Source organism: Nicotiana tomentosiformis, chromosome 12, assembly GCF_000390325.3.
Source record: "Nicotiana tomentosiformis chromosome 12, ASM39032v3, whole genome shotgun sequence".
NCBI lineage: Eukaryota > Viridiplantae > Streptophyta > Magnoliopsida > Solanales > Solanaceae > Nicotiana > Nicotiana tomentosiformis.
Genome location: NC_090823.1, coordinates 52355415 through 52427503, shown reverse-complemented (window position 1 = coordinate 52427503; position 72089 = coordinate 52355415). Strand labels below are relative to the sequence as shown.

At 40.9% G+C, this 72089-nt stretch overlaps 1 protein-coding gene across 1 annotated transcript; it reads right to left on the bottom strand.

Annotated features, from left to right (window-relative positions):
- Positions 1-47855: 47855 nt before the first annotated feature.
- Positions 47856-56460, bottom strand: LOC104116458 (uncharacterized). Its single transcript, XM_009627321.4, has 14 exons — positions 56270-56460; positions 55346-55419; positions 55149-55226; positions 52552-52627; positions 52179-52243; positions 51575-51676; positions 50014-50103; positions 49855-49929; positions 49703-49735; positions 49533-49613; positions 49395-49457; positions 48893-48961; positions 48467-48505; positions 47856-48381 (listed from the first exon to the last, which is right to left on the bottom strand). The coding sequence occupies exons 1-14, from the start codon at positions 56310-56312 to the stop codon at positions 48193-48195; spliced, it is 1077 nt and encodes a 358-aa protein (XP_009625616.1). The 5' UTR covers positions 56313-56460; the 3' UTR covers positions 47856-48192.
- Positions 56461-72089: the final 15629 nt, after the last annotated feature.

The window sequence follows — 72089 nt, the reverse complement described above, 5'->3', positions numbered from 1 at the left end:
TTGCAGTATGATCTCTTTTGTTGAATCCGCTTGACTATTTGCACTCGGATGATAAGGGTTCGATAAAATCTTTTTGATTTTGTGATCTTCGAAGAACTTATTGAACTTGTTGCCGATGAATTGTCTTCCGTTGTCACATGTAATTTCGGTCGATATCCCGAACCGACAAATTATGTGATCCTAGATGAAGTCGATAACTTCATTCTCTCTAACTTTCTCAAACGAATGTGCTTCAACCAATTTACAGAAGTAAACAGCCATAAACAAAATGTACTGAGCCTTACAATGTGCCCATGGTAAAGGACCCACTATATCCATTCCCTACTTCATGAACGGCCAAGGGGAAAGGACCGGATGTAGTAGCTCCCTAGGCCGATGGATCATCGGGGCATGCCTCTGACATTTGTCACACGTTTGATCAGAGTCTTTTGCATCCTTCTCCATTTTGTTCCAGTACTAGCCGACCTTGATCAGCTTCCGGACCAATGATTTTGCTCCCAAATGGTTTCCGCAACTCCCCTCGAGGATTTCCCTCATCATGTAATCAGTCTCCCCGGTCCCCAAACATCTTGCTAATGGTCCAAAAAATAACCTTCGGTACAGTTGGCCATTAACCAAGCAAAACCTAGCAGCTTTAGTTCGAAGGGCCCTCGATTCCTTAGGATCCGATGGTAGTATCCCCTTCTAAAGGTAATCCACGTATTTATTCCGCCAGTACCAAGTCAAGCTTGTTGAGTTTACTTCGGCATGGCCGGCCTCTATTACCAAGCTCATCAGTTGCACCACCATTACAGAGTTGAATTCATCAAAGTTTACTGACGATCCTAAATTAGCCAATGCATCAGCCTCATTGTTCTGATCTCGAGGCACGTGATGTACCGTCCATTCTTTGAATCGATGTAACACTACTTACAATTTATCTAAGTACCTCTGCATATGGTCGTCTTTGACCTTGAATATTCCATTAACCTGGTTAACAACGAGGAGAGAATCACACTTGGCCTCGATAACCTTAGCTCCCAAGCTTTTAGCCAATTCTCGACCTGCAATCATAACCTCATACTCGGCTTCATTGTTCGTCAATTTCACAGTTCCAATTGGTTGCCTTATTATGTCATCAGTGGAGGGTTTTAATACGATGCCCAACCTGGACCCTTTCGCGTTGGAGGAACCATCCGTGAATAGGGTCTAGACCCCCGAGCTAGTCCCCGAGGCTAGTAATTCTTTATCGGGGGATCATGGTCGGTGTGAAATCGGCTACGACGTTTGCCAATATCTGGGACTTTATAGTTGTTTGTGGCTTGTATTCAATATTGTACCCGCTAATCTCTATGGCCCACTTTTCTAGACAACTTGAGAGTTTGGGTTTAAGCATAACATTCCTTAATGGGTACGAGGTCACAACACATATAGGATGACTTTAAAAATATGGTTTTAGTTTCCTATATGCACTTAGCAAAGCAAGCGCTAACATAATAAATAGGAAATTGTGTACCTTTTTCTTCCCGAACCAGAACACCACTCACTGCTATCTCGGACACTGCCAAGTAAAGGTAAAGCCACTTGTTTGCCTTCGGGCTGTACAACAAAGGAGGGTTTGACAAGTATTGTTTGAGTTCCTCCAAAGATTTTTGGCACTCCGGGGTCAAGGTGAAGTCGCTCTTTTTCTTTAGTAACGAGAAATATTGGTGGCTTTTATCCGACGGCCTACAAATAATCGACCCAATAAGGCTATTAATCGGATCAGTATTTGTACTGCCTTGATGTTTTTAGCCACGGTGATATCTTCTATGGCCTTTATCTTATCCGGGTTGATCTCTATTCCCCGGTTAGATACCATGAAATCAAGGAACTTGCCCGAGCCGACTCTGAAGGCACACTTCTCTGGGTTCAACTTCATATTGTATTTTCTAGGTGTGTCGAAGGTTTCCTGCAATATAAAACTCTATTGATTTCCCTATTTGTCCCTCGAACATTCATTTAACTAGGCATTGGTACGTGGCACCGACAATTTTTTAACCCAAAGGGCATTACGTTATAACAATAAGTGCCGAACCTAGTTATAAAAGAAGTTTTCTCTTGGTCCCATGGGTCCATTCGTGTTTGGTTGTATCCAGAATAGGCGTCGAGAAAGCTTAGCATACTGTGACCTGCGTTATATCGATCTTTTGGTCGATATTAGACAAAGGAAATGAGTCCTTTGGGCATGCTTTATTTAAATCCTTATAATCTACACACAGTCTAAATTTATTTCCCTTTTTTTGTATGACCACTATGTTAGCTAACCAATCCGGCTATTTGACTTCCCGAATGGAACCTATTTTTAAGCGTTTAGATACCTCGTCGTTGAAGAATGTGTGTTTGACCTCAGATTGTGGCCTCCTCTTCTATTTAACCGGACGGAAGCTCGGATCCAAAGTCAATTTGTGAGTTGTTATCTACGGTGGACTTCATGTCATATCTAAGTGGGACTAAGCAAAAACAATAGGCATTAGCTTTAAGAAAATGAATCAGTTTTTTCCTGAGGTCGGGTGTTAGCTTGTTCCAGTTCCTCGATTGTTGACTTGGTTGCATCGGTGTCATCAAGTGCCACGAAGGATCTTGGGAGCGCAAATTCGTATTCCTCATCTGTTGGATGTTCCTCCTGTTTTTCCAGATCGATTGGGGTCGAGATCTGTGATTGCTATTTGGTGTCGTTCTCTTCGATTGGTCCCTTATCCTTTGATGTCATGATCACAAGTACCAGGATCACTTCTTCGATAGCGAATATCTCCTTTGTGGCCGGTTGTTCCCCCTGAACCGTTTTGATTCCATATGGGTTTGGAAATTTCAACACATGGTACAAGGTCGATGGTACTGCCCTCATACTATGAACCCACGGTCTTCGAACAAGGCGGTGTACCTCATGTCCCCCTCAATCACATAGAACTTTGCTTGTCGAGTGGTTCTGGCCGTGTTGACCGGTAGGGTGATTTCTCCCTTTGTTGTCTTGCACGCCATATTGAATCCGTTCAGCACTCGGACTGCTGGCATGATTTGGTCCAATAGCCCCAGTTGCTCCACGATCTCTATCGGTTAATGTTGGCTGAACTACCTGGGTCAGTTAACACACGCTTAACTCAATATTTATTAATAAGTACAGATATTACCAGTGCATCATTGTGAGTTTGAATGATGCTCTCAGCATCCTCGTCACTAAATGAGATGGATCCTTCTGGAACATAATCTCGAGTTCATTTTTCTCTTATGATGGAGACTTTGGTGTGTTTCATCATCGGCCCTTGGGGAACATCCACTCCTCCGATAATCATATTAATCACATATTGGGGCTCTTCCTGCTCGACTTACTTGTTGGCGTCCCTGTTCCTTGAATGGTTTTTGGCTCGCTCGCTTAGAAATTCCCGAAGATGCCCATTATTGAACAAACGAGCCACTTTTTCTCTTAACTGTGGACAATCCTCGGTTCTATGCCCGTGAGTACCGCAATACTTGCATATTAAATTATGATCCCTTTGTGATGGATTGGACTGAAGAGACATCGGCCATTTGGTCTCCTTGATGCGACCGATGGCTGACGCTATGCTTGTTGCATCTACATTAAAGTTATACTCCGATAGCCTTGGGGCATCCCTGACTCCGAATGGTCTGTCGGGCCCGTTTCTATTCACCAACCCTCGATTGCTCAGACCCTGATCATTTCTTCTATCGTTCTTGGTCGAATTGTGACTGCGTCTATTTGCCCTTTTATCCGAGTTGTAAGGCCGGTATTGGTCTTGGGGTGGCCTCGACTCCCGATCTACTACTCTTTTAGACTTGTCGTTCACTTTACCAAGATAAATTGACCCCGAGGGAGCCCCTAATTAGTGTTCCTCGACTCTGATCTTTGATTGATACCTATTATGGACATCGACTCAGGTAACCGCTGGATATTCTACCAAATTTTGCTTCAGTTATTGAGACGCAACCGAACTTTGGGGGTTGAGCCCCTGAGTAAATGCCTGAACGGCCAAATTATCCACAATCGGTGGTAAGTCCATTCGTTCCATTTGGAACCTTGACACGAATTCCCGGAGCATTTCGTTGTCCCTCTGTTTGACTTTGAATAGGTCCGATTTCCTCGTCTCAACTTTAATGGCTCTGGTGTGAGCTTTAACAAAGGCATCTGTAAGCATAGCAAATGAATCAATAGAGTTTTGAGGTAAATTATGATACCATACCATCGCTCCATTGGACAGGGTTTCCCCGAATTTATTCAGCAACACCGACTCGATCTCATCATCCTTGAGGTTGTTGCCTTTTGTAGCGCATGCGTAAGAGGTCACATGCTCGTTTGGATCTGTGGTCCTATTGTATTTGTGAATATTGGGCATTCAGAACCTTTTCGGAATCGACTTTGGTGTCGCGTTGGGGGGAAGCCTTCTGAATGAACTTTTTGGAATCCGGTCTCTTCACTATCGGAGGTGCCCCCGAGATCTGATCGACCCTTAACTTGTAGGTTTCCACTTTCTTATCATTTGCCTCTATCTTCTTTTCGCCGGATTCTACCTGTTAGTGCCTCGAGCATTTTCATCACCTCAGAAGTTTCCCTGGATCCTTATCTGTTAGGCTCGATGGCAAGCCATTCTTCCCTCTGGGTATTTTCTTCAACCCGTTCGGGTTCATCCGCATTATGTGTGTGATTTTGATTCTGTAGCTGTGCTATGGCAACTTGTTGGGCTTGCAGCATGTCAAATATCAAACGTAAGATAACTCCATCGCCTCCCCCTTTGGGTGCTTCACGAACTGATGACTGAGGTGCCTCATGAATATTGTTATTGGTATTAGTCGGTAGGTTAGTGTTGACAGTAACTTGTGAGTTGGCATCGACCGGATCAGCGATTGGTACACCATTAGGTTGGACAGGGGTACATTGTTGCTCGGCACCCCGTGTTATTTTTACCATGATGGCCTGATTCGGCGTTAACACTTAAGCGGGCAAATTAAGAGCCTGGCATATTGAATAGTCCTGAAATCAAACTTCAAAGAACAAGTGTAAAATAATATGTGTTATAAAGACTCGTATTAAATCACCACTATTATCCTTAGCCCCATGGTGGGCGCCAAATTATTTACCCTTAAACTGGATAACAATTAAATTTATACGGTTTAAAGGGTATGTGGTTTAATTTAACACAAATAATCAAAGAACAATAAATAGCTGAATTGAAATAAGATGGAATGATCAAACCAAAGTGATGCAGTAATTAAGCCTTGCGTTTAACTTAAATGCCAATGATCGGTTTCGATTGATCCCCCGAGATAGAGCTCGGTTCCGAATAAATAAGTAAATAACTGAAGAATGCTTAAAACGATTGCTGAGAGCTAAAGTAAATTTTATTGCCTTGTTATGCATGAAAAAACTTGTTAGGGATAGTCATACACCCAACAGCTACATCGGGTGAAGGGTTTCTTCATGTTTAGGGATATGAGACATTACATGAGGCATGACCCGAGATTGCAGGGTAGCTAGGCCATTATACCAGTACCAATTACTATCCTACACTCCCACCCAGCTAGAGGTGGGGGTCAACAAGCTGGAGGTGGGGGCTAACTAGCTAGAGGTAGAGGCTAGCCAGTTAGGGGTTGTCCTAGGTGAGGAGGATAGACCGGAGGAGGCAAGTCCTGTTGCTATGCATTTCCTGGTAGGCCTAAGGCGAAGTCATTTGATGTATCACATGTATTATCTCAGTCTATCATAGAGATGCTAGTGTTTTTTGATTCGAGTTCCACTTATTTATATGTATCTTCATATTTTTCATCGCATTTGAGTATGCTCATGATTTTTTTAATATTCATGTTCCTATATCTACACCAGTTGGGGATTTTTTAGTAGTTTATCGGGTGTACCTATGTTGAACTTTGATACTATTAAAGGTTTTGATACCATAGTTGATCTTTTGTTATTGGATATGGTAGATTTTTAGGTTATTATTGGTGTGGATTTATTGTCCATGTATCATACTATCCTGGATTGTCACGCCTAGACTATGACTTTAGATATGCTAGGGTTGCCTAGAATCTCTGGAGAGGGGCCCTTGGCCATTCTAGGAGTAGGGTGGTTTCATTTTTGAAGGCAGAATGCATGGTTGAGAAGGGATGTTTAGCGTATTTAGCTTACATCCGGGATTCTAGTGTGGAGGTTCCTTCTATGGACTCGGTACTGATTGTGAGAGAGTTTTCAAAGATGTTTCTTGCAGATCTACCGGGCATGTCACCCGATGAGGATATTGACCTGGTTCCGGGAACCCAGCCTATTTTTCCCCCACACCATATGGCTACAGCTTAGTTGAAGGAGCAGTTGCAGTATTTGCTTTATAATGGATTAATTAGACTGAGTGATTCTCCTTAGGGTGCACCGATGTTGTTTATGTAGATGAAAGATAGTTCTACGAGGATGTGGGTTGATTATCGATAGTTAAATAAGGTTGAACAAGTATCCATTGCCTTGTATTGATGATTTTGTTTGATCAGCTTCGGGGTGCCAAGGTGTTCTTCAAGATTGATTTAAGATCTGGCTATCATAAGGTAAAGGTAGGGCTTTAGATGTACCTAAGACAACTTTTAGGACTCGTTATGGACATTATGAATTCTTGGTGTTGTCATTTGATTAGACTAATACCCCAACAACTTTCATGAATTTGATGAATCGAGTGTTCAAGCCTTAATTGTGCTCCTTTGTGTTGTGCTCCTTTGTAGGGAGGAGCATGAGCAGCACTTGAGGATAGTACTTCAGACTTTGAAGGGTTATTAGTTTTATGTCAAGTTTTCAAAGTGTGAGTTATGGTTGGACTCAGTAGCATTCTTGGGTCATGTTATGTATAGTGATGATATCAATGCGGTTCCTAAGAAGATTGAGGAAGTTTAGAATTTTCCTAAACCGACCTATGCTACAGATAATCGGAGTTTCTTGGGTTTAGAAGGTTACCATTGTCGCTTTATCGAGGGATCTTCATCTATTGCAGTCCCATTGACCAAGTTTACTTATAAGGATGTTCATTTTAGATACAACTCCAATGTTCATGGATTTGATGAATCAAGTGTTCAAGCCTTAACTCTGCCCATGGATTCGAGTGTTCATTTTAGATACAACTCCAAGTTTACCATTCTCTTTGACTACAACTCCAATGTTGGTGTTGCCCATGGGTTCGAATCCTTATACCATGTATTGTGATGCTTTGCGCATTAGCCTTGGTGCAATTTTGATACAGGATGGTAGGGAATCATCTACGCATCTTGATAGTTGAAAACTCGCGAGAAGAACTACCATGTTCATGATTTTGAGTTGGCAGCTTTTGTGCATGTGCTCAAGATTTGGAGATGCAACTTGTACGGTGTATCATGTGAGGTGTATACTGATCACTACAGTCTTCAACAGTTGTTCAAGCAGAAGGATTTGAGTTTGAGGCAGGGGACGTGGTTGGAGTTGTTAAAAGACTATGATATCACTATCTTGTATCATCCAGGGAAGGCTAATTTGGTAGCTATTTCCTTGAATAGAAAGGCGAAGAGTATGTGTAGTTTAGCATTTATTCTAGTTGAGGAGAGAAATTGGCTATGGATGTTCTGGCTTTGGCTAACATATTGGTGAGGTTGGATAATTCTGACCTGAGTAGAGTTGTTGCTTGTGTGGTGGCATAGTCATCTTTGTTGAAATGTATTAAGGCTCACCTGTTTGATGATCCTCATTTGTTGGTGTTGAAGGAGAGTGCAGCGAGGTAGTGACAAGAAGGTAGGTATTGAAGATTATGGTGTTATGTGTCTTTAGGATCGGATTTGTGTTCCGAATGTTGATGTTTTGAGGGAGTTGATTCCCCAAAGGGCTCTAGTTCATGCTATTCCATTCATATAGTTGTCACAAAGATGTATCGTGAATTGAAGCAGCATTACTGGTGACGTAAAATGAAGAAGGACAATATTGGGCATGTCTCATGGTTCTTGAATTGCCATCAGGTGTAGTATGAACATCAGAAACTAGGTGGTTTGACTCAGAGATAGGATTGCCACAGACTTAGAGGAAGTTTGATGCTATTTGGGTTATTTTGGATAGATTGACCAAGTCTACATATTTCATTCCGGTGATAACCTCTTACACTTCAGAGAGATTGGCTAAGATCTACATCAAAGAGATTGTTTGCTTGCACAGTATTCCCTTTTTAATCATTTCAAACCATGGCATTAAGTTCAAATCACACTTTTAGAGAGATGTTCAGTGAGAGTTTGGCATGCAGATGGAGCTTAGCACTGCACTCGCCCATAAATAGATGGCCAGTCCGAGCAACTATTCAGATCCTTGAGGATATGCTGAGAGCCTATGTCATTTATTTTGGAGGCTATATGGACCAATTTCTACCATTGGCATAGTTTGCCTACCACAAAAGCTATCAGTCCAGCATTCAGATGGCACCGTATGGTTCTTTATATGGTAGGCCATGTTCTTCTTCCATTGGTTGGTTTGAGCCTTGCGAGGCTAGGATGTTGAGTACTAATTTGGTTCGTGATACCATAGATAAGATAAAGTTGATTTGGGATTGTCTTCAGATAAGATATAGTAGACAAAAGCGTTATGTGGACAAGAAGGTCCGTGATGTGGATTTTATGGAGGCCGAGAAGGTACTCTTGATGTTTCGTGCATGAAGGGCATGATGAGATTTGTGAAGAAGGGCAAGTTGAGACCGAGGTTTACTGGCCTATTTGAGATCTTAGAGAGAGTTGGAGAGGTTGCTTATTGGATTGTGTTGCCTCCTAGCCTAGTAGGGGTACATATGGTATTTCATTTTTCTATACTTCGGAAGTGTCATAAAGATATGTCACGTGTTCTAGATTTCAACACAGTGTAGCTTGATGAGAATCTGACTTATGAAAGAGAGCCAGTAGCTATTGTAGATTAGTAAGTTCGAAAGTTTATATTTCAGGAAATTCCTTCCATGAAAGTGTTTTGGAAATGTCAGTCGACTAAGGAGGCTACTTGGTAGTTCGAATCCGATACGACAAGAAGATATCCGCATCTTATTGCCAGTTCAGGTACATTTCTATATACGTTCGAGGATTAACAACTTTTTTAGAGGGGAAGAATGTAACGACTCGATAAGTCATTATGAGTTCTAGATTTCTATTTCGTGAATTGAGAAATTGAATAACATCATTTGATATTTAATGACTTGTGTGCACGGTTCGTTACGATTTCCAGAAAGTTTAGAAGTGTTATGATAAAGAAATCTTAATTTAGAGCTTTGACATTGTTCGAGTTGATCACAGTCAATACTCTTGTTGAACGACCTCAGATCGGTAGTTTTTGACAATTTTGGCAACTTCGTATGACGATTTTGGACTTTTACGTATGTTTGGTTTGGGTCTCGAGTGATCCGAGGCCGTTTTAGTGCTTATGATTAAACATTGGAAATAAGTTCATGAATATTGAAATTCATGAGTTTTGATGCTTGATTCTTGATTGTTGATGTTATTTTGATGTTTTTAATTTGCGAGCAAGTTCGTGTAAAGTTATTATACTTGTATGGATATTTGGAATGGGGCCCGAGGGGCTCGAGCGAGTTTCTGATTGGTTTCAGGTTTTTTGATATTTTTTATAGTTGCTGGTGCTACAGTCATTACATTTGCGATGAGTTGTTCGCAAATGCGAGGTTCGCAATTGCAATTGCTAACTCGCATATGTGAGGACAGGGAAGGAGAGGTGAGCTTCGAAATTGCGAAGCTTGGATTGCATTTGCGATGCTCGCAATTGCGAAGTCAACGTCGTATCACATTTGCGACTTTAGAATCTAGGGAGCTTCTGCGCAATTGTGAACACTAGTTTGCAATTGCAATATCTGCAGCTGTGATAAAAATAATGAATTTCTGGATTACTCATTTTACTCCATTTTTTAGATCTACACTACCCAAGGAGGCATTTTTGGAGAGGATTTTTCCCCAACTTCATAGGTTAGTGATTTTAAATTAGTTTTAATTTATTTTTATTTTTTCCCAAAGATTTTCATCCCTAAATCTAGGATTTTAAAGAGTAAAAATAGGAATTTTGGTTTGTAACTGAAGATTGGCTATATTAGAGATTTAGACCTCGATTTGAGGTTGGATCTAAAACTTAATCACATATTTGGACTTGGGGATGAATAGGTAATTAGAATTAGATCTTGATTTTGAAGACAAAGTCCGCATTGACTTTTTGTTGACCTTTTTAAATATGTTAAAGATCGAACCTATTTAGTATTAGGAGGTTTTCTATAGCTTATTTTAACATATTTGAGTATTATTTTATTTAATTCTAGTTGTTTGGATGTTTTTTCTAAAGGAAAAGCGGTTTTGGATTGTTGATCTTGTTCGTAAATGAGATAAGTATCGTAGTTAACCTGGAGTTAAGGGAATTAGGTTGTAAATGCTTACATGCTATTTGTCAAATGTATTAGGGGTGGTGTATTGTAATGACCTGGCCGATTGTTTTGTGTATTGTAGTCTTGTTCCCTTAATTGTTGCCTCTTCTATGTTCATTTATCATTTTATGACTTGCCGGGATGGTTGATGTAAGGCCCCGTAAATATTTCACCTAAAACTCGGGGTTTCGTAATGTCGGGGTAGACATATTGTTGATCGGTTCAGACTTTTTGGGTTGAAAAGTGCGTTGGAGAGTTGAATAAATTTTTTAGAAATATAGGGCATTTCTCCGGTTCATTCTGCGGTCGCAGAACTAGTCTGCGGACCGCATATCGGCCGCAGACTGAACCAGAGAACTATGCAAAAATTTCGAACCATTATGTTGTCCATTATGCGGCCGCATTATCGTTTTGTGGGCCGCATAACCCATCGTAGACCCAGCCTAAATATTTTCGGAGGGATGTTCTGCGATGCATTATGCGACCGCAGAACAGGTCTGCATACCGCAGACTGGTCGCAGAGTGGGGCAAAATTGCGCAGTTCCGGAGGGCCATTAAGCAGCCTATTTTGCGGACCGCGGATTTGTGACGGGGCTTCCTTTTTCTAATTTTTTTACTCTACCCTATTTTGATTAAAATCCCTTGGGGCTCATTTTGAGAGAGAAATCTGATATTTTAGAAAGAAGGGAGAGTGTTTTAGAGAAAGAGAAGGAGACCCTAGGCTAATTCTTCAATAATTCTTGCTCAAGACTTGGAGAATTCACAAGGAAATCTCACAAGATTTTCATCTAAGAGGTAAAGTTATAACGCTAGTCTTCAATTTCGAGATTAGGTAGAAGATGGGTAATTGGGAATATGATTCTTGAGTATGAGAGTTGTTTATTTTACATGCATGTACCACCAAGGATAGTGGGAAGATTGTTGAACTCTTTTGGGTAAACTTTGGGTAGAGGGATGAAAGAATCCACCGTAGGAAGACCTTGAAGCCTTAATGCACACCTAATGTTTGACAAAATGCTCAAGTGAGCTGGAACTATGAACTCTCTCCTAATTTATGTTTAATTTTTCTATATTTCTAAATAGATCGACGAGGCTAAGAATTTCAAAATATTGTAGTAAATTTAAAAGCTCGAGGCAAGGTATGTTGGCTAAACTCTTCTCTTAGAATTGAACCCCATAATACCCTTGTAAGATAAGCGATGCTTATTATAAATTGAATTATTCCAAATAAGCCTTGTGTCAAAACAAATATGCGTTCAATATGTATTCCAAAGATTCTTGTTACGTTGAGTTACCATTTTAGAATGTGTTTTAGGCATAGGCTGTGTGTCATTGTGTTATGATTTAAAAATGTGTTTCTAACGAAAGTTATCATGTCAAATTGTGTAAAAGAAATCACATGTGCCTAAGACCCTAAATTGCTCAAGTGTGTATTAAAGCCTTAATTTGAAAGGCCTTGTTGTTGATTATCCATGATGATGTTTGAAAGTGAAATAGTGATCATGAATTATGAAGTACAATGTCACGCCCCAAACTTGGTGAGGCATGGCTGGCTCCCCGTGTCGTACTGGCCCGAGATGATTGAGAGAGGTATGCTAAACCATCGCATTGAAGAATATGAGGGACAGGAGGCTCAGATGGGGCACGCCCTCAACACTACCTAGATGTGGTTGCAGAATTGTCACGTGAATATGGGGCAAGCTAGAGAGCAAGTACTTCGATTGGCAGAAAAAGCAACATATATTCATGATGATCATCACCATCTAAACAATGAGAAAGTTGGTCAACAGGCACGTGCCCTCGTCCCACAATTGCCAGTGGTGTTTCAAAATTTGTACGAGACTTTGGGGGGAGAATGGAGGCCAAGAGATGCAGATCATTGATGATATCAATTTAAGCAAGAAGACCATTGAAGACTAAAGTTTTAGTACAATCAATTAGATTTTAGTTTCATTTTCGTTTGTCGCATTTTAATTTAATATTTGGAGTCTTTTATTCTTATCAATATTTATTTTATTCCAGTCATGTTCATGTCTTTAGAGTTAGTAGAGTCAGTAGAGTCAGTTTCTATATATTTCCTTTTCTCTTATTGTATATAAAAAAATTGATTGAAAATGAATGAAAAATATTTTAGTTTGTTTTATTTTATTTTTATAAAAAAAAATCAAAATTATTATTATTTCTCCCCTGAACTACGTAATGGTCTGATTCATGCGGCGTCATGATACGTAAGCAATCCTCATCGGATGCGATCATAGCCATAATTAATCTAAAAAAGAAATGAAAAAAAAAAAAGAGGAAAGAAAAAAAAGAGCGTTAAATTCAAGAGGAAATAAATCAATAAGCCGGGATGAAGCATGAAGCCTTCCAAGATCATTTTAGAAATGAAAATGGCATTAGGTGCATGACAAACAATGTGTGATTAATATCTACAAAACGCCTAACTCTAACACATTTGTTGTTTGTCATTTTAAAAGATAAAGTTAAACAGAGGTGGTTGGTTTGTGGTTTAAACTGGCGACTCACCCTTACAACACGAGATCAAAAGGAAAAAGTAGAATGGCAAACAACGGTGAGAATGAGTCAGATAATGATGATGTCCATGGACAATTGGTTGAACAAGGTTCAGGACTGGTTGAAGAAGTAAGAGTCTTGAAACAACAATTGGCAGAGATGTACCAAGCCTGGGTGAATGGACATGCACCGCCGCCTTCGGATAATCTTCATAATGTGTCAGTTGCAAATCAAGTGCCCATCTCCATAACAAGTAACCCATTGTACAAACCTGGATTTAGTCCAAGCATTAACCTTCCCACTATCCCCAGTACCTCCATTCCACGTCCTCCAACTGCACCTCTCAGAAATGACCCACCTACTGTACCCATTGTCCCTACTTTCACTGTTCCTCAACCGACTCTTGCTCAAAAGTCCAACAATGATCCACAACTGAATGCTCATGATGCCCAGAATTACTCTCCAGAACTGGCTTTCAAGATTCCAGATTCATACAAGCATACTCCTCAGAACGTGTTCCCAATCGAGATCGAAAAGCCCGACAAGAATATGGAACAAGAGGAAATGACCAGAAAAATGAAGAGCCTAGAACAAACCATGAGAAACATACAGGCTTTGGGAGGCCACAAGAGTGTTTCGTTTAATGATCTATGCATGTTCATTTGCCACCCGGCTTCAAGACCCCCAAGTTTGACAAGTATGATGGGCATGGAGATATCATTGCCCATTTGAAGAGCTATTGTAACCAATTAAGGGGAACAGGAGGCAAAGAAGAATTACTCATGGCTTATTTTGGGGAAAGTTTGACAGGAATTGCTTCAGAGTGGTTCATAGATCAAGACATATCTCACTAGCATGTTTGGAACGACATGGCTCAAGATTTTGTCCAACAGTTTTAGTACAATATTGATATAGTTCCAGACCGCTCCTCTCTCGTCAACATAAAGAAGAAACCAATAGAAAGCTTCAGAGAATTTGCAATCAAGTGGAGAGAGAAGCCTGCTAGGGTCAAACCACCAATGAAAGAGGCAGAAATGATTGGCTATTTTCTCCAAGCTCAGGATCCTGATTACCTCAATTACATGTTGACCGCCATTGGTAAACCTTTCACTGAGGCGATCAAGATTGGTGAAATAGTTGAGAATGGCATGAAGTCGGGCAAAATTGTGAGTCAGGCAGCCCTTAAGGCGACCACGCAAGCAATTCAAAGCGGGTCAGGCAGTTTCGGAAATCGAAAAAAGAAAGAGAAAGGATCTATGATGGCATCTGGGTTCGGGGGAGTTCAAAGAGGAATAGTTCCTTCTTATGTGCAATTCTAACAAGGACAATCCAATTCTCCTCAACATTACTATCCACCTCAGGGCCCCTAGTACTCAGTTCCCCCACAACAATACACAGTGTTTAATGCTCAGGCTTATGCTAGGCCTCCCAATCACCAGCAATGGTGGGCACCGATTCCACAAGGCCCCCATCAACTCCCGTCGAATTTTTAGGCGCCATATAATCCTTATCCCCGACATGAATATGTGAGAGAACAGGAGCCAAAGAAAGAGTTCACCCCAATTGGGGAATCATATACAAGCCTATATCGAAAGTTGATGCAGTTGAAGTTGATTGAACCTATCATGCCGCGTTATGTGAATCCAAATTCAAAAGGTTTTGACTCCAATGCAAGATGTGAGTATCACTCTAACACCCAAGGTCATAGTACCGAAAATTGTTGGACATTAAAGAAAGCCATTGAAAATTTGATTGAAGCAAAGGAAATTGTGGTAACAAACAATGAGGATACTCCTAATATCACAAACAATCCGCTCTCAGCTTATGATAATACACATTTTATTGGAATGATTTATGATGATCGGGATTATAAGCAGTCTGGCAAGACAGAGATGGATGTTGGAACCATAGGGCAAGAACCAAAAGTGATTGTGAGCCCACCGCACTTGGCACCGTTGATTGTGAAAGGTGCGAGTTCTAGTTTGAACTTGGCAGGTTCTGAAAAACGATTCTTTATGTCCCTGGAAGCACAAAAAAAGTTGAGGTTCAGAAGAAACTCCTCTTCCCATCAGGAAGGAGTCTTGGTAGTCTATTTTGTTGCTTTTTTTGTATTTGGATTATTTTAAGGGTTGTAATCCAGATATTTTAATTTAATTGCTTTGCTTTGATGTTAACCCTTCTATCCTTTCTAATTCAATAAAATGAAGTTCCAGTTTCATAGTAAAATTATGTCTTTTCATTTCCCTAATTTTTGTTAATTTCTTATCATTTTCAGTTTCGTTAAGGTTTACTAGTTTGCGTCACCAAAGATCGGGTAAGGGCTCAAATTACCTCGAGGAGAAGGTATTAGACACTCGTCGAGGTCCACAACAATGGGTTCCGGCCGAACTCAAATCATGTGAATTAGTCTAAGAGAAAAGAAATAATTTGGACAAAGAAAGAACTATTTTAACAGAAATGGGGGGGTCCTAAGTTTTTTAGCCTAAAGGATCACCACGTGAAACATAAATAATACTTCGTAACTCCCTTAAGACGGGGTGTTACTCATATTATTCAGCGGGCACAGACTATCATCTCCTGCTACCCGATTACTATCTTTAAGTTGTTTACCGAAAGCGCTCTACTTGATTCTAAGTCGTACCCTATGCGTGCACTACACGTCTCGTGCCTATGGTCCAGGAGGCATTTGGACCTCTATTTCAGCGTAGTTCTAGACCTTAACTTAGGTTGCTCAAAAGGAGAAAACTAGGTGACATACAAAAAATAGTTAGGACTTTCAAATAGAAACAAGTATGGGCTCAAGTTACCCTCCGCATTTAGACATCAAATGCACGCCAAACTGATTAGCATTAACAGGTTTTATTAATTGCAAAATCCTATAGGCATAATATCTATGTGATATTGACGAACGAGCAGACAGTCGTATACAAAGTCAATTTCTTAATGCGATTATTAGGACCTACAAAGTTTGCCTACTGATTTTAGCATGATACAATTGAGCCTACCAGCATGGTATCTAGGTGTTTTGTGCGATAGTAAATAGTGGCAGGTCACGGAAACAAACCTAGAATTATTTGTTTTAATCCTATAGGCATGTTTTCTAATGAAGGTAACAGCACAAAAAAGGGGCATAAACAACAATTAAAATGATTCAGGCGTGCATTCTATAACTTGATCCAGTTTGAATCCTATAGGCATGATTTCTATAATCTGAATAGTTCTGAATCCTATAGACATGATTTCTACAATCTGAACAGTTTTTGAATCCAATAGACATGATTTCTATAATCTGAACGAAACAGTATGTAAGCAGGAATTCACACACACATCGGACCATACCATTTCTATAGGCATGGTTTGTAACGGAACATAATTGAGCCAAACATTGAGCCTATGAACATGGTTTCTAACACATAATGACTGAACACAATAAGACACTTAGAAGCATGATTTCTAACATATAACATCCAACATCACAGCATTAACCCTATAGGCAGGGTTTCTACCCCCACTTTATAGCAAGTATAAAATAAGAACCCTTTCCCATTTTTACTACTACCCCAAAATTGTTATTACAAATAATTATTAGAGACCAGAATTTAATGAATGAATTACAACGTAAGTAAAACTATAGAAAGCCTACAATAGGCCCAAATACACCTGGACAGGCCAGGCCTTCAACTCACAGTAGTTCCAAAAGCCCATGTTCATAGATACACAATAACCAGTAGTGAATGATTCACCCATATTTCAAGGATAAGCATACAGAACCCAAATCTCTAGTGTGTCAGAGTTCCCAAGGACTTCAGGAACCCAGGGCAGTGCTCACGCTAGAGAGATTGATCAGAAACAGTTCAAAGAAAGACTAGGGACCAGGTCCTAGTGTGTTAGAGTTCACAAGGGTCTCACATGAACCCTGAGCAGTTCTCACACTAGGGAGGTCAAAGGACAGAACCTAAATAGCTTTGGCTTTCAGCCAGCTAGGAGTAGGAATTCAGAAGGATTAGGGGAGTAGAATGAATTAGAGAATCCACTTTAGGACAGAGTCACATATTGAGCATATACAAACAAATGGTAGACATGCTTGAACTTAGGCAGACTTAGTCAAGTTTTAAGAATTAACAAAGTCACATGCTAATAAGGCCAGTTCATAAACATGGTCACAGTGATAGCAGAGACTTCAGATCAGGCTAAGTCATAGAAAGAAAACACATTGATTAGCAGTAGGAACTGATTAAGACAATCTAGTAAAGGTATCATAACATAGTGGGAACAGAACTAAACAGGCCGTAACAAGTTCAACAAACAAACATTATAAATCTGTTAAGGCACACATCTATACATGGCTAAAGAGGTATGAAAACATGTTTAACTCTAAAAGATAGTCCTCAATAACATAGAATTAGGCAGATTTCATTAATCAGCTTAAACTAAGTTCAAACATGTCTCAACTATAAGTAATAGCATTTAGGACAACATGGTCTAATTGCAGTAACACATTGAGCAAGTAATCATAGTGAAATGGCAGAGGATTCAATAACTCACCGGTTAAGATGAAACAGGGAAGAAAAGAATCCAACAATGTAGCAAATATCACCAAACAGAAGCAGAACTTGGAGATTTCTGGTCTTGGCTTTCAGCCGGCGAGGAATCAAAGCACAGAGTAAAATTACTCAAGAGAATAGGAGTACACAACTTTTGTTTATAGTAGTGAAAGGATCTTTCGAACTTTTTAATCTCCTCCTCCTTTCAAAGGGGAGTGGGGAGGGGTTTAAATAGTGCAGAGATTAGAGCATAGAAATAGTTAATTTAAATACTAAAGGCAAGTACTTAAATCAGTAAAATTGAACCCTAAATTTTAGGTAAACATACACAAAATCAGCAGAAAAATAAGGCAAAGAATCACAAAATGCATATAATGAACATAGACAGGAAATTGTTCAAAAGAAGCACAGAATTGAACCAGATTTGGTTCAAGTAAAAAGGGTCTAAACCCTAATTGTAGGTAAACCACAAAATTGGCAAAAAATAAGGCAAAAAATCACATATTAACATAAAAATAAACATAGGTAAGAAATTATTCAAAAGGAAACCTAGAATCGAACCAGATTTGGTTCAAGTAAAAGGGTCTGAAACCCTAAGTTAGGTAAGTGAAGGGAATCGACAAAAATAAGCAGATTCACAAGTAATAGAATGAATATAGACAAAAAAATGCTAGAAATCAGAGTTTGAACCAGTTTAGGTTCGAATTAAAGAAAAATCTGAAACCCTAACCTTTAGGGTTTAGTGCGCGAATCAATAAGATATGAGAGAATCGTTACAAAATAACGTGTTTGGACTCAAGGTTGTCCAGATTCAAGAGACAAATATAGATTTGGACAGAATCAAAGCGGGGTACTTGCCATGTTTAGGCAAGTACCTAAGTCACTCCGTAACATAGCACCAAATAAGGGAAAAACACCAAAACGGCAAGGGAATAGGGAAAGAATCCCATTAGGAATGGGATTTGGGGGGATTTGGGTGAGGCGGCGGAATTAGGGTTCATCAGTAGAGGGGAAATAAGGGCGGCGGTTTTAGAGAAATGAGGGTTAGGGTAGAGAGGAGGGAGATATAAGGAAAGGGAGTGGTTATTTATGGGCCATTGATCATCTTTGATCAACGACCGAGATTTAAACGGACCAGGGTCGGGTTTTAATGAATGGGTAAGGGTAATTGGGTTAGGAGTATTGGGCTTGGGTGAATTGGGTTGGTTTGGGTAGTATTAGGTCTGAAATCAATTAAAATTGGGACCAAATTTTAAATACCCAAATTTAACCAATAAAATAATTTGTAAAAATAATAGATAAATAATAAAAATATCATTTGTGCATAAAAATGATTGAAAAAAAATATTCAATATTATAAAAATATAAAAAGGTTATTTTTGCATAAATAAAGTAATTATAAGTACATATATGCTATTATTGCAAAAATGTGCAAGTTTAGCCTTTAAAATGCAAATGTAATTATAACAAATGTACTAAAAATATTTAAAACCTAATGTGGGTGTAAATTATTAGTTTAGATGATAACATAATCATAAAAATTATTTGTAACGTAATTAATGGGTATTTATATAATAAAAATGCGGAAATAAATTGTATATGCTTGTATATGCTTGTAAATCAAATGATGATGCATATTCACTATTTTGAAAGTATATATATATATATATATATTTGAAAAATATGAGGAAATAATTGGGTATCAACAATGGCTGCCAACTCTAAGTCATAGACATGGTAATTCTTCTCATGAACCTTCAACTGTCGCGATGCATATGCAATCACCATGCCTCTTGCATCAATACCGCACCGAGCCCAACACGGGACGCATCATAATATACCGTATAAGATCCTGAACCTGTGGGCAATACCAACACCGGCGCTGTAGTCAAAGCAGTCTTGAGCTTTTGAAAGCTCGCCTCACACTCGTCTAACCATATGAACAGGGCACCCTTCTGGGTCAACCTAGTCAACGGGGCTGCTATAGATGTAAATCCATCCACAAATTGACGGTAATAGCCCGCCAAACCCAAGAAACTCCTGATCTCCAAAGCTGAAGTGGGTCTAGGCCAGTTTTGAACTGCCTCAATCTTCTTAGGATCTACCTGAATGCCCTCTACTGATATAACGTGCCCCAAGAAAGCGACTGAATCCAACCAAAGCTCGCACTTTGAAAATTTAGCATACAATTGGTTGGCTCTCAGAGTCTGAAGTACAATCCTGAGATGCTGTTAATGCTCCTCTCGACTGCGGGAGTGGATTAAGATATCATCAATAAACACGATCACAAAGGAGTCCAAATAAAGCTTGAACACTCGTTTCATCAAATCTATGAATGTTGCTGGGGCATTTGTCAACCCAAAGGACATCACCGAAAACTCATAATGCCTGTACCGAGTCCAAAAAGTTGTCTTAGGGATATCAGATGCCCTAATCCTCAACTGATGGTAGCCAGATCTCAAATCAATCTTTGAAAACACCTTGGCACCCTGAAGCTGATCAAATAAATCATCAATCCTCAGCAATGGATACTTGTTCTTGATGGTGACTTTGTTAAACTGCCGATAATCTATACACATCCTCATCGATCCATCTTTCTTCTTCACAAACAACACAAGTGCACCCCAGGGCGAGACACTAGGTCTAATGAAGCCCTTATCAAGCAAATCTTGCAACTGTTCCTTCAATTCTTTCAACTCTGGCGGGGTCATACGGTATGGCAGAATGGAAATGGGCTGGGTGCCCGGAGCCAAGTCAATACAGAAATCGATATCCCTGTCAGGTGGCATCCCCGGCACGTCTGTAGGAAAAACCTCTGGAAACTCACAAACAACTGGTACTAAATCCATGGAAAGAACCTACCTCCGCACTAGAATCGCGGACATAAGCCAAATATGCTTGACACCCCTTCTCGACCATACGCCGAGCTTTCATATAAAAGATAATCGTGCTGGTAGAATGGCCATGAGTCCCTATCCACTCTAATCGAGGCAACCCCGACAAAGCTAAAGTCATCATCTTGGCATGACAATCCAATATAGCATGATAAGGTGATAGCCAACCCATACCCAAAATGACATCAAAATCGGCCATATCGAGAAGTAGAAGATCTAAACGAGTCTCAAGATCCCCAATGGTGACCACACACGAACGATAAACACGATCTACAGCAATAGCATCCCCCCACATGTGCGGACACATACACAGGAGCACTCAAAGAATCACGAGGCACAACCAAATATGAAGCAAAACAGGATGACACATAGGAGTAAGTAGATCCCGGATCAAATAAAACTGAAGCATCTCTACTGCAAATTGAAACGGTACCTGTAATAATAGCATCAGATGACTCAGTCTCAGGCCTGGCTGGAAAAGCATAACATCGGGGTTGGGCCCAACCACTCTAAACCACGTCCCTGGGACGGTCTCTAGCTGGCTGGCCTCTACCTCTAACGGCCTGACCTCCACCTCTAACAGTCTGGCCTCTACCTCTGGCTGCCTGACCCCTGCCTCTGGCTGGCTGAGCAGGCGGTGCAATAGCTGGTGCCGGAACCATGGCATGAGAACCCTGATATTGTGGCGGGACCCCAATAATCTCGGACAGGTCCTCCTGATATGCCCATAACCACCATACTCAAAACATCCATCCTGGTACTGTGGATATGGAAACTGAGACTGACCCGAACGGGCTGGATGACCACGGTAATAACTCTGAATAGGAGGTGCACTGATAGGAGCAGGTGGTGCACTGTAGGCTGGCTGTCCAGAATGAGGTACATGAGGACCACGACTCCCTAAAGTAATGTGGGATGCCTGAAGCGCTGAATAAAACGGCCTGGGAGGATGGCCCCGACCAAAAGTACCCTGCCTCCAGATGAGGCACCGCTAAACCCATCGGAATGACGAGGTCTCTTGTCATACCCCTGACCTCCCTGTGCAAGAACCATCTCGACTCGCCTGGCGACATTGGCAGCCGCCTGAAAAGAAATCTCACTCCCAGTCTCGTTAGCCATCTACAATTTGATAGGCTGGGCAAGTTCGTCAATAAACCTCCTCACCCTCTCTCTCTCTCTCTCTCTCTCTCTCTCTCTCTCTCTCTCTCTCTCTCTCTCTCTCTCTCTCGGTAGGAAGCAGAAGAAGAGCATGACGGGCCAAATCCACAAAACGGGTCTCATTCTGGGTAACAGTCATACTGCCCTGCTGGAGACGCTCGAACTGACGACGGTGCTCCTCTCTCAATGTGATAGGGAGAAACTTCTCTAGAAAGAGATGAGAGAACTGGTCCCAAATAAGAGTAGGCGACCCAGCTGGTCTGGTCAACAAATAATCTCTTCACCATTTCTTGGTGGAACCAGTCATCTAGAATGCAGCAAAGTTGACCCTATTGGTATCCACTATACCCATGTTCTGTAGCACCTCATGACAGCTGTCAAGATACTCCTGGGGATCCTCTAAAGTAGCACCACTGAAGTGAACTGGGAAGAACTTGGTAAACCTGTCCAGTCTCCATAAAGCCTCAGAAGACATAGCTAACCCATCACCGGTCTGTGCCGCAATTACCGGTTGAACTACTCCGACTGGATGAGCGGTTGGAGTCTGATACTGGGAGCCATCTGCTCCATAATATGAGTAGCAGGAGTCCGGGCTCCTCCTCCAGCCTGAGAGACAACTGGTGCCGTGGGAAATATGCCAGTCTGGGCCACACTCTCCATAAGGCCCACCAAATGAACCAAAGCGTCCTGAAGCATTAGGGTGGCAATGAACCCCTCCGGAACTTGAGCTGATCCGGCAGGAATAGTCTGGGCTGGAACCTCCTCGTCAAACTCTACTTGAGACTCCGTTGCTGGGGCTGCTGCTCGGGCTCTGGGCGGAGCCCTGCCCCTGCCTCGGCCTCTGGCACTGCCTCGGCCTCGACCTCTGCCCCTCGTAGGAGCTGCTACTGGAGGGTCTGGCTGCTGCTCAGCTGAAGAAGCGGTACGTGTTTTCTCCATCTGCAAGAGAATAAGAGTAGAAGAGTTCAATCAGTACTGAGGAAACAAAATCGCACGACAGCGAAGAATAAAAGTGAAATTTGTTCCTAAACTTTATAGTCTCTGGGAGATAAGTACAGACATCTCCGTACCGATTTCCCAAACTCTACTAAGCTCACTCGTGAATTGTGAGACCTAGGCAACCTAGTGCTCTGATACCAACTTGTCACGACCCGAAATTTCCACCGTCGGGACCATGATGGCGCCTAATATTTCACTTGCTAGGCAAGCCAACGTTAGAGAACCATTAAGCCACTTCATATACATTTCAGTAAATAACAGCAAATAAGCTAAAACGAGTTTAAAAATGAGTGCGGAAATATATAATAGCCTCAATATATATATATATATACTACTATCCGGATCTGGAGTCACAATTCACGAACTTCTAAGATTTTTCTACAGGTAAATGTCTGAAAGAAATACAACTGTTTTCGAAAGGAAAGAAACAGTATAATGCAATGGCTAGAAGGGGACTCCAAGGTCTGCGGACGCTGGCAGATCTACCTTGGCTCTCCTGTCGGATGAATCTAGCAACTAACCTCACGATCAGCTCGGACCAGCACCAAAATCTGCATAGGAAGTGCAGAGTGCAGTATCAATACAACCGACCCTGTGTACTGGTAAGTGCCGAGCCTAACCTCGACGAAGTAGTGACAAGGCTAAGGCGGGTCACTCACACTACAACCTGTACATAGTATATATAATAAAAGCATAATAGGAAATGCAGCATAGAAGAAAGCAGTAAATTGCAAGAAATACAACAACTTCCGGAGAAATATCAACAGTGTTCAGAAATTACCGATCCTTAAGTGCAAAAGAGAATACCGTAAGGCTAATACAGCTCAGAGAAACATAAACACATCGGTTGTTGCGGCGCGCAACCCGATCCCACCGTATCACAATAGCACAATCATAGTTCACCCTTATTCCACCAAACAATCAACCCTTATTACACCTGTTGCAGCGTGCAAACCGTTCCCACCGTACAGTATAAACTCACCGTTATTCCACTTCAATATGTCACCCTTATTCCTCATGCTGCGGCGTACAACCCGATCCCACCATATCAATATTAATTACTCAGTATGTACAGCAATTTCACAATTTAAATCACGGAAACCCTTCACAATACTTAAACTCCAAACCGAAGCAAATAGGAAACTTGTACACCATGAAACTCCACATAAATAATACTACACAGCGAGATCAATTCAGAACCTACAACAGAAAGGTACCGGTAAACCAGCTTAAGCAAATAACATGAGATAATAAAACTATGGAAGAACTAATATCATTAACCGGAGGAAACAATATCTGACATGTAGCAATTAGGCATGGGAACACCAGTAGAGTATGTAACAATTAAGACAGGGAAATAGACAATATGAGAAAAATGGGAAAAATAGGGAAAACAGATAAATTGGCGGTGCATAAGTACTCGTCACCTCATATATACGCCGCTCACATAAATTTCACATAGCAAATAGTCTGAGGGTTCCTAATTCCCTCAAGTCAAGGTTAGACACAATACTTACCTCGCTCCAAAGGCCACTCAATGCTCAGTTACCACTTTTCCTCTAGAATCCACCTCCAAACCACTCGTATCTATCCACAAATGACTCAATAATATCAAATATTGCTAAAAATATCAATTACAATGCATAAATTTAGATTTTCCAAACTTTCCCCAAAAAGTCAAAAATTGACCCCGGGCCCGCTTGGTCAAAACCCGAGGTTCAAACTAAAATCCATTCACCTATTCACCCCCAAGTCCGATTAAATAATTTATTTTGAAATCCGACCTCAATTCGAGGTCTAAATTCCAATTATGCAAAAATCCTTAATTCTACCCAAACCCCCAATTACCACCATGAAAAACCTAGATTTTAGGTTAAAATCTTAGGAAAAGTAGTGAAAGATTGAAAGAAACTAGTTTAGAATCACTTACCAATGATTTGGGGAAGAAACGTTCTTTGGAAAATCGCCTCTAGTGTTCTTGAGTTTGAAAATTTAAAGAATAAACCAAAAATCTCGTCTAAGTCATATTTGATTAGGTGCAGATATAGCATTTGCAACCAGGGGTTCGCAAATACGAACCCCGCAAATGCGAAAAAACCATCACAAATGTGAAGTACGGAAAAGCACCCAGACTGTGCACGCAAATCGAGAAAGACTAAAATGAGGTTTTTGAGACCTCGAAACACAGAATTAGGCTCTAAAATATAAGATGACCTATCGGGTCATCACAAAATCAGTCACAAGATGAAAGAAATGAACAAAAGAGGCCAAAGTCCCTTTTTTAATGAAGTCTCTGCCCAGCGATCCTTCTTTGCGATCGCGGAAGAGTCCTTGCGATCGCGAAGGAAATTTGCCCAGGCCCCAGAAAATGTAAAACGCGAATGCAAAGAAGGCCCTACGATCGCGAAGGATTGCCTTACCAAAGTTTCACGAACGCGAAGGGCAATTGGCCAGCGACCCCCCAGACCCAACTTCTCCTACGCGAACGCGGGCACAGGTATGCGAACGCGAAGAACAATGGCCCAGAGCATCGCGATCGCGAGCTCCTATTTGCGAATGCGTAGAACAAAACCTCCCCCAGTCCCATTCCTTCATCGCGAACGCGAGGCAATCTCTACGTTCGCGAAGAAGGAAACCTGAACCAGCAAGTGCAACAGTTTTAGACTTAGCTCTGGGCGGTCCGAAACACACCTGAGACCCCGTCCAACTGTACCAACAAGTCCATAAACATAATACCGACCTGCTCAAATCCTCGGAACGTGTAAAACAACATCAAAAATAAGAATCGCACCCTAAAACCTAATCGAATCAACTTAAAAACTTTAAACTTCTCAACTAGCTCTGAATGCGCCGAATTATACTTATACCACACAGAATCACCCCAAATTTTGTGTATAAGTCATAAATCACCATACGGAACTACTCCTAGGCTCGGAATCCCAAACGAACCTCGATAACTCCAAAGTTTACTCCAAACTAAATTTAAATAACTAAAAAACCTTCAATGAACTAGAAAACTTTCAATGAACCAACTTTCAACATTGAGCGCACAAATGCTCCCGGATCACCCGAAACCCGATCCGAATACATGCCCAAGTCCAAAATCATCATAAGAACCTATTGGAACCGTCAAATCCCGATTTCTGGGTTGTTTATTAAAAATATTGACTCAATTCAAACTTAGTCATCTTAGGCCACTATTAAGGAACCAAGTGTTCCGATTTCGACCCAGACCCTTCCAAACCCAAGTCGACCATCCCCGTAAGTCATAAAATAGTAAAGGCACATACGGGGGAGTCTTAATTAAGGAAACAAGGATCTAGAAAGTAAAATGACCGGTCGGGTCGTTACACTCGGAACCAAACCAACTACCCTCGCAAGTCTCATAACCACAAATGAATATAGAAGAAGCAATAAATAGGGGAACGGGACTACAATACTCAAAACGATTGGCCAGGTCATTACATTATACATTAGTTTTTGTTCTACAATATTTTATTTTTTTATTTAGTGTTTATCTATAATGTGAATATTATTGTATTATTTTTCTGAATGGATGGTGTTGAATTAGTTCAAAGGTTAAATAGAAAAGTTCTTTTATTATATGTCATAAATCTACTAATAATTGTAATAATTATTATTTTTGTATTTTTTTCAATAAGATATTAAATCGAATTCTTCTTCTTGTTTGTATTTAATATGAAAGTTTAATTTTTTATTAAGATTACCATATAAGAAGTTAAATTATATTTTTATGTATTTTATTTATTTCTTGAAATTATTGTTTATGTTTTTGTCTTTAGTTTTATCAATTATAATATTTTTAGTTACATGATCTTATCCATATAGCATAACCATATGGATTATTATTCAAAAACTTTCTCGCCTCAAAAAATAAATTAGTCTTATCATTTTATATATCTCTACATTGAAGTTATATATATATATATATATATATATATATATATAATAATAATTTCCTTAAAAATATATAGATATTTAATTATTTTTAATTCAAAATTCAAAAAGAGTAACTAATTATTAACTAACCTAACTGATTTTGTCCTAAAATTTGACCCTTGCTGAATTCTTATTATGACACTTGGCATCATCACATTGATTTGTTTCTCCTAGATAGAATATAGATAGATAGATTTGATAATAACGTTCCAGTAACATACACCAAATACCACCTTGACTCTCATCAAATATTAACTACCAATCTTTTTGTTCAGCTAACCACCAAAAAGAAAGAATTATAAGCTCCCAAAATTCAATAATTTTCTTTCATTCTACTTTGTTTTTTGGAGGCAAAATGATGAAATCTTACAAACTCTTTCAAATTACATGCCCCATTAATCTAGGGAGAAGGTTCAAATATACTGATGAACTGCGATATCGAATTTTTTCCAGTAAACATCAAGAGTAAATTGATTTTTTGCAGTTTCAGTTATTATCATCATGTGAAATTATTTTGTAGATTCTTTAATATTTCAAAATTTGCAGTGGCAATGACGTAATGCAATTCTCAAAGACTTCATGAGTCGCTCATAATATTTTAGCAAATCTTCCTTTCCAGTTTATTTGTACTTGTTAGGTAGGAGTATAATTGCAGATTCAACCGAATAGTTAAACTATATAGACAAAAGGCATTCAATTTAGACGGAAGAAAAACAATTTTGCTAGTCCTGTTTACCGGAAAAATCGGATAACGTTAGATTTTGTGTATGGTTCTAAGGATATGCGATACAATTCGATATAAATCGTGTAGAGAAATAGAGATACGTATATTCTTGACTGTGACAATGCAAATAGTGGGCAATAAGAATGAATGAGATAAAATAAAGCAAACACAAAGGGATATCTTTCAATCTAAGAAGTAATTTTTTGTCTCTGTCCTTTAGCTTACAAGGATTCCCCCTTTATAAAAGAGGATCATTACAAAAAATAATAAAATAAAACATATAGTGGAAGGCCCATGATGACTTGTCTCTTCCTTGATTCCCGCCAAGATTCTCTCTCTTGGTGCGGTCGCAACGGCTCTTGTCTGTGAGCTCGATACTGGCTCGAACTCGTTACTGGGTCTGGCCCTTCGGTCTTGGCTCGAGTTCGACCTTCGAGATGGGCGTCGCGCATGGATCGATTCGGTCACGGGCACGATAGGATTATCGAGCCGACTCCTCGAGCGACCTACGGGCTCGAGGCTCGTTAGTACCGACTTCGGAGCTCACTCCCAAAATCTCATTCTGACTTTTTAACATTCGAACTCGATCGAACGTAGGAAGGCCGAAATCTATTTCGATCGTATACAGATAGTCCTCTCGTTTCTTACGAAGGATGCGGTGAGAATCGATGTGATTTTTGGTGGTTCGATCGGGTCATAAGCCGACATTTTCACATGGATCGATTATGACGTATGTGATAGTTGTCTTATCGATTCAGCCTTTCAAGGTATTTAATGCTTGTCAGATAGCGGTCGGCCACCTGTGATATTGAACCGTCACGATGCGAGCCTATAAATAGCTCTTCCATCTATCATTTACTTTTTTCATGCATTCACTCCCCCAAATTTTCTCATCTTTTCTTCCTTTCTTGTTGCTACCAGAGTTTTGGTGTCGTCAATTTTCCACTGTCCTTTGTCTTTCTTCCTCCCATATCAATGGCCAAGACTTCGAAAACTGTGCCTCATAAGGAAGCTTCTTCTTCACGGCCGTCTGGCGACAAGGCTCCGGTTGAGCCGTCTACCTATGACTATATTCCCGGCCCGTGTACTCTAAAGATCGATTTTAAGGTTGAGAATCCTTCATCCGTCCCAGATCGATGCGAGCACGTGTCGATGTATATGTGCTCTATAACGGAGGGTCATCTCGAGGGCATTAGAAAAGACTGCAACTGGGGTTCCGAGGTTGTGTTGCAAATTCCATCCCCCGAAGAGAGTGTCGTCACCCATGTGGAGGGGTTTTTAAGTATTTACACTTATCCCTTCACATTGGGTCTGGTCGACCCGGTGATCATCGATTTTTGCAAGAGATATCAGGTCACCCTTGGTCAGATTCATCCCTCTCTGTGGCGTATAGTAATCCTACTTCGCTTCTTCTCCACCAAAGCCGGGGGGCTGGATTTTTCCCTGAATCACCTCATACGGTTGTATCGACTCCAAATCTTTCGAGGATTAATCAGACTTCATCGTCGGGCATCGAAGGCTTTGATGTCGAGCATCGACGAAGATAAGGATCGGGGTTGGATAGGGCGTTACATTCGGGTGAGGACCCATGACCTTATTCCGGAAGAGAAGATGTCGTTCCCCGAGGAATGGAATTTCGACCGTAAGTTGTTCTCATAAATTTATTTTTTATTTTTATTTTTTTATTATTATTTTTTTTTGATGTTTTTTCCCGATATACAGCTGCCCCTTGGATGCCACAAGCGGTGCCCGACCTCGAGGATTGGGTTCGAAAGTTAGCCTCGACTTCCTCTTATGTCGAACGCGCTTGGCGTGATTTGGCTAAAGGCAGATGGGAAGCCAAGAACCATGGTAAGGTTTTATTTCTCGTTTCCTTCGAAGCGCTCTTTGTGCTCCATTCGTTACCGATTTCCTTTCATGCAAGCATAACCAAGGATGCCGTTTTGAGGCCTTCGAGCGGTGAAAAAGGAACCAAGTCCCCAGTCCCGAAATCGAGGAAAGACAAGAAGCGCAAAGCTGCCTCTTGATCAGAGGGCCCCAAGACCGAAACTCGAAGGGTGAGGAGGAAGGCAATTACCCGTTCGATTGACTTGGTCCAACGACTGAGAGAAGAAGAAGAAGACGAAGAAGAAGAAGAAGAAGAAGAAGAAGAAGAAGAAGAAGAAGAAGAAGGAGGTGCCTCGGTCTTGGTGTCCCGATCTGCCAGAGCTATCGAGGTCACCGAAGCTCCTGAACCGATAGCAGCTGTACCGGTCGGGGTTGACTCCGGGATCCCGAGTCTTGATCGGAACGCCCCGAGTGATTCACTCGGGACTATGACAGTGGGTTATTCGCCTTCTCTTCCCACCTTTTCTGAGGAGGGATTAAAGGAAGCTCGAGAATCGAAGACCCCCGATATGGGCAGAGGCTCTAGTGCAGGGGATCCCTTTCGGGATTGCTTTACCGGAGTCGGTGATGTTTTCAATATCGGGGAGGCTTCTCTTCTACTTGAAGAGGCCCAACGTGTCATTACTCGGGTAATGATTTTACTATACTTGGTTTCTTTGTTCTTTTTCAAATTTGACTCGTGTTCTTTCCCTACTGTGCAGGCCATTAGTAGATTTCGGGTTGACCTTAGCCAGTGTGAGGTCGAGCTTCAGAAGGTCTCGGGGGAGAGAGACGCCTTAAGGCTTCTTTGCATCCAAAAGGACGAGGCTATAAAGGACCTCCAAGCAAATTTGGCTAAGGCTCGTGAAGAAGAGGCCGAACTTGACAAGCAGGTGAGCCTCGTTCTGTTAAAGTATTGGTTTGACTCGACTGTGGAAGTTAACCCTTCATTGTCTCAGCTGCAGCAAAAGGTTGAAATGATCGGGTCACTTCGGGAAGAAGTCGATCAAATCAAAGCTGAATGTAATCGGTGGAAGGAGACTATCGATCGCCTGGCTGTGGAAAAAGAGACCATTTTGACCAACTTATTATCGGCCGATGTCCAGCTTCAAAACGTTAAGCAAAAGAGTTCGGCTCAAGCTAAGAGGGTCGAGGAGCTTGAAGCCCAGCTTGCTGAGGCCAAGGCCGAGGTTGAGTCGTCGAAAATCTTGGCGGATAAGTCCATTGCCATGTATCGGGCTGATGCCGAGGCTGCTCAGATGGAGGCACGAGAGGCGGCGGATATTGCCGACACCCGAGCACATTGGATTGCCGAACTTGCCAAATGTAGGTCTCGGAGGGAGACCCTCTAGGAGATACATGTTCGGGGTTTCGACCGTACTAAAGAAATAAAAAAGGCAAAAGAGCTCGAAGCTGAAGCTGAAGCCTTGGCTTCTGATGGCGATGATGATGACGATGACGGTAGCAAGAGCGGATCCGAGGGTGATCAGGAAGCTTAGTTCATAGTTATGTTGGTAATCATGTAAAAAAATTTGTATATAGACAACTTTGGCCGATTTGTGAAGACATTATGCATGCCTTTACAAATGTTTTCAAAAGGATCTTAACAATTCAATCAAATTTGGACTTTGTAGTCTCTATTATTGATTTTTTTGAAGTGACGTAGCCCTTGGGCTTACTAGTTGAGTTAGTTTGAAGAAATATAATCCGTAAGCGTAATAGTCGAGTGAGTGCTTTGCTTGAACTCGAAGTGAAAGTAGCCCGTAGACTTTAATCGTCGAGTGAATGGTTCGAACTCGAAGTAATATAGCCCGTAGGCATAACGGTCAAAGTAGCCCGTAGGCTTAGCATTCGAGTGAATGATTCAAACTCGATGCAATGTAGCCCGTAGGCACAATGGTCGAAGTAGCCCGTAGGCTTAGTGGTCGAGTGAGTGCTTGCTCGAACTCAAAATAAAAAGTATCCCATAGGCCTATAAGTCGAGTGAATGATTCGAACTCGATGCAATGTAGCCCATAGGCGTAATGGTCGAAGTAGCCCGTAGGCTTAGTGGTCGAGTGAGTGCTTGCTCGAACTCAAAATAAAAAGTAGCCTGCAGGCTTATAAGTCAAGTGAATGATTCGAACTCGATGCAATGTAGCCCGTAGGTATAATGGTCGAAGTAGCATGTAGGCTTAGTGGTCGAGTGAGTGCTTGCTCGAACTCGAAATAAAAGTAGCCTGTAGGCTTATAAGTCGAGTGAATGATTCGAACTCGATGCAATGTAGCCCGTAGGCGTAATGGTCGAAGTAGCCCGCAGGCTTAGTGGTCGAGTGAGTGCTTGCTCGAACTCAAAATAAAAAGTAGCTCGTAGGCTTATAAGTCGAGTGAATGATTCGAACTCGATGCAATGTAGCCCGTAGGCGTAATGGTCGAAGTAGCCCGTAGGCTTAGTGGTCGAGTGAGTGCTTGCTCAAACTCGAAATAAAAAGTAGCCCGTAGGCTTATAAGTCAAGTGAATGATTCGAACTCGATGCAATGTAGCCCGTAGGCGTAATTGGTCGAATTTAACTTGATTCTGTTTGCATAATAAATCTCCAAATAGAGGAATTTTCCTTGGATATAAGATGCCGATAAAGAAGAGAATTTTCTTCGCACGTTATTACACATGTGTTCATGTTTCGCGCCTGGGTTCGGGCCAATCAACATGAGCATGGTTTGTTTCGACCATTTGGCTCTTACAATTTTTCTTATTAGAAACCTGTTGTTGTGAAATGACTCTCTTGCATCTGAACTCGGTGTATTTGAGGGCCTAATGCCCCCCAGTATTCGAGGTCGATTGTAAAAAGTTCTCGGATATTGTTGTAAGTGCAGCACGATCAATGGTTGCCTCATTAAAATCCTTGCCGAAAAACCCATTTGGGATAAAATCGGTCTAAGGAAAAAAAGTGCAACGCGTGCTTTCAAGCGAAAGATCCATCTTAGCCCTCGTTCGGACTTTTGGAGGGGTCAGTTTTGAAATATAAATGAATATGGAAAGGTCGTACCTTAGTAGTAGTACCGTTTTAGATGTGATACATTCCAGCTGCTTGATAGTTGTTTGCCATTTATAATGCTGAGCCTGTACGATCCCTTTCCGATGTTCTCGAGCACCTGATATGGTCCTTCCCAATTCGGTCCTAGTTTTCCTTCGTTCGAATTTCGGGTATTGATGGTAAATTTTCTTAACACTAAGTCCCCGGGCTTGAAATGGCGGAGCTTGGTTCTTCGATTATAATATCTTTCGATTCGCTGCTTTTGGGCTGCTAATTAGACGAGAGCAGCTTGATTCTTCCGATATCTTTCGTCCGATAATTCGAGGCTGGTATTCATAGCCTCGTTATTTGATTCTTCCATCGCGAATCGAAATCTGGCACTGGGTTCACCAACTTCTATTGGTATCAATGCTTCGGACCCATATACTAAAGAGAATGGGGTCGCCCCCGTACTGGATTTTGACGTCGTCCGATATTCCCAAAGGACTTCGAGCAGAATTTCTCTCCATTTTCCTTTAGCATCATTCAACCTCTTCTTTAGGTTTTGAATGACAGTTTTGTTCGTTGATTCGGCCTGTCCATTCCCACTAGGGTGGTATGGCATCGATAGTATCCTTCTTATTTTGTGGTCTTCTAGGAATCTTGTTACTTTGCTGCCAACGAATTATTTTCCATTGTCACATACTATTTCGGCGGGTATCCTGAATCGGCATATGATATGATCCCAAATAAAGTCTATAACTTCTTTATCTCTTATTTTCTCGAACGCCTGCGCTTCAACCCATTTAGAAAAATAGTCAGTCATAAATAAAATGAATTTGGCTTTACCTGGGGTCGATGGCAGAGGGTCGACGATATCCATTCCCCATTTCATGAACGGCCATGGGGATAGGACTGAGCGGAGTTGCTCTCCGAATTGATGGATCATTGGTGCAAACCTTTGACATTTGTCACATTTACGAACAAATTCCTTCGCATCTTTGCCCATATTGATCCAATAATACCCTGCTCTGATTATTTTTCGAACTAATGTATCGGCACCGGAGTGATTCCCGCAAGTGCCCTCGTGCACTTCTCGTAGGATGTAATCGGTATCTCCCGGACCCAAGCATACTACCAATACTCCATCGAATGTTCTTCGGTATAGCGTTCCATCCGAAGCCAACGTGAATCGAGCAGCTTTAGTCCGTAGGGTCCTAGAATCTTTAGGGTCCGATGGGAGCTTTCCACTTTTTAAGTATTCAATATACTTGTTTCTCCAATCCCAGGTTAAGCTTGTAGAATTTATCTCGGCGTGACCTTCTTCGATTACCGATCTCAAAAGTTGACCAACATTCCCCGAGCCCAAGTCATCTACCTCGACCGACGATCCCAAATTCGCAAGCGCATCGTCCTCATTATTCTGTTCTCATGGAACATGCCGTAAAGTCCATCATTTGAAATGGTGCAAAGTGACAAGAAGTTTATCTAAATACCTTTTCATTCTACCTTCTCGAACTTCGAAGGTTTTGTTTACTTGACTCACCACCAGCAAAGAGTCACAATTGGCTTCAATGACTTCTGCTCCCAAGTTTCTAGCTAGCTCGAGACCTGCAATCATGGCTTCATACTCGGCCTCGTTGTTAGTCAACCTGATAGTTTTAATAGATTGCCTAATAGTGTTACCCGTGGGTGGTTTCAAAACTATGCCTAGCCCGGACCCCTTCACGTTCGAAGCCCCATCCGTAAAAAGGATCCATACCCCCGATGATGTACCCGATTTCAACAGAAGTTTTTTTTCGACTTCGGGTACGAGGGTTGGCACGAAATCGGCCACGAAGTCTGCTAAAATTTGAGACTTGATGGCCGTACGGGGTTGATATTCGATATCGTACCCACTGAGTTCGACGGCCCATTTGGCCAATCGACCTGATAGTTCGGGCTTGTGCAAAATATTACGAAGTGGGTAGGTGGTTAATACGCATATGGGGTGACATTGAAAGTACGATCTTAACTTTCTAGAGGTGCTTATCAGTGCAAGTGCCAATTTTTCTAGGTACGGATACCTATTTTCTGCCTCTCCTAAGGTTTGACTCATATAATAAATGAGGAATAACGTACCTTGCTCTTCTCGAACTAGGACACCGCTTACGGCGATTTCCGATACTGCCAAGTATAAACAAAGCTTTTTATCTGTTTTTGGAGTATGAAGTAGTGGTGGGCTTGATAGATATCGTTTTAGTTCCTCTAATGCTTGTTGGCACTCCGGGGTCCAAGCAAAATCGTTCTTCTTTTTTAGTAGAGAGAAAAATTTGTGACTTCGATCAGATGATCTTGAAATGAACCTGCCTAAGGCTGCAATCCGACCCGTTAGCCTTTGTACGGCTTTCACGCTGTCCACAACGACGATGTATTCTATGGCCTTTATTTTATCGAGGTTAATCTCTATTCCCCGATGTGACACCATGAAGCCGAGGAACTTGCCTGAACCGACCCCGAAAGCACATTTTTCGGGGTTGAGCTTCATGTTATATTTCCTCAAAATATCGAACGTTTCCTGCAAATGGGTCAAATGGTCCTCTGCGCACAGGGATTTAACTAGCATGTCATTAATATAAACTTTCATTGATTTTCTTATTTGTTCTTCGAACATTTTATTTACTAGGCATTGATAAGTAGCCCCTGCATTCTTTAGCCCAAAGGGCATCACATTATAACAATACGTTCCATATTTGGTGACAAATGAAGTCTTTTCCTGGTCCTACAGGTTCATCTGGATTTGATTATACCCAGAATAGGCATCGAGAAAAGAGAGGATCTCGTGGCCGGCCGTGGCATCGATCATGCGATCGATGTGGGGTAGCGGAAAGGAATCTTTGGGGCATGCTTTGTTCAAATCCTTATAGTCCACACACATTCTAAGTTTGTTCCCTTTTTTAGGCACTACAATTACGTTGGCTAACCGTTCGGGATATTTCACCTCCCAAATGGACCCTACTTTGAGAAGCTTGGTTACCTCGTCCTTTATGAATGTATGCTTTCCCTCGAACTGGGGTCTTCTCTTTTTCTTCACCGGTCTGAACCTGGGGTCCAAACTTAGCCGATGCATCATTATGTCCGGTGGGATCCCTGTTATATCTAAATGGGACCAGGCAAAACAATCGATGTTATCGATAAGAAATTGAATGAGTTTCTTCCTGAGTTCGGGGCTCAACCCCGTTCCCATGTATACCTTTTGCTCGGGCCAGTGCTCGACTAATGTGACTTGCTAGTTCCTCGATTGTTGATTTGGTGGCATCGGAGTCATTGGGAATCATGAAAGATTGAGGGACCCTTTGATCATCATCCTCTTCGATCTTCTGGTTATCTGGCTGGGTCGAAGCCGATGTCTGTGATTGCTATTTGGTATCCCGTTCTCCTTCCGAGCCTGATCCTTTTATCGGCGAAGGTGAGGACATTGGTTTAGCTTCCTCGACGGCGAACATTTCCTTTGCGGCTGGTTATTCTCCGTACACCATTTTGACACCTCTCGATGTCGGGAATTTGAGGGCCTGGTGTAGGGTCGAAGGTACAGCTCTCATGTTGTGGATCCATGGCCTTCCGAAAAGGGCGTTGTATCTCATATCGCCTTCGATCACGTGAAACTTTATTTTCTGGATGGTTCCGGCCACATTTATTGGTAGGATTATCTCGCCTTTGGTGGTTTCACATGCCATATTGAACCCGTTTAGAACCAGAGTTGCGGGTACGATCTGATCGTGTAGGCCGAGCTGCTCTACTACCTTCAATCGGATGATGTTGGCCGAGCTACCTGGATAGATTAACACACGCTTAATTTTAGTTTTATTCATGAGTACGGATATTACCAGTGCGTCGTTATGAGGTTGGATGACCCCTTCTCATCTTCATCATCGAAGGACAAAGTCCCCATGGGTGCGTAATCTTGAGTCCGAGATCGCTTTTCCCTCACAATCGATATTTTAGTGCGTTTAAGCACTGGTCCCTGAGGGGTATCGATGCCACCGATGATCATGTGAATGACGTACTACGGTTCTTCTTGCTCGTTTTGCTTGCTGAAATGCCTATTTTTAAAATGGTTCTTCGCCCTATCACTCAGAAATTCCCGAAGGTGTCCTTTGTTAAATAAGCGGGCTATTTCCTCTCTTAGTTGCCTGCAATCTTCCGTTCTGTGGCCATGGATACCATGATATTCGCATGTTTGATTGGGATTTCTTTGGGCAGGATCGGTCTGCATGGGTCGAGGCCATTTAGTGTCTTTGATGCATCCGATGGCCGACACGATAGCGAATGCACCAACGCTGAAGTTATATTCTGATAATCGAGGTGCTTCTATAGGACCAGCATATTTATCGAAGCCACTCTTACTCATAAATCCCCGAGAATTTTTCCCTCGATCAATCATTCGATTGTTCCGAACTGTATTGCGTGTTGAACCGTTGTTCACCCGATCTGCGACGTACGGTCGATTTCGATCTCTGTCCGATCTTTGTTCTTTGTCGATCTCCTTTTGGTTTTTAGTAGCTGTCCTGTTCTGATGCACGAGTCCATACGGAGCTCCCAACTGATCATCCTCGACCCTAATTTTCGATTGGTATCGGTTGTGTACATCTGCGCATTATATACTGGGGAGATAGCGCATAACACCAGTCGGGCCTACTGATTATATATTTACCTGCTGGGGGTATATAGCCCATAATGCTAGTCAGGCATGTCATATACGTGTATATAGCTATAGTTTGCATTGCATGACTATACATGAGGCTAGTTCAGATGTGCAGTTACCTGGTTGGGGGATATAGCCCATAACGCCAGACAGGTACCGGTTCAGATAATAGTTCAATTTTAGCATAATTTCAGCTTAAACTTCGGTTCAGTGCCAGATCAGTTTCTAGTTTAGACTCTTATTTAGCTTTCAGCTTATAGTCGGACTTCCAGCTTACAGTCATACTTTAGTATGCTTTACATATGCTTTTCACCCTACATACTTTGTACATATCGTACTCACGTCCCTTCTAGGGCGCTGGGTTTCATGTCGCGCAGGTACAGATAAATCAGCACTTGAGCCACATCAGTAGGCCATCTACTAGCTATTGGAGTCACTCCGCTTACTTTCGGAGTTACTCATCTTTTGGTATGCGTATAATCAACTAGTTTGGGTATGGCTGGGCCCTGTTTCGTCCAGTACTTTGTTTAGTTCAGCACTCCTAGAGGCCTGTAGATATACACCTGTGCAATTAGTATGTTTTCATATGTTAGCCTTGTCAGCTTTCCAGATTGTATAGTTCTTATCAGCTACGCTTATGTTTGTTTAGTTCATCAGTTTATATTCATGATTAGATCAGCAAATTTAGTGATGATCGGCACTTAGTGTCGATTATCCACCGCTGCCCTAGGCTGGGTCGTGACAATCATCATATCCACTGATGCATGATCGAGTATATCATTTGTAATGTATATGCCCCAACGGAACACATCCCTGGACTATATTGGTCATCACATATAGTGAAAAGCAAAGACCTAGGCAGGGTAAGCTGCACCCAAATAAAAATGTAAAAAGCACCGGATAACATTCAATTGATGATAACATTCCTACTATTTATTAATAAGAGACACTTTGAGGAGCTTGGGGTCGTCCTGCTCCCCAGGCGGTGCTTTCTCATTAGTCCACATATGGTTTGTTGTAGCTCCCTTTGTTAGCGTTTGTATGTACTTTACTATGCTATGTGCAGAAAGACTGTTAACACGTGTAATCTCCTTCCAATCAGATGGTGGACTTTGTATTAAAGCTACCCTCTGATTTAAATTCCATTGTGTCCCATATATTCAGGAATACATGTTTTCCCTGGAACTTGTGTGCGGTTACTTGAACACATTAATGACTAACAAAATTTTATTAATACAAACGTATTTTCAAATTTATTGAAGAAGGGTGTGTTTTGAAAAAAAAAACAAAGATTTATTTTATTTGATGTTCCAACCAAATTTTAAACTAAAAAACGAATTTCAGGATAGAATTTTTTAAGGAAAAAGTAGGAAAGAATAAGGCATTGGTTAAGTTATTTCATTGAGACGTGATTAGTTTTTAAAATGGTAGGACACTCCATATTCGGGTTATAGTTAGAAAACATTGGATGTTACTAATGTGCATAATTAAAGCTTAGTAGATTTCAAGAAATTATCATAGTTACATTTTAAATGAAAGACAACAGATAACAAAATTAATTTTATTGTATTATACTGTATATTAGTATTAGTTAGAGTGGATTTTCCACTTGCTTTTCGTATTTTCTACTAAGTAAAATTTCCTGCATGATAATGTGACAGCATAAACGAATAGTAAATGGAGGAAGCTAATTAAGTGCAAATACATCATGATCCTTGTTTACCCGAAAAATGGATAGAGTTGAATTTATACGCAGTTCCGAGGATATGTGGCGTAACTTAACACAAAATGTAAGGATAAATAGAAATGTAAATATAGATTGCAGAGAATGCGAAATAGATAAGGTTGTCAGGGACAATGAATCTTAGGATTCAACAAATAGAATCCATCTAAGAAATCTGAAAGAACGATTCTTTACTATAGAAGAATATAGCACTTTTATTACAATGTAAGCCTGAGAAAAACTTGTTTTACAGAAATGGTAACCAAGCCCTTTTATAGTGGAGGGATTTGGCTCTAAGCATAATAAAATAAATATTCAGTGGGAGACCCATGATAAGTCAGCTTTTTCACAATTTATGCCAAGATTCTCTTTAGTGGGATTGCAACAGTTTTTGTCTGCGAGCTCGATCTTGCTTAGAATACTCGATTTTGGTTTGAGCTTGATTTTGACTCGAGCTCGTGATCTTGGTTCGAGCCCGATCCTGGCTCGAGCCCTCGAATTGATTCGAGGTCAATGTTGGTTGGTCTCTAGATTATCAGCATGATAGATCTACTTTGCATCATGGTTCGATTTCGATTCGAGCTTGATAATGATATCGTACTCGACACGGATCAGCCTCCTCGGGTTCGAGGTCAATTTGTTTTACCTTCGGGATCTTACTTTGATAGATCATCGTTCGAACTCGATCGAACGTGCTAAGGCCGAAATCTATTTCGACTGTATACAGATAGTCCTCTCGTTTCTCAGAAAGAATGTGGTGAGAAACGATATGATTTTTTTTTAACGGCTCGATCGGATTATAACCTGACGTTTCTCTCGGGTTCGACCATGACGCATCTGGTAGTTGTCCCATCGGTTTAGTCTTTCAAGATATTTAATGCATGTCAGGCGGTGGTCGGCTACTGCTGATACTGAACCGCCATCGCTTGAACCTATAAATAGCCCTTTCTTTTATCTTTTACCACTTTTACATCTTCTATCTTCCAAATTTCCCAAGTTCTTCTTCGTACTCTCCAACTTACCAGTAAATCTGTGATTTCTTTCTACAAAAGCCCATCTTCAATTCTACCAAACCTTTGTCACTTTCTTCTATTCCTCACCTTTGAATTCAAAAATGGCGAAAACATCATAAACCATTCCTCAGAAAGAGAAGGCATCGTCTTCACAGTGTGCCGCCGATGAGACACCGGCAGAACCACGGCCTGAGGAATGTGTTCCCGGGGCGTGTGTTCTTACTTCAGATTTTAAGGTCGATAAAGGTTCATCGGTCTCTAGCCGATGTGAGCCGGTATCGAGGTACATGTGTTCGATAACCGAAAAGCACCTCAAACAGCTAAAGAAGGATTGCAATTGGGGTGAAAAAGAAATAATAATTCCTACCCCTGATGAAGATATCACTTCCCACGTGAAAGGGTTTTTGAATGCGTATACTTACCCTTTCACTTTAGGTCTCCTCGATTCTATTATTATTGACTTCTGTCGTCAATACCATGTAACCCTAGGCCAGGTCCATCCTTTTTTGTGGCGGATCATTATCCTGATCCGATATTTTGTGAGCAAAATCGAGGGGATGTCGTTCACCCTCGACCATATTATCCGATTATATCGTCCTCGACTTTTTCGAGGAGGGTTAATAAAACTTCAGCATCGGGCTACCAAGGCTCTGTTCTCGAGTATTGACGAGGACAGGGACCGGGGCTGGATGGGCAGGTTCATTCGAGTAAGACTTCGGACCTGATTCCGACTAAAAAGATGCCCTTTCCCGATGAGTGAAATATGAGACGTAAGTGTGATCTTGATCTTGCTGTTACTTCTACTTTGTTATTTTATTCTCTCATCGACACTCCTCTTTTTGTGATGTAGCGGTTCCCTAGATGCCCGGAGCAGTTCCCGATCTCAAGAACTAGGTACGAGCCCTTGTTTCGACCTCTACATACGCCGAACACTCATGGCGTGATTTGTCAAAGGGTCGGTGGGAGGCCAAAAATCACGATAAGCTCATTTCTCGTACTCTTTGATAATCCGTGTCGAGTTCGATATCATTATCAATCTCGAATCGAAATCGAACCATGATGCAGAGTAGATCTATCATGCTGATAATCTAGAGACCAACCAACATTGACCTTGAATCAATTCGAGGGCTCGAGCCAGGATCGAGCTCGAACCAAGATCACGAGCTCGAGTGGAAATCAAGCTCAAACCGAAATTGAGTGTTCTAAGCAAGATCGAGCTCGCAGACCAAAGCCGTTGCAATCCCACTAAAGAGAATCTTGGCAGAAATTGTGAAAAAGCTGACTTATCATGGGTTTCTCACTGAATGTTTATTTTATTATGCTTAGAGTCAAATCCCTCCACTATAAAAGGGCTTGGTTACCATTTCTGTAAAACAAGTTTTTCTCAGGCTTACATTGTAATAAAAGTGTTATATTCTTCTACAGTAAAGAATCGTTCTTTCAGATTTCTTAGATGGATTCTATTTGTTGAATCCTAAGATTCATTGTCCCTGACAACCTTATCTATTTCGCATTCTCAGCAATCTATGTTTACATTTCTATTTATCCTTATATTTTGTGTTAAGTTACGCCACATATCCTCGGAACTGCGTATAAATTCAACTATATCCATTTTTCGGGTAAACAGTTTGGCGTCCACCGTGGGGCCGAGGATAATAGTGGTTATTTGGTACAAATCTGAAAAAACACGCCATTGTGCTTTGCGCTTATTTCCGAAAATATCTTGAATTTCAGATTAGCTACGAATACCATCTAACTCTATTAATTCTTTTTCTATGCTTGCAGATTGCTTCGTAAAAGCACATGCCGGAGCCATAAAGGTCAAAACCAGAAAGTCGGACCTGTTCAAGGTAATACAAAAGGATAACGAGATGCTAAGGGAATTCGTAGCTCATTTTCAAATAGAACGAATGGATCTGCCACCAGTCACAGACGATTGGGTTGTTCAAGCTTTCACTCAAGGTCTAAACGAGAGGAGCTCGATGGCTTCACGGCAGCTGAAGCAAAATTTGATCGAGTACCCAGCTATTACTTGGACCGACGTACACAATCGATATCAATCCAAAATAAGAGTCGAAGATGACCAGTTGATTTGTAGGTCCGTTACGAAAAAGCAAAAGTCGACTAGGGATCGATACCATCCATATAGTGAAAACGATACTACTGCTGAGTATCCGAGGCCTCTTTAAAATCAACCTCGTATACTAGGGGGCTTTATCATTGAACGCACCTGTGATGATTATCAAGTTCGGTGCAAAGGAAGTTACTTCGTTATTTCATGACAAACAGTATCTCAATAGGAAACGTTGTAAGGGCCAAATGATCAAAACGAACCATGCTTATGTAGTTGGCCCGAGCCCAGTCGCAAAACATGAACCCATGTATAATGACTTGCAAAGAAAGCTCTCTTCTTTACCGATATTCTATGTTCAAGATTTATTATGCAAACAGGATCGAGTTCGAATCATTCGCTCGAATGCTAAGCCTACGGGCTACTTTTATTTCGAGTTCGAATCATTCACTCGACTAAGCCTATGGGCTACTTTTATTTCGAGTTCGAGCAAATACTCACTCGACCATTACGCCTACGGGCTACATTACTTCGAGTTCGAATCATTCACTCGACTAAGCCTACGGGCTACTTTTATTTCGAGTTCGAGCAAATGCTCACTCGATCATTACGTCTACGGGCTACATTGCTTCGAGTTCGAATCATTCACTCGACTAAGCCTACGGGCTACTTTTATTTCGAGTTCGAGCAAATACTCACTCGACCATTATGCCTACGGGCTACATTGCTTCGAGTTCGAATCATTCACTAGGCTACTTTTATTTCGAGTTCGAGCAAACACTCATTCGATCATTATGTCTACGGGCTACATTACTTCGAGTTCGAATCATTCACTCGACTAAGCTTACGGGGCTACTTTATTTTCGAGTTCGAGCAAACACTCACTCGACCATTACGCCTACGGGCTACATTACTTCAAGTTCGAATCATTCACTCGACTAAGCCTACGGGCTAATGTTATTTCGAGTTCGAGCAAATACTCACTCGACCATTATGCCTACGGGCTACATTGCTTCGAGTTCGAATCATTCACTCGACTAAGCCTACGGGCTACTTTTATTTCGAGTTCGAGCAAATACTCACTCGATCATTACGCCTACGGGCTACATTGCTTCGAGTTCGAATCATTCACTTGACTACTAAGCCTACGGGCTACTTTTATTTCGAGTTCGAGCAAGCACTCACTAGACCATTATGCCTATGGGCTATATTTCTTCAAGATCAAATCATTGACAACTAATAAGCCTAAGGGCTACATCGCTCCAAGTTTGAGTAAGCGCTCGCTCGGTTACAGAGGCTGCAAAGTCGAAATTTGATTAAGTTGTTTAAATCATTGTGAAAACATTCATAAGGCATGAATAAAGTCCTCACAAGACAGGAAACAAAAACAGAAGCAAGTCGGCAAAAAAAGAGATATATCTATATGCAAATTTATCTGCATGGGTGATTACAACGTAAAAACTAAGAACTAAACTTCTCGGTCAGGAGCGGTCTCTTCTTTATCAGGTTCCCCCCCGTTTTCGGATCCGCCCTTGCTCCCATCATCATCATCATCATCATCGCCATCGGAAACTAGAGCTTCAGCATCGACTTCGAGTTCTTTGGCCCTTTTTATCTCTTCAGCGAGATCGAAACCACGAGAATGGATCTCCTTGAGAGTTTCCCTTCGGGATCGGCACTTAGCAAGTTTGGCGACCCAATGAGCTCGAATATTGGCGGACTCGGATGCCTCTATTTCCTGGACTTGGGCAGCTTCAGCATCGGCCCGATAGATGGCCATGAGCGCATCCGCATCGGCCTTTGCCTTTTCGGCATCAGATTCGGCCTTGGCAAGTACATAGGCCAACCGAGCCTCAAGCTCCTCAATTATTCTTGCTTGAACCAGGACTTTTCCTTCATTTTCTGAAGTTGGGTTTCAGACGATGATAACTGGGCTCGAACAGTCTCTTTTTCTGCAACAAAGCGGTCCATACCTTCTTTCCACCACAAAGACTCTGTTCTTATCACGTCGACCTCCTCACAAAGCTTCCCGATCATCTCGATTTTTTGCTGCAGCTGTGAGACCAAAATGTTAGCTATCGATCCGGTATCAAGCCCATAGGCTTTCAAAAGCATCATTACCTGCTCAGACAAATCGGTATGATCTCGATAACCCTTGGCCAGCTCAGCTCGGAGGTCTTTTACTTCCTCTTCTCTCTGCCCTAAGGAAAGTCTAAGGGAGTTCCTCTCGTCAGTAGCCCGTTGTAGGTCGGCCTCGTATCGATGCAGCTCATTTTAGGATCGAGAACATTGTTCTCGATGAACTGCCGCTGCTTACAAAGAAACAAGAAGCGAAGTTAACGAAAAATGAACATAAAGATAGTACCGACAAAATAATTTTAAAAGCTCACCTGATTCAAAGCCTGCCGCAATCCGTGAAAAAGATCCGATTCATCACCAGCACCGGCAACGTCCTCAATGCCAGTAAACAGGTCACGAAAGGGATCTTCTTCATTGTGAAGCCTGTCTAGATCGAGGGCTCCCAGAGCTTGAGCTTCCCGAATCACCCATGCGGAAAAAGCGGGAAAGGTAGGTGAATCCTCGGTTGCTGCTGCCCCAAATGAATCGCCTGGAGCATTCTCCTCGGTTCGAAGGGGTTCGAGGGCCTCTTCGGTCATATCCCCTGCCGGTTAACTCCGATGAGATGCGTCTTCGATATCCGATAGTTCGGGGACTCTACCCGAATCTTTCTCCGGTATATCCTCAGTTCGAGGCGGAGCCTCATGGAGCATCATCAATCCAGCCGCCGATGAGGCATCGGTGTTCTCTTCATTCGGACCGCCAGCGCGGACTCATCGTTTTCTTCTTCTTCTTCATCTTCATCCCTTAGACGCAGAACGGATTCCACGGTCAAAGGAATGACATTCTTGTTCGGCTTACGAGCCATCCTCTTCTTCTGTTTTGGATCTTCGGGAACGGAGGCTCTTTTCCTTTTATTTTCCTTCACCGGCTTTGGGACAGAGGCAGAAGTTTCCTCCTCATTGGACAAGGGCCTCAAAACCGCGTCTTTACCTAAACCTGCATATGGAAAACCTTAATAAAATATTTTGAAAACCACCTCGTTCGGATCATCAAAGAGTACGAGAAATGAGCTTACCGTGATTTTTGGCCTCCTACCGACCCTTTGACAAATCACGCCATGAGCGTTCGGCGTTTGTGGAGGTCGAAACAAGGGCTCGTACCCAGTTCTTGAGATCGGGAACTGCTCCGGGCATCCAGGGAACCGCTACATCACAAAAAGAGGAGTGTCGATGAGAGAATAAAAGAACAAAGTAGAAGTAACAACAAGATCAAGATCACACTTACGTCTCATATTCCACTCCTCGGGAAAGGGCATCTTTTCAGTTAGAATCAGGTCTGAAGTCCTTACTCGAACGAACCTGCCCATCCAGTCCCGGTCCCTGTCCTCGTCAATACTCGAGAACAGAGCCTTGGTAGCCCGACGCTGAAGTTTTATTAACCCTCCTCGAAAAAGTCGAGGACGGTACAATCGGATAAGATGGTCGAGGGTGAACGGCATCCCCTTGATTTTGCTCACAAAATATCGGATCAGGATAACGATCCGCCACAAAGAAGGATGGACCTGGACTAGGGTTACCTAGTATTGACGACAGAAGTCAATAATAATGGAATCGAGGAGACCTAAAGTGAAAGGGTAAGTATACACATTCAAAAACCCTTTCACGTGGGAAGTGATATCTTCGTCAGGGGTAGGAATTATTACTTCTTTTTCACCCCAATTGCAATCCTTCTTTAGCTGTTTGAGGTGCTTCTCGGTTATCGAACACATGTACCTCGATACCGGCTCACACTGGCCAGGGACCGATGAACCTTTATCGACCTTAAAATCTAAAGTAAGAACACACGCCCCGGGAACACACTCCTCAGGCCGTGGTTCTGCCGGTGTCTCATCGGCAGCACACTGTGAAGATGAAGCCTTCTCTTTCTGAGGAATGGTTTGTGATGTTTTCGCCATTTTCGAATTCAAAGGTGAGGAATAGAAGAAAGTGACAAAGGTTTGGTAGAATTGAAGAGGGGCTTTTGCAGAAAGAAATCATAGATTTACTGGTAAGTTGGAGAGTACGAAGAAGAACTTGGAAAATTTGGAAGATAGAAGATGTAAAAGTGGTAAAAGATAAAAGAAAGGGCTATTTATAGGTTCTAGCGATGGCGGTTCAGTATCAGCGGTGGCCGACCACTGCTTGACATGCATTAAATGCCTTGAAAGACTAAACCGACGGGACAGCTACCAGATGCGTCATGGTCTAACCCGAGGGAAACGTCAGGTTATAATCCGATCGAGCCGTTAAAAAAAATCATATCGTTTCTCGCCACATTCTTTCTGAGAAACGAGAGGACTATCTGTATACGGTCGAAATAGATTTCGGCCTTAGCACGTCCGATCGAGTTCGAACGATGATCTATCGAAGTAAGATCCCGAAGGTGGAACAAATTGACCTCGAACCCGGGGAGACCGATCCGTGTCGAGTTCGATATCATTATCAAGCTCGAATCGAAATCGAACCATGATGCAGAGTAGATCTATCATGCTGATAATCTAGAGACCAACCAACATTGACGAGCTCGAGTCGAAATCAAGCTCAAACCAAAATCGAGTGTTCTAAGCAAGATCGAGCTTGCAGACAAAAGCCGTTGCAATCCCACTAAAGAGAATCTTGGCAGAAATTGTGAAAAATCTGACTTATCATGGGTCTCCCACTGAATGTTTATTTTATTATGCTTAGAGTCAAATCCCTCCACTATAAAAGGGCTTGGTTACCATTTCTGTAAAATAATTTTTTCTCAGGCTTACATTGTAATAAAAGTATTATATTCTTCTACAGTAAAGAATCGTTCTTTCCGATTTCTTAGATGGATTCTATTTGTTGAATCCTAAGATTCATTGTCCCTGACAACCTTATCTATTTCGCATTCTCTGCAATCTATATTTATATTTCTATTTATTCTTATATTTTGTGTTAAGTTACGCCACATATCCTCGGAACTGCGTATAATTTTAACTCTATCCATTTTTCTGGTAAACAATCCTCTACTCCATTGAATTACAGTTTGCATATTTAGAAATGCGCACGCATAAGGGATCTTGACGAAACAGATTATGATATTGTGTTCTATGTATTTAATTTGTGGCTTTCATTCTTTTATCATTTGACACTAGACGTCAGTTCCTTCCTAAGAGACATTTTGAGGAGCCTGGGGTCGTCCTGCTCCAGGCGGTGCTTTCTCATTAGTCCGCATATGGTTTGTTGTAGCTCCCTTTGTTAGCGTTTGTATGTATTTTATTGTGCTATATGCAGAAAGACTGTTAACACGTGTAATCTCCTTCCAATCAGATGGTGGACTTTGTATAAAAGCTACACTCTGATTTAAATTCCATTGGGTCCCACATATTCAGGAATACATGCTATCTCTGGAACTTGTGTACGGTTACTTGAACACATTAATGACTAACCGTATTTTCAATTTTACTGAAGAAGGGTGTGTTTTGAAAAAAAAACAAAGATTTATTTTATTTGATGTTCCAACTAAATTTTAAACTAAAAAACAAATTTCAGGATAGAATTTTTTAAGGAAAAAGTAGGAAAGAATAAGGCATTGGTTACGTTATTTCATTGAGACATGATTAGTTTTAAAAATGGTAGGATACTCCATATTCGGGTTATAGTTAGAAAACATTGGATGTTACTAATGTACATAATTAAAGCTCAGTAGATTTCAAGAAATTATCATAGTTACATTTTAAATGAAAGACAACAGATAACAAAATTAATTTTATTGTATTATACTGTATATTAGTATTAGTTAGAGTGGACTTTCCACTTGCTTTTTGTATTTTCTACTCAGTAAAATTGCTTGCATGATAATGTGACAGCATAAACGAATAGTAAATGGAGAAGTTAATTAAGTGCAAATATATCATGATCCTACTCCATTGAATTACAGTTTGCATATTTAGAAATGCGCACGCATAAGGGATCTTGACGAAACAGCTTATGATATTGTGTTCTATGTATTTAATTTGTGGTTTTCATTCTTTTATCATTTGACACTAGACGTCAGTTCCGAAGAGCTCTAAGTTGAGTTGTGATACGTATGAATCCAAATGTCTGATACGAAATTAATCAACTAGCTACAACATACATAAGTGACGATATATTAGCAATTGCATAGGAATCAGGGACTATAATAGGCGTTAAATTTATCTTTTCCTCCTCTAATCACACTTCCAGGTAGTTGCCAAAAAGTTATTTGTATGCAAATTATTAAACTGTTATAAATTGGACTTGGGTCCAAGCTCAGCATGGGCACTACACCACTAGTTCATTTGATAAACAGGAGATAATTTGACTTGAAGCTCCTCTTATCCAATTTCCTGCTTCTCATATGTCTAGCCTGAACTTACATATGTAACCTAAATTTACCTCGGTAAAAATTAGCTCTACAAAATTCAGCCATCAAAAAATGGCAAAATACTCACTGAGCCGAGATCAATGCTCAGCTAGCAACACTAACCTTGAATATATACTATATAAAAGTTCAATTATTTTTACTGATTGCTGAACTATCTTCACCTAAGATTCTGCATAGCACTGCGACTTCTTGTGATAAAAGAAGCACCAATGCCAGAAAACGTACGCCCAAACACACTATAACCAGAGTTCTCATTGCTCCTCTGTTCTGAGGTGAAAACAGCACTGGAAATCTGAGGACTGCTTTCACTTGACACTTTGACTACATCTGATATACCTCCAAGCTCCTAAAGAGAGGAAAACAAAAAGGGTCCAATTTCAGATCTGTGTAGATGGCTAAAAAGTTAGGGCTTAATAGAATCTCATGAGTACCTTCAGGCCTGAGGCAGATATAGCACTATGCAAAGAACGCTGCAAAAGTTTAAACGAGGATTAGTTCTTTTTATCAGCAGAAGATGATAAAGAGCTTCATGTATAGGACACAAACACCTTCAATAATCTTTTTCTTGAAAAAAATTAACACATCCAACAATTTATAGCTAGGATATTCTCCAGCTCCAATAAACTATTTGGAAGACCCTACCTTCTGAAGCATTCTGATCGTTAAGACCAAGGTTGAAGTACTTCTACAAAGTACTTAACACTCTGGGAAGGGCCAGTGTCGGTATAATGTTTTATCAAGTCCAAGCTAAGTTAGACTTTTGCTTGTAAACTGCTTCTATAAAGCTAATGTGAGTAAAAATGGGGCAGAAACTGGTCTTCACTATTAATGGCTGCAAAATTAACCAATTAACAAACCTTCGGAGCTACACTAGAAGCAGATGGAGATGGTCGTTCGACCGACGAACTTGGAGACGAAGACCCAGCCTGCAGAAAAGTTGAAGCAAAATGCAGGTTATTACCAGACAATGCATAGCTGACAAGACTGGCATGCAAAGAAAACTTAAAAGTCTTAAGACAAAAAGCAAAGAAGTCACTCTTTAATGTAAATTTTCCAGGACTCCGAATCAATTAATACAAAGTCAGCACTAGAGTCAGCCTTTCCCCATATGACTGAAGATGCTCGACAAGCCAAAACCAACGTGGTCTTGCAACAGAAATAAGTAGATCATTCAGCTTTTCCAACCCACCAAGAGCAGGATAAATTAAAAAGACACAAACAAGAGATGGAAGAACGAATCAGGTCTGCAGCACGATAAGCCCTTTATTTAATTTATTGATGACGGAAGATAAGCCATTTAAAACTATAAACCAAAGAAACTATTGACTCAGGCAATGTTAAAATATTTTCACAATTTACCCGTGTTGAGGGAGTTACTGATGGTAATTCCAGTGCAGGTATAGATGAGCTAGATGGGGATGCCTACACATTGAAGACAACATAGTTAGGAGAAAAGCATAGGGAAAAGAAGAAATCAAACACCAAGAGGAGTTGTACCTCAATCTGGTCCTTGGCTCTACCAATTTCATAGCTCCTCACAAAAGTAACCAACTTTTCCACGCCATAGTTTGTTTCATTCTACACAGATCATAATACTACCATGACTATTACGCGGACAAACTTTTAAGCTAAGCCAAAATATGAAATTAGCAAGCCAATTCAAATACCTGTCTCCCTTCAATCCTACTAATTTTTGTCCCCTGTTCATACAAGAAAAGGCAGTTTTCAATTCCACAAGACAAATCAAATCTAGCTAACAAGGCAAAATAACAAGAAAAAAAGTTCATATGGAAATGCGGATGCGTAGAAAATATCTCACCAGTGATCTGACAACTTGGTGAACAGATTGGACATCCTCACTAAATTTGCTCACTTCTCCTCGAATTTCGGAAACCTATACATTTAATAATGCTGCATCAAATATCAGAAATCTCAAACCTTCAAATTAACAAAATGTACAAGCCATTATTGGCCTCACCTCATCTCTCGTAGCAGCAGTATTATCCACACACTCATCTATTTTAGAATCGACGCGGTCAATTCGTGAAGCTAAATGACGCTTTGTGGCCTGGCAAGATAAAGGAACACAATAAAGTTAATGACACTAAACACAACAACAAAACATGAGAAAAAACAAACATCACAGCAGGCAGGCAAGCAATGGTTAAAATCTTAAACCAAATATCTCCTGTAGACTGAATAACTGCCCTACCTACCAAGGGGTAGAACAGTAAACAGGACCTACTGCATAACAACAGATGCATTGCAGCAAACCTTGGGCATCTCTTATTTTATAGCCACATGCAGAATGACCTGAACCATGCATTTATTTTTCTTTTTCTATTTTTTTGGTGTCTTGGTCATGAGTTACGTTAGTGTCCCTTTTTTTTCTTTTTTTGATAACCGTGGTATCCGGGCCAGCTTACGCACACCGGAATAATTTCCACGGGATACCTGCTTACTCCCACCAGCAACAGGTACCAGGTAGAGATGGCAATGGGGCGGGGCGGTAAAGAACCACAAGTTCAAAACTGAAAAAGTAAATATTTTCAGGTTATAATAATATTAGCAATAGCTGAAACGTTGTAATTTTGCAAAAAGTTAAAACCCGCACCGCACACAAAGAATTTTAAAAAAATTATTTTGACCCGCCCCGCACCCGCATATGTCTAAACCCGCACCGTCCCGCATATGCTAAAACCCGCACCGTCCCATTGCCATCCCAAGTACCAGGTAACTCTGTCCACCAAGATTTGGGCAGATGGGAAGAAATCACCTAGTGTTTTGTTTCCGCTAGGATTAGCACCTGAGACCTCATGGTTCTCAATCCACTTCATTGACAACTAGGCCACACCCTTGGGTGCAACTTATGACTTAGTACAGAGTGCCTTAAAGAAACAAAGCACAGTAAATCACCTGTAGAAAATTCTTTAATGGTGTGGCTCATGTAGTCATGCATGCTTAACATAGCATTCATAACACCTAGAGCTACAGATACATGATTTATATTCAGTGGTACTCGTAACTTCCCTAATGCCATATGTCAATGAGCACGCATACAGTAGGAATCTAGACAATACAAAGGAAATCGGCAGTCATGCCAATAATCACCAATTTGAGAACACAAAAAAAACTCTTTTTACAACACCAATAAAATGAGGATTCATGAACGTCATATTCCTAGCATAAATGAGTATTTTGTTAGTAGGGAGGCAACTGTCCTAGCTTGATGATTAGTTTTCGTCAATAAGAGGCGTAACAACGATACAAACAGAGAGAAGTGCAACCTCAGTCATGAACTTCAAGATGCATGGAAACAGGCCACCATCATAAGCAGTTTGAGTTTTTATTTTAAATACAAAATAAGGTAATAACCCTTGGAAGATATCCAATGACATTGGACATATACCAAGCATACAGAATTCACTTCACAGAATCGTACATGGCGATTACACAATGGATTTACTGTCCAACTCAGTCTGAGTTTCACATGTTTATATGTATTTATAAGAAGAGTAAATCAGGAATCAAGAACTTACAGAAATAGATGTATATACACTCTCGAGCTGTTTGGACACATTAGCACATGCATCAGATAAGCTCTGCCTGGTTGCAAACATTAATTCAGGAAGCTTCCAACCCTACAAGCATGCATTTCAATTCTAAGGTGGAGTTGTTAAAGAAGACGGGAAGAGAATATTCGAGCCTATGGCATCCGAAATAGCAGGCAATAATTTACTATTAGGCTCCCTCTCATTTACCAAAAAATAATTACAAGGTTCATGTTTGACTAAAAGCATATACCTAAGATTGGCTATGACGATTGCCTTTTACCTCAACAATTTGTTTGGAAGCCTCATATTAGGAAATAAACTCTTAACAGTAAGGGAACACTTCGTACTCAATCACCCCATTCCTTGAGATAAGGATGGTGCAGTAAATCATCAAATGGAGGACAGTTACTTGAACCATGAATTAGAAACATAATTTTTGCATCGAATGGGGATAGTTACTTTAAACATGAATTGTATGTCATCAATAATGTTGGGTGCAAATAATTATGTCCCTGGTAAAAAAAGACATTAATTTTGCATCAACATTATTTATGAAATACAATTTTGCAGAAAGAAATAAAGGTGTTACCTTCCACCAAATATAACCATACCCCATGACCACAACAACAATGATTATAGTGTATCTGCTAGAACCTGCATAGAATTTTAAAAACCAAGTTAAATGAGTGAAATAATTCGCAAAATGTCATTGGTCACTGCAATAAATAATGCTGTAAATGAAGCAGGCTGAAAGATCGTTACAGGTTAGGAGATTTTAATTTGCAAGGCATGTACAACACTGACAGTGAGACCACAATTTGTCTCAGTAGATCAAGAAATGACAGTAGAGATGTCCTAAGACACTCCTGGCATAAAAGGCCAGTTGTTTCCACCTGAAGGTGTAAGGTGGAAGGATATTTAATTGCTTCCATATACAACTAACAATCTGTAGTAACAGAAACCTGATCCACTTGATGTCACAATTGTAACAGATCTATTTGAAGCCAAGAGTTGTAGCTCCTGCCGTAAGCTATTAACCTGTAAAGAAAATCATTCCCCGTAAATAAAACTTTGATGAATTCAGCGCAGTAGGTATGCTGATATATGAAATCAATTAAACCACTTTCTGCTTAAAGAGCAAAAATTTGACAGCTTATAGAAAAGGATTGATTATAAAACGCAAGGCACACATAATTACTTGTTATTCTCATCAATGTTTTTTTTCTTTTGGGCTGCACAAGCATCATGTTGAACCATATAGAAAGATGTTACACAGGAGAATGAAATCAACAAAAGGCTGTTTTAGCGAAAATAAGATATATGATCTTCTCTAAGTACCACTGTTAATATTATGAACCACCAATCCTGAACCCCAAAGTTCTGCATATACAAACTTTGAGTAGTTACTATAAGTCAAGCTCCAATATTAATCAAGCTTTAACTAGATTTGGAGAGTTGAGTGTGACTCGTGTCGATAAAGTAGACGAGCTCAGGATGAGCTCAAACTCGAACTTCAGTCCATGCGGATATTTTCAGGCCCATTGGGAAAATATAAAGTTTTATATAACTTAAGCAAATTTTAGAATTGAATATAGTAAATGAAAATCTTTTCAAGGTGTTGCAGAGAAATGGATTTTGACCATCAAAGATATAACATATATAAGAGATATTTAATAGCTTCTATTTATACTTTTAGATACTTCAAGTAAAAAAGGTAAGATGGTCTCATGAATGCAAACGAGCTTAACACAAGCTTAGTCCCTTAAATGCGGGCTCAAACTTGAGCACACGCTCATCCAGTATAAGTAAATATCTAAACCAATGTTGAGCTTACTTGAGCCCAAAGATCCTTTATTCACAAAATAGCTCGAGTTAGCAAAAGCCCTCTTAATACAATACTCCTCCAAGCCACCAGCCCATATAGGTGGAGAAAAGAGAGAAAGATAATGGATGCATGTTGGCATTCGAAATATAAAATAAAATAAAAAAATATCAAATCCAACTAAATGGAGCAATGTCTCAAGTTAATTTTTTAGTATCAAGTTCCTTCACAACAGATAAATGTCAAGGCGAAAGATTTCAAAATCCCATAGTTTATTATCAACTCATTCAACATTTCCTTTTCCCAAGGACAATTTTTCACGTCCAAAATATGTTTTGTATTAGATATGCTAACCCTGATCATCAGGAAATCTTTGTTCAGCTCTTCCCTATTGGGTAAAAGATGGCTCCCATTAGCACCACAAATTATCCACCTCCCTTATTTCTCCTTGAACCCTATACTTTTGTCCTAGAAAAAAGAAAAACTAGACGAGAGCAGATTTTATCTAGGCCAAATAAGCCATATGCCTCAAGCCATTGGGTGTGCTCCTTTTTTATAACTTTAAAACCAAAAACTCTTTTATGCACCCAAGCGTGTTGCCTAGTGGTCAATGAAGAAATGGAGGAGAACCATGAGGTCTTAGGTTCAAACTTCAAAGAAGGCAGGAAAGACAAGGAGATTTCTTCTTATCTGCCCAAACCCTGGTAGGTAAAGTTACACATTACCTATGCTGGTGGGAGGTAGCAGGTACCTGGTGGAATTAGTCGAGGTGCACACAAAATGGCCCCGACACCATCGTCATCCAAAAAAAATAAATTAAAACTCCTACGTAGTAAAATCCCTGCAAAGAAACATCTATTTTTGACACATACAAGTCTATCATTTTAATTTGATACTTGCGCTAGAGAAAAGGGCATGAAGTGCTTCTTTTGTTATAGGAGAGGTAGTGGAATTCAGAGAAATATATAGCTTAAAAATGCTATATTAGCGGCTCTTTGCAAAATAACATTGACCACAATAGTAATACCATTATCTTTGATAGCCATTACACTCCAGCGCAAAATCCAAGAAAAAGACACCAAGACTTGGACAAATAATCGCTTCTCGTCCATAAAGCAATAATTCCTTGGGCTAAGATTAAATTGGAGACAACTTCCCTCATAATAGCCTACATCTGTACCGGCAAAAAACCTTCCACAATGACTAATCTGGCTAGCTACGCTAAAGGTTCCTCGCCGCATTTGTTTGGCAGTTTAAAGAGATACTTCATGAATGCTGATTCATTCCTTTGTCATTACACCATTCATTTGAACTTTTCTGTCCTTCAGTTTGTAACCAAATTTTTCTCTCAGATCTCCTTCAAAGTCTAGTTCCCCGGAATAACCAGCAAAAAGAAAATGCTAAAGCTTTCTGTGCTGATCAAAAGTCATTCTAATCCCTCCTCTCAGGCTCACAATATGAGTCGGACACCTACTAAAGACTTACTACATATGACATACCCCAGTTTCCAAGATCAATCTCCTATAACCCACACCTTGTACCTATTCCATCAAGAAACTTACCAACTGATATCTACTTGTCAAGGATGATTGAAGAAAAACTTTAGCCTTAACAAAAAATTATAATCTTTTAACTCCAGGATCATCATAATGAACAAACTAAAGGAAAATCACAAATTTCAAAGATGAGAAAAACCATAGGCACCAAATATGAACAAGCAAGAGGCAACAATATAACCTGCTGCATCAAGGAATCATTTTTTGGCTTTGGAGTTGAATTGGTTGAATAATCTTGTCGAATTTGCTTCAACGCAATCTGCAGTCAGAGGACAATGTACTTGCATTAGATCTAGTGCATTTCAAATTGACATGGTAGAGAAACTTAAAAAGCAATGCAACTAGAGCTGTTAAAACTCCAAACTGTGAATAGCAGACCTTAAATGCACCGGAGAAAAAATCAGAGACATTAGGCAATCGTCCTTCCTTAGCAAGTACCGACCCAACAATGCCTGCACGACATACGAGATAAATTATTTGATACCAACGATACACTTGTTTTACCTTATTAATTTTATTGTTTTTGACTTATTAATTTTAGGAAGGGTAGCCTTGTAGAAGTTGCAGCCATGTGACCAGGAGGTCACGAGTTCAAGCCTCGAAAATAGCCTCCGGCAGAAATGCAAGGTAAGGCTGTGTACATGAGAACCAATGTGATCCGACTCTTCCCCAGACTCGCGCTTAGTGGGAACTTAGTGCACCGGGCTGCCCTTTTTATTAACTTATTAATTTTAGTTCCTCCAGATGAAAATTATGCAGAATAAGAGAAAATTGCAATTTTTAAAACGCCATTCATAGTTCTTTCTCCCAATGTGTGAAATCCAAAAGTTTTATAGAATCAACTTCATCTCCTCCAGCTACTCTCCTTCTGCCTTATTGTCAAATCATTACTTTTTTCTCCAAAACCTTCAACTCTTCTACTTTGTTAAGGCATGAAAGAGGCCCAAAAGTAATCAAGGGTTATTGCTCCCCAAGTTCCCCTTTGCATTTTCGGCAAAGAGGTTGTTTCCACATCTCAAACACGACAAACCAACTCTATTTCTGCACCAATAAAGGCGGTAGTACTTCAATTGCCAATTGCCATTCATTCACCTAAGGTTTAGCAAACCACTAAAAAATTGCAACTCAAAACTTTTGATAGCAACAAAACGGTTTGGGATAATAAATAACATAATACGCGCTACACATCCTATTTCACCCAGAGCATAAAGTATTAACTAAAAATCCAGCTAAACTCGCTATAACCAAACAAAAAGGAAAAATTGATACGGGAGGAGTAACGGAGAAACAGAGAGTACGAACCAGCACCAACGAGGATAGTGAGCTTGCCGAGAGGGAGAGCCATGGAGATTTTCGGAATCGATCATGAAAAAGAGGAAACCATTGATTTCTATTTGCAATCTGAGAATTGCAGAGTAAGTCACTGAGCTGCGTTGATTAATTAAAATAGGACGACTTGGAGAACAAGGCAGAGTCGTCTGATCGTTCAACCCTACTTTTGTGAGTTTCGGCTCGGAATCTTATTTTAGGGAAAATATAAGTAAATAAAATAGATAAATATGAAAGAAAATCTGCGGAATTTTGGATTTACGCAAAGGACCCTGTGTTTTAGCATAAAAGAAAGAAGAATATGCTTCTGCGTATTGGTCTGCGTACACTCTACCCTCCCCAGACCTGTATTGTTATTGTTATTGTTATTGTATTAGAAAGAGAAAATTACATTAAGAGCCTATTTTAGCCATTGAAAGTAGCCATAAACATTAAGCGGTGAAAAAAACTTTTAGGCTCATTGGTTGCTGGTTAGAGTTAACCAAGTATTAATAATAAAGAGATTAGTTACGTAGGGATTAGTTATGCAGAGTTTTATTATGCATGATTTAATTATGAAGGAATTAGTTATGTAAGAATTAGTAATGCAAAGATTATTAATTTATGGATTGTAATATAGAGATTATTTTTTGTTAAATATTTACTTTTAATTATACTGTCACGACCCGAAATTCCCAACCACGGGACCGTGATAGCGACTAACATTCACTTGCTAGGCAAGCCAACATTAGCTACGAATTTACCAATTTTTAACGCAGTCTATACATAAAACAACTCCATAAATAACTCAGTCTATACTAATCCCAGAAATCTTGAGTCACAAGTACATAAGCGACTAGAATACTAAAATTAATATGTGAAACAAAGTACAACTATTCGAAATAAGGTAAACAATAAGCTAAATAAGGAAGGGGACTTCATAGACTGGAATGTTGTGCAGCCCTACCTCAAGTCTCCTGAACAGATATGATCCGAGTAAGCCTCTGCTAGATACCATTGGGGCCAGCACCATAATTTGCACAAGAAGTGCAGAAGTGTAGTATGAGTACAACTGATCCAATGTACTCCATAAATGTCGAGTCTAACCTCGACGAGGTAGTGAAGAGACTAAGGCAAGACCCCTATAATAAACATGTACAGTTATATATATACATAAAAGAATAACAAATAAAGAGTCAAATGAAATAACGGAGGCAGGTATAGGGGTCAATATACTGAAACAATAAATAAGGAACCATGAAATAAACCTCTGTCCAACACATGCAACGAAACTACCAAATCATAATCCACATCACCAAATATCAAGTAAAACAATAAAATCAAATAAACTCTCACGCATCACCTTTCGTTCTTTTACTCTCATCCTCACCAAATCATAATAAATGCAAGTACACGACATCACCCTTCGTGATACTCTCATACTCACATGATCATAATAGAAATACATATGCATGGCATCACCCTTCGTGTTATTGCCTCACCTTCGCTCAATCAATGATAATAATACGCAAATATGGCATGACAACACCATTCATGTTTTTTACTCTTCCTCACCAAGCAACAACAACAACCCAAATATTGAACAATGCGAGAAATAATTTCAACCTCAACAATGGTGCTAGAACAAGCAAACTCAACTTTCGGTATCACAACAATTTCAACATAAGCAATAAACACGAAAACGAATAATTAAAGAATAAACAATCTAGCCAAGGCATGGAAGGAATAATGAATGAAACAATATGGTACAAATAAGACATATTACAACGACATGCTTTAACCCATAACGATGTATATATACTCGTCGCATTGCATATACGTTGTCCCGCACATAGTTCACGTAGAAAAAAAATCAAATAAGTCCTAATTTCCTCTAGTCAAAATTAACCACGATACTTACCTCTTTCCGCAACCAAATCAATGATCAACCATGGCTCTTCCTTTAGAATAAGCCTTCAAACCAATCGAATCTAGACAAATATAGTTCAAACAATTCAAAACAAGCTTTAGAAACTACCCACGAGTGAAAAAGTTCAATCTTTGACTAAATTGAAAAAATCAAAAAAAGTCAACCTCATGCTCGCTTGGTCAAAATTTGAGATTTTGACCAAATTTCGATTACCCATTCACCCCCCATCCCGGTTATGTGATTTATTTCAAAACCCAATTCCTAAATTCTACTCAAAACTCATAATTTCTACCTTTTAAACTATTAATTTTAAGGATAAAAATCAATGGGTGATTATGAAAATACATCAAAACTAGTTAAAAAGCACTAACCAATGATGTTGGGATGAAAATCGCTTCAAAAATCTCTCTAGTCCGAGCCCTAGGTTTCAAAAGTGGTAAAAAATAATAAAATCCCGACTTAGCTCTTTTATTTAACTAGGCCTCAGGTGCTCTTTGCATTCGCAGAGCACCTGTTGTGTTCGTAAAGCACACAGTCCAGTTAAACGAGAAGGCATTTCCCAGCCAAGCCTCCGCGTTCGTGACCAGTAGGTCGTATTCGCGATGAAGAACCCCTCCTGCCATCCCCAGCTATCCCAAAACTACACGTTTGCGTGGGGTCTGCCGCATTCGCAAAGGGTAGTCCCCCCCCCCCCCCCAAAACCTTCGCGTTGGCGGCCTACCTCTCGCGTTTGCATAGTGTATCAAGCCCCAGCCTCAAAATTCCCCTTCGCGATCGGGAAGCACTCATACACCTGCAGAAAAACCAACAATTCAACAAGGACAAAAAAGGTCCAAAATCAATTCGAAACTCACCCGAGCCTCCCTGACTCCAATACGAATATGCACACAAGTGTAATAACATCATGAAAACTCGCTCGTTGCCTCAAATCATCAAACAACATAAAAAATTACGAATCGGTCATCAAAACTTAAGATTTTTCAAAGTAAAACTCATTTTCTCAACTTTCCACATAACGCACCGAAATGCCCTCGGGTCTCCCAGGACCCCAACCAAACATGCATACAAGTCCAAAAATATCATACGAACCTACCAGAATCATCAAAATACCGATCCGGGGTCGTTTAGCATAAACATTGACCGTGGTCAATTCTAGCCTTATTTTAAGTCCAAAATCACTTTTTCTTCAAAAGTTTACGTAAAAGCTTTCCTAAAAATGACACGGACCACGTACACAAATCAATAAACATCAAATGAAGCTATGAGAGGTCGCAAAATGTAGAAATTAAGTCTAGTACTCAAAACGATCTATCGGGTCATTACATTCTCCACCTCTAAAAGAAACATTCGTCCTTGAACGAACATAGAAATGTATCTGGACTGGTAAAAAGGTGTGGGTATCTACTCCACACATCGGACTCGGACTCCCACGTAGACTCCTTAATCGGCTGACCTCTCCATTACACTTTCACAAAAGGAAAATTCTTGGATCTTAACTTTCGAACCTGCCGATCTAGAATAGCCATCGGCTCCTCCTCATAGGTCAAGTTCTCATCAAGCGCTACCGTGCTGAAGTCCAAAATATGTGATCTGTCCTCATGGTACTTCCGAAGCATGAAAATATAAAATACCAGATGTACCCCTACTAGGCTAGGAGGCAATGCAAGCCTATAAGCAACCTCCCCAACTCTCTCCAAGATCTCAAACGGGACAATATACCTCGGGCTCAACTTGCCCTTCTTCCCAAACCGCATCACGCCCTTCATAGGTGACACTCAGAGAAGAACCTTCTCACCCGCCATGTAGGCCACATCTCAAACCTTCCGGTTTGCATAACTCCTCTGCCTGGACTAAGCTGTACGAAGTCGCTCCTGAATCACCTTAACCTTCTCTAAAGCATCATGGACCAAATTAGTGCCCAACAATCTAGACTCACCGGGCTCAAACTAACCAATCGACGAACAACATTGCCTCCCATATAAGGCCTCGTACGGAGCTATCTAGATGCTCAAGTGATAGCTGTTGTTGTAGGCGAACTCCGCTAGAGGTAAAAATTTGTCCATTAACCCCTGAAATCCATAGAATATGCCTGCAACATGTCCTCCAATATCTGAATAGTGCGCTCAGACTGTTCATCCATTTGAGGATGAAATGCGGTACTCAAATCGACCCGTGTGCCCAACTCACGCTGCACAACTCTCCAAAAATGCAATGTAAACTGCATGTCTCGGTCAAAAATGATGGAAATTGGCTGTCGTGCAGGCGGATAATCTCCCGGATGTAAATCTGAGCCAACAAATCTGAAGAATAGGAAGTCATCACCAGAATAAAGTGTGCGGACTTAGTCAACCGGTTCACAATAACTTAGACTGTGTCATATTTCCTCAAGGTTCATGGTAATCCTACCACAAAATCCATAGTAATGCGCTCCCTCTCGTACTTCACCTGTTGACAATTCAAACACCGAGAGACATAGGCAACAATATCCTTCTTCATTCTCCGCCACCAATAGTGCTGTTTCAAGTTACGGTACATTTTTGTGACACCTGGATGAATGGAATAGCGCGAGCTGTAAGCCTCCTCAAGGATCAACTCCCTCAACCCATCAATATTTGGAACACAAATCCGGCCCTGAAGCCGCATAACACCATCATCTCCAATCATAACCTCCTTAGTACCACCCCACTTCACCGTATATTTCAACATCAACAAGTGAGGATCATCAAACTGGCGAGTCTTAATACGCTCCAACAACGATAAAAGTGCCACAACACAAGCAAGAACCCGACTAGACTCCGAAACATCCAGCCTCACGAACAGATTGGCCAAAACCTAAACATCCACAAAGAGTGGCCTCTCCATTGCCGGTAAATATGACAAATTGCCCATGCTCTCAGCCTTCCTACTCAATGCATCAGCCACCATATTGGCATTCCCCATATGATATAATATGGTGATATCATAGTCTTTCAACAACTCCAGCCATCTCTGCTGCCGCAAATTAAGGTCCTTTTGTTTGAACAGGTGTTGGAGACTCCGATGGTCGGCATAGACCTCACATTGAACGCCGTATAGATAGTGCCTCCAAATCTTCAGTGCTTGAATAATGGTTACCAACTCTAAATCATGCACAAGGTAATTCTTCTCATAAACCTTTAACTATTGAGATGCGTAGGCAATCACCCTACCGTCCTGCATCAATACTGCACCAAGCCCAATACACGATGCATCATAATACACGGTATATGATCCCGTACCTGTAAGTAATACCATTACTGGAGTTGTAGCTAATGCAGTCTTGAGCTTCTGAAAGCTCACCTCACACTCATAGGACCATCTAAAAAGAGCACCCTTCTGGGTCAACTTAGTCAATGAGGCTGAGATAGATGAAAATCCCTCCACGAACCGACAATAATAACCCACCAAACCCAAAAAACTCCGAATCGCTGTAGCTAAAGTAGGCCTAGGGCAGTTCTGAACTACCTCAATCTTCTTAGGATTTACCTTAATGCCCTCGAAAGATACAACATGGCCCAAAAAGGCAACCGAGTCCAACCAGAACTCATATTTTAAAAACTTGGCATATAACTGATAATCCCTTAAAGTTTGAAGTACGATCTACAGATGCTTCTCATGCTCCTCTCGACTGCGGGAGTAAACCAAAATATAATCAATGAAGACAATCATGAAGGAATCCAGATAAGGCTTGAATACCCGGTTCATTAAATCCATAAAGGATGTTGGGGCATTAGTCATCCAAATGACATCACCAAGAACTCACAGTGACCATACTGAGTCCGAAAAGCTGTCTTAGGGACATCCGATGCCCTAATCTTTACCTGATGGCAGCCAGATCTCAAGTCAATCTTGGAAAACACCTTGGTACCCTGAAGCTGGTCAAATAAGTCATCAATCCTTGGCAACAGATACTTACTGTTCTTGATAGTGACTTTTTTCAACTACCGATAATCTGTACACATCCTCATCGATCCGTCCTTCTTCTTCACAAACAACACCGGTCCACCTCAAGATGAGACACTAGGTCTAATAAATCCCTTATCAAGCAAATCTTTCAACTGTTCCTTCAATTCTTTTAACTCAACTGGGGCCATACGGTATGGTGGAATAGAAATGGACTGAGTGCCCGGAACCAAGTCAATGCAAAAGTCTATCTCTATCGGGTGGCATCCCCAGCAAATCTGTAGGAAACACCTCTGGGAATGCATGCACAACTGGAACCAAATCCATGGAAGCAACTTTTTCACTGTAATCACAGATATAGGCTAAATACGCTAGATATCCCTTCTCGACCATACGCCGAGCCTTCACATATGAAATGACCCTACTAGTGGAATGACCAGGAGTCTCTCTCTACTCCTATCGAGGCAACCCCGACATGGATAACATCATAATTTTGGCATGACAATCCAAGATAACGTGATAAGGTGACAACTAATCCATGCCCAAAATTACGTTAAAATCCACCATATCAAGTAACAGAAGATCGACCCTAGTCTCATAACTCTCGATAGTGACCAAACACGAACGATAGAACCAGTCCACCATGATAGAATCCCCAATGGGTGTAGACACATAAACAAGAGCACTCAAAGAATCACAAGACACATCCAAATATGAAGCAAAAAGGATGACACATACGAATAAGTAGAAACCAGGTCAAATAAAATTGATGCATCTCTATGGCAAATCAGATAACTATATGTGATGACCGTATTAGACGACTTTGCCTCAGGTTTAGCTGGAAATGCATAAAAATAGGGATGAGCCCCACCAATCTGACCTCCACCTCTCAGATGGCCTCTAACTGACTAGCCTCCATCTCTTGCTAGCTGGGTAGGTGGTAGGGGAACCGGTGTCGGAACTATGGCACGAGTACCTTGCTGTGGCATGCTGCTATGTAACCTGGGGCAAAACCTCGCGACGTGCCTCTGGTCCCTATAAGTATAACAAGCCCTCGGCTGATATGACTGCTGACCTTGGAACTGACCATGTCTACTTGAATAACCACTCTGATAACTCTAAATCAGATGTGCACTAACTAGAGATGAAGGTGAACTGTATGCTAGCTGCTCGGAACGAGGCCCATAAGCATCGTGGCTACCCAAAGGACCATGAGACACCTAAAGTGCTAACTGAAGGGTCTGATAGGATGGCCTCTACTAAATGTACCCCTTCCTCTAGACGAGGCACCACTGAAACCACCAAAATGACGAGGCCTCTTCTTAGATGTTGCCTCCCTACCCTTACCACAAATCCTTTCAATCCGTCTAGCAATCTCCACAACCCGCGTGAAGGAAATATCATCCTCAGTCACTCTGGCCATCTGTAGTCTAATACCATAAGTAAGGCTATAAATAAATCTCTTCACTCTCTCCCTCTCAGTAGTGATCAAAATAACTGCATGGTATGATAAGTCCATAAATCTGGTCTCATACTGGGTAACGGTCATGCTACCCTGCTGGAGGCACTCAAACTGATTGTGGAAGTCCTCTCTCCGAGTAAAGGGGATGAACTTCTCCAGGAATAACTGTGAGAACTGCTCCCAAGTGAGAGGAGGTGAACCTGTTAGCCTACCCTGAACATACTCTTGCCACCATCTCTTGGCAGAACTAGTCATCTGAAACACCACGAAGTCAACTCCATTAGACTCCACTATACCCATGCATACATGCCTCAAATGAATGGAGTCGTGGTGGCCGCAAACAAGAATATCAAGAAAATACTGAGGAAGATGGTAGACAACCACAAGCAATGGCACGAGAAGTTACCATTTGCCTTATTGGGGTACCGTACCACAGTTCGCACATCAACTGGGGCAATTCGCTATTTGCTGGTCTACGGCACCGAAGCTGTCATTCTTGCCGAGGTTGAAATTCCTTCTTTAAGAATTATACAAGAAGGTGAACTCAGTGATACGGAATGGATAATAAGCCACTATGAACAATTAGCTCTCATTGACGGAAAAATAATGAATGCAGTGTGTCATGGTCAACTCTATCAGAATAGAATGTCCAGAGCTTTCAACAAAAGGGTCAAACCTAGACAGTTCGCACCGGGGTAGCTGGTACTGAAGCGGATCTTCCTGCACCAAGATGAAGCCAAAGGGAAATTTTTGCCCAATTGACAAGGGCCCTACATGGTTCACAGAGTACTAACAGGAGGAGCACTCATACTCACAGAAAAGGATGGAGAGGTTTGGCCAAAGCCTATCAACTCAGATGCAATCAAAAGATATTATGTTTAGAATGTTTGCATTTCTTCATCTGATGTAATTGAACTATGCTCGACCTGATTCCCGTTTAAGAGGGGATACGTAGGCAGCCCTGTGGGTTCGGTCACAATTCAATAAATTTTCATTTTTCCCACAACCAGAAACTGGGGCAGAATTTGTGAGAAGGACCCTCAAAATTCCGGAGCAAGTCCAGCCAACGTCATCATATGCAGAACGGTCAAACTGGGGCAAAATTTTGAGGAGGACCCTCAAAATTCTAAGGAAGTCGCAGTGCCTCTAAAGTGTCACAGTCATTGGTTCATCTAATTTATCTGATATTGCATACTAATGTATTTTAAATAACTACATTCATCATATGCACGCACATTTTTCGAAAACTTTATTTTATGAAACAGCCAGATGCTACCCATGGTAACTCGAGGCAAGATTTCTATGCAGAGCAAGGCAAAGCAAGCAGGCGAAGGCATGAACCAACCTTCCCCGTAGAACTCACGATTTCCCTTTGGATGCAGGAACAAGGAATATTCGCAAATACGTCCACACCTCAGGATCACTATCTTCATAACGAAAAAGCTGCCAAACGTAAACACATTTCCAACTAAGAAATACTCTGCTACTACTTATTATCTGTTCATTGCATGAGACTAAACATTGTCTCCATCTTTCATGAGGCTAAGCCATGCCTACTCAATTGCATAAGGCCTTACACTGCCTTCCCCTGCATGAGACTAAGCATTGTCTCCATCTTGTATGAGGCTAAGCCCTGCCTCCTCAATTGCATAAGGCTAAGCACTGCCTTCCCCTGCATGAGACTAAGCATTGTCTCCATTTTGCATGAGGCTAAGCCCTGCCTCCTCAATTGTATAAGGCTAAGCCCTGCGTCCTCAATTGCATAAGGCTAAGCACCGCCTTCCCCTGCATGAGACTAAGCATTGTCTCTATTTTGCATGAGGCTAAGCCCTACCTCCTCAATTGCATAAGGCTAAGCATTGCCTTCCCCTACATGAGACTAAGCATTGTCTCTATTTTGCATGAGGCTAAGTCCTGCCTCCTCAATTGCATAAGGCTAAGCATTGCCTTCCCCTGCATGAGACTAAGCATTGTCTCCATATTGCATGAGGCTAAGCCCTGCCTCCTTAATTGCATAAGGCTAAGCATTGCCTTCCATTGCATGAGACTAAGCACTGTCTCCAATCTTTGCATGAGGCTAAGCCCTGCCTCCTCAATTGCATAAGGCTAAGCACTGCCTTCCATTGCATGAGGCTAAGCCCTGCCTCCTTAATTGCATAAGGCTAAGCACTGCCTTCCATTGCATGAGACTAAGCACTGTATCCAATCTTTGCATGAGGCTAAGCCCTGCCTCCTTAATTACATAAGGCTAAGCACTACCTTCCCTTTGCACGAGACTAAGCATTGTCTCCATTCCTGCATGAGACTAAACATTGTCTCTCCTTGCATAACCACAAATGCTATGCTATTCGAGACCTTGCACTATTCTCTACCTCGGGGCTAAGCTCTGCCCCCGATCTTACACGAGACCAAGCTCTGTCTTGTTTCATTTTGCATCATGTCTTTGCATCTCATGGGCTGGAATATCGTCATTCTGTCCAAAGGCGTCATATTCTGAATGCATCATCCTCATAGGCGGAAGACACCATGCCATGACCTAAGGATCTCTCAATATTGCACATCATTATTCAAGGGCATCATAGTTCAGAGGCACCATCCTCATGGCCCGAGAACATCATTTCATGGCCTGCGAATCCCCTATCTCACAATTCATGGCCCGGGACATCATGGTCTAAGGACACCATCCCCATCGTTCAAAGATAGCTTTCATGGTCCAACGGGAATTCACATCATGTTTAAATTCTCGCAATAATCCATATATACTTGCATGCATTGTGTTTTAAGTTTTGCAGGTAATCTAGGAAGTAACCGTTCTCCTAACGGGAGCAATCTTTGCTCCGGTTTCTGTTCAACATTCATACCTTGCAATTATTTCAAACGTAACCAACCACTGTTCGTTACCCGTTCCCATATGATAACCGTTCAAATATCCATATCCACCACCCAGATACATCCATTTACAATCCCGATATCATCCTGTCCAGAAAAGCTTGTCCGTTCCTACAACAACTCCATCGGTTTATTCCACTATTGGATCCAGAATTACACATGGCCTGATTCCTGTAAAACCAGGGATATGTAGGCAACTCAGAAACCAGGGTTCGGTCTATATTTTTCAAAATCACCCCATTCGGTCAAAATCGATCATCATTTCTTTACCCGACAACTCTTTCATCATTCCCAGGTAAAGATGGGCAGTTGTTGATACCTAATTCACTATTTTGAAAGTATATGTATGTGTGTGTGTGTGTGTGTGTATATATATATATATATATACACATCATCATCATTTTGATTTATAAGCATACACAAGTATTTTTCATAATTTTTAAAGACTTTAAACCAATTTATTTCTGTATTTTATTATATAAATGTCCAGTAATTATCCTCCAAATTATTCTTATGATGATTTAATCATCTAAACTTATCATTTATACTAACATGATGTTTTAAATATTTTTCAGTGCATTTTTATAATTACCTTTGCATTTTAGGGCTAACGGCACATTTTGCAATAATAGCCCATATTAATATATAATTACATTATTCATGCATAAAATGACTTTTTATGTTTTTATAATGTTAAGTAATTATTTTTAATTATTTTAGGGCACAAATGATATTTTTGCTATTTATTAATTATTTTTATAAATTATTTTTATTAAATATTGGGTATATAAAAACTAGCCTAAAAACCTACCCATTTTCGGACCAATTGCTGGCCCAAACCAAACACCCTAGCCCAAATAACCCCCGGCCCAAACCAATTAACCCAACCCCACAATCCGGTCACAACCCGTTTAACCACCCGACCCAAGACCCCTTTTAAATCGTGGCCGTTGATCTCTGAGATCAACGGTCCACATTACTCCCTCTCTTTTAATTACCACCCAAACCCCCTAATCCTAATCATTCTCACCGTCCGCCTCCCCTAAATCCTCTCTTCTCTTCTCCTCCTAAGAATCCTAGCCGCCGCCTCCCCTAAAATCTCTCTTAATCCCACATGATATGGGATTCTGTGGCTACCTTATGCCATATATGTCCTCTCTTTGGTACTGGATCCTTCTCTATATCTCTTGCCTAAACATGGCAAGCGGGAGTGGCGAGCTATACAAATACAATTCATTTTCAATAGTTCCAGCAAAGAATAGACATGCTTTCAAATCCGGCATTTTAAGTCAAATTAGTTTTATACAGTTAAAGTGCATATAATCCGGATATAGAATCTTTCAAAAATTTCACAACAATGACAGATAGCAACTAAGTGCATCAACAAATGAAAAACAAGTACAACCTCTTAGGGCAACAGTCACTCAACTCGTCACAACAGCTCAATCACTCGGCTCTCAACCCTCAATACTCATACTCAATATGTACCTGCGCTCACTGGGGGTGTGCAGACTCCGGAGTGGCTCCTTTCAGCCCAGGCGCTATATCACTATGGCGTGCAGCCCGACACGATCATATAAGTATCCATAAGGCTCGTTGTGACATGCAACCCGATCCACAGTCCATAAATAGCCATAAGGCTCGTTTCGGTGTGCAACCCAATCCATATACCCTCACATAGCTTACAGCTCGGCACTCAGGCCCTGTCTCAGTCACTAACCTCTCCAGCCCTCACGTGCTTTCAGAAATTATATAAATCAACCAAAAGATATAATAACAAGTGTCAACAAGAAAACAAAAAGAAACAGAGATATGACTCGCAAGTAGCATTGTGACTGAGTTCAAGACAGCAAATAGCAGTTAATCAACAAGTTTTATACCGATGCGGGTCCCAACAGTGATAACATATGGCCTAAGTATGGTTTCTAATATGAATGGCAGTAAAATTTCTAGAAGACAAAGGAACATGTAATTAACAATAATCTATTTGACTTTACAGTCTCACGGGACGGACCACGTCCCAATCCCGCACGGTGCACGCCCATCATCTAGCATATGCGTCACCTCCAAAATAATCATATCATACCAAAATTCGGGGTTTCATTCCCTCAGGACTAGATTTAAAACTATTATTTACCTCAAACCGCGCAAAATCCTACTCTGCAATGCCTTTTCCCCACGAATCAAACGACCCAAATATAGCCACAAGCAGTACGATATAATTAATATAGGCCTAAAGAATCAATTCCACAAGAAAAACACGATATTATAAGCCAAAATCTGAATTATGCTCAAATCGGCCCCCGGGCCCACGCCTCGAAATCCGACAAAAGTCACAAAATGTGAACACCTATCCACTCACGAGTTCAACCATACAAGGATTACTCGAATCCAGCCTCAAATCACCTTCCAAACCTCAAAATTTTAGCCTATGAAGTTTCTACCATTTCCCCCCAAATTTACAACTTAAATCCCTAATTAGATGATGAAAATAGCAATAGATTCATGAAATATAGTCCAATCCGAGTTAGAATTAGTTACCCCAACAATCTTCTTGAAGAAACCTCAAATCGCCTCACACCGAGCTCTCAAACTGTAAGGCCCCATAAATATTTTGCAAAATAAAAATAGTGTTAATAATGTTTCGGACTTTCTGGGTTGAACAATACATCGGAAAGTAATGCAAAATGTTTGGCAGAATTATGCGTTTATGCGGTCCATTATGCAACTACATATTCACTCTGCGGATCGCCTAATGACCACAGAGTGAGGCAGGTTTTGGGTCAGTCTGGGAGCAATTATGCAGTCGACTATGCGACCGCATAACTGTTCTGCGGTGCATTATGCGACCGCGGAACAGTTATACGGGCCGCATAGTGACCGCAGACACGGATAGTTTTTTTGGTAAGCAATTATGCGATGGATATGCGGTCTGCATAATGGTTATGCGATTGCATATGCGATCGCAAAACCTATTCCAAAGCTTCATTTTTGGGGTTTTAAACCCGACCCTATTTCGTTAAAACATCCCCCCATGGACCATTTTGAACATATTTTCTGATAATTTTAGAGTGAGAGAGAGGGTCCTAGAGGGAGATGTGATCTTCATAAAATTGTCTTCAATTCTCACTTAAATCTTGAATATTATCAAGAGAGGAACCTAGGTCTTCTTCCTAAGAGGTAAGATTCTATCACCCAAACTCTTAATTTCAAAGTGTAACTAGATTGGGCCATTAGTGAGGTAATTCATGGGGATATGAGTACTTACCTTGCACATATGTATCCTTGTAGTATGTGGGAAGATTGTGAGCTAATAATGGTAGAGAGTGGGTTGGAAAATGATGGAATCTTTCACAAAAGAGCCTTAAAACATTGATGCATACCTAGTGTTTGATAGTATGCTCAAATGAGCTAAAACCATGTTCATCTTCCTATTTTTTGGTTCAATTTTGTTATATTGCCTAAATAGATTGAAGTTGCTAATGTTCCAGAACATCTTAGAGTTTTAAGAAGCTAAATTGAGGTATGTTGGCTAAACCCCCTTATTCTTATAATAGAACCCCACGATGATCATGTAATGGGAGTAAGACCTTGATCATTATAGAATTGGCGATGTCTAACGTATTTGTGTTGAAGGATGTAAGTTCAATATTTATTCTAAATGATTCATCATGTTATGTTGTCATTGAGGATGTGTTTAAAAATGTGGAATATGTGTTGGAAATGTTAAGACTTCATGTCAAGATTGAAATAAAGGTTGCTATGCCAAATTGTATGAAAAGCCTCTATGTGCCTAAGATTCCAAAATTGCTTATACGTGAATTTAATGTCTTGAATGGGGAGCCTTATTGATTTTGATATTGATACTGATTGTGGAAAAAGGGGTCTGGAACTATGATATACGGCCAAATGCCAAGAATGACTTTGTAATCATAATCACTAGTGTTAGTGAATCGAAAGTACATGTAAGAAGTACGATGTGATATGATTGACTGAAAAAAGTAATGTCTCAAAAGAGATGGCCAAGCCGATCGAGCCGAGATCGGACTCCGTGTAAGAACACGGTGGTATTATGAATGAAATTTTGATTATGTCTCTAATGAGATGGCCTAGCAAATCGGGCCGAGATCGGACTCCGTATAATAACATAGTGGTAATGTGAATGAAATTGTGGTAACGTCTCCAATGAGGCAGCCTAGCCGATCTGGCCGAGATCGGACTCCGTGCAAGAACACTGAGGTATTGTGAATTGTGGAACATCGGTAATAAAGGTCACCCAACCTAGTAATATGGAAATTGTCTTGAAAATGTATATGATCCTTAACTTGTTGTTTTACTATTATTTGAAGCCCTTATTGAATTCTTGACTGTTCCTCTTGTATTATTATTCATTCTATTGAGTTGGTGTTTAGCTATACATACTAGTGCTATTCGATGGTACTAACGTCGCTTTTACCGGGGATGCTGCATCTTTGAATGGATGCAGGTGGTTACATAGAAGACAGTGCGGATCACAGATAGTGCTGCATCCTCTTCTCAGCGGACTCGGTGAACCCCATTTCATTTCGAGGTAATGTATTGTAACTTTTGTTTATATTATGGTCACTCTTTGAGGTATAGCCGGGGCCTTGTTGCCGGCATCATCATTACTCTCTTTTGTATCTTTAGAGGCTCCGTAGACACTATGTGGGTTGTATATATGGGTGTTGGGAATGTTAAACAAGTTATGTTGTGTTTGATCACTTGTTCCACTTGAACTATAAGAAATGTGTATTTTGGGACTTAAAAGCGAAATGACTAATGAAATGATTTAGGATTGTATGAACGAGACTCCTACTGTACAATTAATGAAATCTCGTCTTTTCTTGATCATAGGTTAATTGGGATTAAAGTATCTAACAGGCTTGCTCGGCCGGGTTCACTCGGTTGAGCGCCGGTCGCGCTTCCCCAGGATGGGGCGTGACACAAACTCCCAAAATCGAAATGAGAATCAAACCCTCGAAATCCTATTTTTCTGCCCAGTTCTTCCACATCTGCGGATCTACTGTCGCACCTGCGATGCCGCAGATGCGGAGTTTCCCTCGCAGGTGCAGAAATGACTTAAGGGAATTGGTCTGCATCTGCGATCTTCCCCTCCATCTCACTCTCCGCATTTGCGGAGCTTTGAGCGCATCTGTGGGCTCGCAGATGCAAAAATATCCTAGCACCTGTGACCCCTGGCTATCTCGTCAACTCTCGCTTCTGCACTGTTTCACTCGCACGTGCAAGTACGCACCTGCGGTCACCCCACCGCAGGTGCAAAACTACCAGATATCAGAAAACTTCAACCATTTGCCTAAGTCCAAATTCAAACTGTTAAGCATCTGAGACACCCCCCGAGGCACCCGGGACCTCAACCAAATATACCAACAAGTCCTAAAACACCATAGGAACTTAGTCAAGCCTTCAAAACACGTCAAACAACAACAAAAATACGAATCACCCTCTAATCCAAACTTAATGAACTTCGAAATTTTCAAATTCTACGGCTCCGTAGACACTATGTGGGTTGTATATGGGTGTTGGGAATGTTAAACCAGTTATGTTGTGCTTGATTACTTGTTCCATTCGAA

Bases quoted from the DNA above. Each gene is read 5' to 3' on its own strand.
- LOC104116458 (XM_009627321.4), bottom strand. From the start codon at position 56,312: ATGGCTCTCCCTCTCGGCAAGCTCACTATCCTCGTTGGTGCTG. The intron at 49,930-50,013 runs GTGAGGCCAATA...TTAAATGTATAG, and splicing joins CTGCTGCTACGAGAGATGAG to GTTTCCGAAATTCGAGGAGA. The intron at 49,614-49,702 runs GTATTTGAATTG...TGATCTGTGTAG, and splicing joins GTAGGATTGAAGGGAGACAG to AATGAAACAAACTATGGCGT.